The sequence below is a fragment of the Camarhynchus parvulus genome, chromosome 2, assembly GCF_901933205.1.
Source record: "Camarhynchus parvulus chromosome 2, STF_HiC, whole genome shotgun sequence".
Classification (NCBI taxonomy): Eukaryota; Metazoa; Chordata; class Aves; order Passeriformes; family Thraupidae; genus Camarhynchus; species Camarhynchus parvulus.
The window spans coordinates 67,736,559-67,808,647 of record NC_044572.1 but is presented as its reverse complement, the minus strand read 5'-3'; the positions used below and the strand labels follow the sequence as shown (position 1 = coordinate 67,808,647).

At 37.6% G+C, this 72,089-nt stretch overlaps 2 protein-coding genes and 1 long non-coding RNA gene across 7 annotated transcripts in view; 1 reads left to right on the top strand and 2 right to left on the bottom strand.

Annotated features, from left to right (window-relative positions):
• Positions 1-14,357: 14,357 nt before the first annotated feature.
• On the bottom strand, positions 14,358-22,084 carry LOC115900871. The gene is made up of 3 exons (XR_004060511.1): positions 20,780-22,084; positions 15,852-15,951; positions 14,358-14,526 (listed from the first exon to the last, which is right to left on the bottom strand). It is a non-coding gene; the product is annotated as an uncharacterized LOC115900871 (long non-coding RNA).
• A 732-nt stretch (positions 22,085-22,816) lies between these two features.
• PRPF4B (pre-mRNA processing factor 4B) lies at positions 22,817-45,411 on the top strand. Of its 3 annotated transcripts, none has more exons than XR_004061689.1 (16): positions 22,817-22,923; positions 26,662-27,855; positions 30,733-30,906; positions 31,177-31,332; positions 32,059-32,140; positions 33,666-33,876; positions 36,246-36,319; positions 37,695-37,785; positions 38,162-38,309; positions 39,536-39,673; positions 40,857-41,010; positions 41,922-42,036; positions 42,515-42,666; positions 43,124-43,210; positions 43,886-44,649; positions 45,158-45,411. XR_004061689.1 is itself a non-coding variant. In XM_030971026.1 (16 exons), the coding sequence occupies exons 1-15, from the start codon at positions 22,886-22,888 to the stop codon at positions 44,087-44,089; spliced, it is 3,018 nt and encodes a 1,005-aa protein (XP_030826886.1). In that variant the 5' UTR covers positions 22,817-22,885; the 3' UTR covers positions 44,090-44,111; positions 44,515-45,411. The 3 variants fall into 3 exon arrangements, 2 of the variants coding, with proteins under 2 accessions (XP_030826886.1, XP_030826885.1); XM_030971026.1 differs by having other exon boundaries at positions 43,886-44,111; positions 44,515-45,411; XM_030971025.1 differs by having other exon boundaries at positions 43,886-45,411.
• Positions 45,412-55,719: 10,308 nt separating this feature from the next.
• ECI2 (enoyl-CoA delta isomerase 2) overlaps positions 55,720-72,089 on the bottom strand; it is a 26,917-nt gene continuing 10,547 nt past the window's right edge. For 2 of the 3 annotated variants that reach the window (XM_030943530.1, XM_030943531.1), the window contains 10 exons: positions 71,563-71,752; positions 67,554-67,722; positions 66,140-66,238; positions 64,248-64,439; positions 63,364-63,433; positions 61,897-61,999; positions 60,174-60,294; positions 58,023-58,112; positions 57,040-57,183; positions 55,720-56,256 (listed from right to left, as the gene is read on the bottom strand). In XM_030943530.1, coding sequence (XP_030799390.1) covers positions 56,101-56,256; positions 57,040-57,183; positions 58,023-58,112; positions 60,174-60,294; positions 61,897-61,999; positions 63,364-63,433; positions 64,248-64,439; positions 66,140-66,238; positions 67,554-67,676 — 1,098 coding nt within the window. In that variant the 5' untranslated portion in view covers positions 67,677-67,722; positions 71,563-71,752 and the 3' untranslated portion in view covers positions 55,720-56,100. The remainder of the gene's footprint in view (positions 56,257-57,039; positions 57,184-58,022; positions 58,113-60,173; positions 60,295-61,896; positions 62,000-63,363; positions 63,434-64,247; positions 64,440-66,139; positions 66,239-67,553; positions 67,723-71,562; positions 71,753-72,089) is intronic. The other variant, XM_030943529.1, reaches the window with a different exon arrangement.

Sequence of the window (72,089 nt, the reverse complement as noted above, 5' to 3'; positions counted from 1 at the left end):
CTCTTTGTGCTTTTTACAAGATTGGGACTGTTGATCTGAGTTTTGGCTGAATTCCAATTTGTTTAATTAAATTCCACATAGCTACATCTCCTTCGCATCCCTTTGCTGCTGCTAAATGTTATTAAACAACCAACACATTACATCAGTGTCCTCTGGGCCCAACACCAGCAAGGATCAAAACATTTCCCCAAAGCAGGCAGTGGAAAGCCATTGGAATCCTTCAGAATAAAGTACTGCTGGTTGCCATAAATGAGTACTAACCACTCAAGCAATTTCAAGCTAAAAAACCATCAGACTGTTGTGCAAACAAGTTAATACCATTCACATGGCAGTATTTTAAGGAAAGAAAACATTTCCCTTTAGTAATATTTTATGTACTCAGTTGCAAATGTCCAACTACTATTATTTCAGAAGAAGAGGGACAAAGTATTTATGTTTGGTAGGCACCTCCAACCTTTTCTGTGCCAAATGTACAACAGGAAGATGAGACTGGGGATGCTTACCAGTTTCTTATACTGTGACAATTTTCTTCTCTTAAATTTTTTCTCTTTAATTCTTTCATAGAGATTCTACTTACAAATTGCCAGTAACTTCTCTCCACATAAGCCTCTAACTAGCATTTTCCTGTAAATCAAGAAATCTACAATTTACATGAAGGAAAACTTTTATCCTGTTGTAGTAGTATATTCTTCACAATTGTGTTTCAGAGAACAGTGCTTCTGTCTGGTAGAAAGTTGTGATATTAGGTTTTTTTATCCCCATAGGTTTTTAAAACCATAGTCAAATAATAAATGTGGAGTCTTGGAGTAAAACCATTTTAAATGGCAATTTCTATTTGGCTAAATAAGATTCAGGTATATTTAGCCACTAAATTTTTAAGTCAAGTTTATTTGATATCATATTTTAATAGTTTATATTTTTATTTCAACATTGGATAAGCTTATGATATCACTCATTTTGTTATAAAAAGCAACTATTAAGAAATTTAGTGAATTTTGTTTACTGCACTGAGTGCTACAGCATCAGTTTATTTTCTTGAATAATTTATTATTTTACATAGAGACTGTATTAAAAAAGAAAGATGAAAAGAAGAAATCACTTGTAAGGTTCATGGTCAGCTTTGGCACATTTTAACTGATCCTGCCTTGAAATGTCAAACTCTACATTTGTAAGTAAGCAGAATGCACCAGCAAGAGGTAACCAGAGCAGAAATCAACACATTCACCCTTTGGACAGGACAAATCCCAGAATCCTCTCAGCATTGGAGTTACCACCTGTACCATACCCCATGCAAAGCACTTTGGAAAGACCACTCTTTGTGCTTTTAATTGCCACATAAGAACCACTTCTCTTCTTACATATAACCCCTGTCTTTCAGCACAAAAGCCTGACAACATCAACAACTTCTTCCTTTGCTGGAATGCTTAGAGGGAAGTTTAAGAACCTAAATAGTGGAACTGCTGTTCCACCAGGAGTGGTTTGAAGGTATAGATGTCCTGGGAACAGGTTAATGAGATTCCTGAACTCAGATGATATTTCTTAATGTATTTTCAGAGAAGTTGTTTGTCAGGGGAAGAAGAGCAGCAAAAACTACGGCCAAATACCTCATCGCCAGTGTGATGTCAGCCTGTGTGAAGGTCCAAGCTCTTCTGAATGCTGTGATAAAACAGAATTATCTCAGTGATGACTACCACCAGCAGCAGTGAGAGAGCACTGCACAAATACAGCCTGTCAATCTCGAGCTGTAGTGCTCACAAATCCAAAATAGCCAAACAGTGGGTCAGGGCATGAGCCATCCCTAGCAAGATCTCCTGGCTCTGCCCAGCAGCAGAGCTAACCCCAAGCAACTCTCCTGAGCAATTTCACTGACAGCTTGGCTGTATTCCCAAGTCAGGGATTCTACACCTAAAGTGCCTCTCCTTTTACACAAGTAAGTTGATGCTTTTCACCTTTTTTTTTCCTGCTACTGGAGTAAGTTAGTGGCATATGCACCATGTTTTCAGGAGTATTTCTACTTCAGTTGTGCGGCTGTGGAGGTTTTTTAATTTTTATATTTTTATAATAAAAAATCTAAACTCCTACAAACAGAAGTGTCCCAATTTATTTTTCTGTCTTAATAGGACTTATACGCATTTAGATCCTTTGGATACAATTGCTCCAGCATGCAACCATCTACACCAGAGCTGCACACTTGTGTGTGTGAAGATAATTCCAGCTCAGTGTAGTGAAAGCTGCAAACTGCTCTGAACTTGCATTTGTCATTTATTCTACCTATTTTGCATTATGACAGAAGGACATACCTCAGAATAAAGAACTTAACTGTAATACAAATACTGTCAAGGATTCATTCTATATTAAAATGTGAGATTTGCCACACATTTACTATGGGTCAAAATCCCGCCAAGAGACAGTGTAATTATCATTTGATACTAATCAAAACCTCAGTTCTTTCAGATTCAGGAAATGCCAAATCTAGAACCTAAACCTTCGGGTTCTGGCACTTTCCTCATGCAAGACCAGCCAACAATACAGCTGTACACAGGCTACAAGAGAATTCAGTTTGTGACTTGTGGGTTAGTCTCAGCATTTGTGACCTAACATCAAACAGTGAGACTTGCAAACTTACCAATTTGTAACATCAACTTCTCTGAATTTAAGGTTTCCATTCAATAAATATTGAGGATACATTTATTTTGGCAGCACTCTGGAGACCTACAAGGTAAGATGCTGAAATAATCACCTACAGGAAGATTCATCCCACATACTGTTAGCAAACTGGTGAATTAGATACTGGTGTATCTTCTAGATTTTCCCTGCAAAGTTAACTGCAGGCAGGCAGTAAGAAATCCTAACAGGTGAATTAGCCCACACATTTAAGTAATGTTTCATGTGAAATTTTGATGTCTTGTAGGAATGCCTATCATTCTCCAAAAGTATAGAAGGGGACACACAAAGAGGTCAGATTAAACAATTAAGTTGGCTAAACTTAATTTTTAGACTGATTTTTAGACTAGTAAACCATACCAGCTTAAAAACCTCATGGCTGGTGATGCCAATATTAATGGGTTTTCTCTGTTTGGGGTAGTGGTACTTGGGTGATAGTGTTATTACATGAATACAAGCCACAAAAACCCCTAGACTTCCTCACAAGTATGCTTAATAGGAAAGCATATTTCCTTTTTCTTCACATATAACAAAAATTTATTTGGTTGATCTGGCAAACAAAAAAAATCCATTTTCATACTAAGATTTATACAAAAGATGAAACACTTTCCCATACATTATTATTAAAGCAGCACAGAACCCTTGCCATCTCTACTATCATCAGAAACACACAATTTTCAGGAAATCTTCTTGCAGTCTTTGACAGCAAAACTACAAAAAATGTACCTGTCTGATTCTGTGCCATCAGAAGCAGTAATCTGCCTCTTCCAAGTCACTAATATGGCAAATATCTCAAGCAAATTTACATCCCATCTTCTACACAGCTCTAAGCTCTTGATAAGACAAAAGCCTTAAAGTAAAAGATTATTGTGAACAGTCCAGTTACATACTCACACACATATGTCCAAGTATCAACACATGTAGAAATGTACTCTCTTCTAACAGAGTATCAATAAATTATTTCTATTTATTCATTGACTGGATGAGAATAGTGTATAGGTTTATAGATTACACTTTTCAGCATATTTCATCACTGCAGTTATGCCATCCTTAGTTTTGCTTACACTGTGTGTCATTTCTGCTCTTTACACCTCACTTTTGAACACAGCCCACTGAATCAGCCAATGGGTTCTGTGTGGGTGCAAAGTGTACGCTTGGGGACTGGGTGAGGTTTGTCTTGATTTTTCTTTTTTTTCTTTCTTTTTTTTTTCTTCTTTAGTATTCTTAAATTTTATTGTGTTTTTTATACCATTTTAGAAGTAGAGGGTGTTACATTCTATTGTGCTTACAAATCTTAACACCAACACAGACCTGAAATAATCTACGTAAGAAAAAAGGAAAAAGCAATACAACAAAACCCCAGCCTTAACTATTTACCCAATTCAGGCAGTGTCTTTCACAAGTGGCAATTCCAAACATCCCAACTATTTAGGTCAGGAACATTATGCAGATAAGAACTAAATATTTTTTAAGTACAGATTTCACATACAACAAAAGAGTACTTCTAGACAGTGTTATTGTTTACTTTAATGAACACTAGTTAAGTTATTCACTTCCTGGTCTCATAGACTGTCATTATAAGTTTTTGACTTATTAAAGAAAAATTCTATTCATTTCCAATGGAACCAGTTTCACAGCAGAAGTGGAGCATCCAAGTGTTTGTAGTATTATGATGGCTAACATGCACCTAACAGGGCAAAGCAGGATGGTGGAAGGAGGCACGCTGATAATTTTTAAGCAGCAAAATAATTGGTCCCTGTAAGAGGACTGATTTATTACAAGTTAATGAAAAAAAATGCTTCTAAAGTAATACTGCAAAAAGAGACAAAATATCATGACAGATATTACAGAATGACTTACATTTAAAATGGAATTTTAGTAGCACAGGACTTAAAGAGTACAGCTCCCTGTCATTAAGTTGTATCCAATTACTAAGGAAATCATTGTAACAAGGTCAGTAAGTCATCATTCCATTACATAAATTTCATTCATTTTTTGTTACAACATTTGGATAAGGTTTACAATTCTGCATTTTTGCCCACCTGCCACAAAAGCTAGGAAAAAATGTTTTAGCCTGCTATTCCATTACCAGACATTAAAAAGCTCAAGGTGAAGAAGGAACTTTAAGCTCAAGGTATTTTATCACTTTTGATAAATTGTTTCCAGACTTCAGTTCAGGCATCAAAAGGCTCTCCAAACAGAGCACTAGTTTTGTAATCAGAGCTACCAATATTACGACAGCTAAAGAACCAGAATAGATTAAGCTTTTTATGTTACATAAGTAACAAACCCAAGCTAATCAAACCTTCTCTACAACAACCACCAAACACCTCAAGAAGTGAATTCGTGGACATTAGCTTACCTTAGTTTAAATCTCTCAGCTTTAGGGAAAAAAAAAAACCCCACGAAGCAAAGAGTACTTTATTTAGTATAAAGAGTTTAAACAGACATGAATTTAACATTTAAACATCCGCTAAGGCTGCTAAGTATATACTTGAAACATGTATTTCGGCTTTACTAGGACCAGCTAGTGCTCCCGTTTATCACAAGACACGCCCTGCCAACGCTGCAAAAGGAGATGTGTTTAGCACTAGCAAGAATGCGATCACTTCCTCAATCCGCGGGGGCGGGGTGGGGCGGTGGAACCAAAACACAACAAGCGAAATTGAAGACAAATCAGTGAAAAAGCTGCGTGTGAACCTAAACCACCAAATTAAGACATAAAATTAGTGAATAAACACGGTTTTGGTTTTTTAATGTAAGTTACTACCACTTGCCCCAGTACCCCTTCACACACATGCACTGATACTGTCACCTACTGGATATTTTTGTATTTATCCCATTAGTGTTCCATTCATGTTCCAGCAGGGTCTATGTGGTAGTTAGATACAGAGAGAGCTGTAAAGAGCCAGAAAGCAATTCCCTTAAGCAAAAAAGCCTGCACAGAGCCAAGGTCCCAACAGGAATATATGTAAATGCTTGGCTTGGGTAGGAGCACATACCTTAAAGCAGTGGGATTTTGGCATTTTTTAAAAGCCAGCAGATTTACAGAATTTGTCTGGCAGAGGGATTATTTACACTTACCAACTCTTTGAGCACAGCCAACATTTGTAGGGCCTCTCACTCGCATGTGTTTGCAAGGGCCACCATAGTGGCACAAGAGCAGCACTCACATTTGAAAAGCCTCCCACCTACCAGGAAGTGAAAAGCAATAGGAAGGATGCTTTATCTTCCAGGCAAATGCCAAGGCTGTGTGGGAAATTCAGAAGAGTATCAGGGGATCACCATTTACAGCACATCCTCCAAGCCACAGCTCATCTTTCACATGATCCTGTTGCTAATGAAGCATGATCTTAGACACTACTCTAGGCACTTAAAGGTTGCAGTCTGTATTGCCAGTAGCAAACTTGCTGCATCTAAATTTGGCTTCAGCCCTAAGTCTAACCAAGACAGACTGGCCAGAACCATTTCCAAATTGAGTTTTGATATTTTCTTCTGAATCAAACTTCAGAGGGACAGCTTCAAGTGTATTCTATGCCACCAACTAAAACCAAACAAATTCCAGAAAGCAGAAATGTAGCAGAACAGAAAATTTTCAAAAAGCAATAGGAAATTACATTAAGGTAAAATCACTTTAACTTAATGAAGAAAACACACAAAGAATTTTCTGTAAAGCCATCAAGGAGAACATTTAGGTCACAAATATAAAGGAAAAGAATGACTTTCAAAAACAAAAACATCGAGAGGTATGTTCTTAAAGGACAGGCCACCCCTTTCATTTACATTCCCACTGACAAAATCTCATTTACAATGTTTAATTTCACATTTGTATGAAAATTCTTACAGTGGAGAACCTGAAATGAACCTAATCAGGAAGAAAGCACAGACTGAAAAAATTAAACAGAATCACAGAATGGTCAGGGTTGAATAGAAGACAAGCCCCACATAAGCAAACCAACTGTCATTTTTATGTCCAAAAATAAAACATACCAATGAAAACATTTGAGTTTAAAAAATAATAAAAAGCGAACATAATTTAAGAATCAATCAATTCTCCTCAAGACAGCATTTCACTCCAGCATTATTACAAGCATCTCTCCTGTACCAGTTCCACCGCTGTTATCTTCCAAGAATTAATGCATTGCATGACCACTGCATAGCCAACATTCTTTAGGTTTACCTCCAACTGTCAGTGGGGAAATGAACAGGAAGAGGCTGACATCATGTTCACGAGCAGCTGTCAAGGTAGCAAATTGTATTTTCCTAGGTAATAAGCAGCTTCCTAAAACTAGTTACATGTGTTTGCTGCGGGCCACATAGCAGCATAACAAAGAATATGAGACAGTTCAACATTTGCAGTTGTTCTTCTTGACAGTGACCGTTTTTTTTTTGTTTTTTTTTTTTTTTTTTTTTTTTTTTTTTTTTTTGCAAGAGTTTAATTTATTTTGCAGGGATTTGGACACTTGTTTACTTATGCACCTAAACACCATTATCAGTGCCTGGCCACACTGCCCAGACAGCCTCCTAGCAGAAGCTGTTTTGCCCATCACTCTCCTTCTCCTGTAACTTTTGAAGGCCTGTCAGCTGGCTTCTACACAAGCTAAGAATATTTAATAGAGCAAATGCCTGTCTCTGAAGACATGGCACACTTGCTACCACAGAGACTGAGAGCCATCTGTCCCAGTAGCAAGAAATGTCTATCAGCCCCGTTCACACCCAGGTTTCCTGCCAGGCATCTGCCTACTCTCCTGTGCCACCCTGAGTGATGCCACGGCTCCAATGCTGCAGGATACAGCACCACCCACAGCACTCAAGTGTTGGAGCGCCGCGCTCCTGCCAAGTGACTGCTAGAGTATTTCGTTTCTTCAACTCAGGGAAAGGTAATTTTGCCACTAAGGACAAAGGTGGATATTCCCTATCCACTATGCTGCCCGGTCCTATAGGACAAGTTCTCCACAAGCTGTTTTATTTAATTATTATCACAAGCATTGAATTGGCTCCCACTGTACTGTCCACCCACTCACTGCACATCCCAGGTAGGAGGTTTTGGGAGAGCTTTAACCCAACGCAGCCTGTTTACATCCTATGCATCCACTTAACCTGATTTACTAATCCTGTAAAATGCTCAATTCAGAAGAAAGAAGGGAGGGTTCACTTTTTAAATATCAACAAGATGGAGTGGATCCAACAGTTCTGTAGGGGGATAGAATATAAGTAAATAAAGATAGTGTAGAAAGTTATCTTACCCCTAAGGAGTTGCAGCTGGGCCAATTATCAAAGATTAGGAGCAGGCCTGACTTTAACAGGCCACAGCTGTAAGCAATGAGAAGAAGAGTGCTATAAAAGAGTGGGGTGGCTAGTTGAGAAGGGAACTGGAGTCAGCTGGCTGCTTTGTGAGGAGAGAGTTGTGCTTGGGGGAGCTGCCCACAAGAAAACACCAAGCGGGTATGAAACTTTGTAATAGGAGACAACAGTGTGGAACTCCTGCAATAAGATGACAACACAGTTCCAAGCAGACAGTGCTACAAGGTACTTTCTTCTGTGTAATTCAGAATTTCTAATGTAACTGTTTGTTAGTTTTTTTGCCCCAGAATGATGGGTTTACTATAACCATTGGAATTTAAAGTCTATTTGAACAAATTGCTTGGTTGAGTCAGAAAGAATGTGAGAGCATCACTCACAGACACTGGGCCTTTGAGAGAGGTTCAATGAAGTTCAAAACAAAAAGCTAAAGTAGGGAGCTTTCCAGAAAATGAAAGGGAATATAGTCAAGGTGGAAACCCAACTTTATGATATTGAAAATCTTCAAATATGCCTATATGTGCAAGTTGATTTTAAAAGTTTTGAGAAGACATTCCTATTTCTAATCTGGCTGTGGAGTAGCAGAAGAGAAAAAAAAAGGTGTGATTGGAGTCCACATCCCCCTGAACTAGCGAAGACACCCCTTTCAGCTAACAAGGCAGGAACATAAGCAGTCCTTGTCTTTGCAGTATTTATATCTTTACACAGATGTCTTCTGAACACAAATTCTAAACCAGGATCAGACATATCCTTAAAGATCAATATCCCTAATTGCCATAAAAAAGCCAACAATTAAAAATTCACCTGTTTTGTTAAATCAGGGTCACAGTGTTTGGTTTTTGCATATTCAATGTAATATGCAGTTGAATATTACCAGTTTGGAAAATATACCACTTTTCTCCAGAAATCCTTTTCATGTCACAAAATAATCACTCCCACACAGCACTCAATACTCAACAGTAGAGTACTTTTTTTTCCTCCCTGAGCAATTTACATAAGTGATAACATGAAGAGGATGTCCATGCAATCCACCTGTGTTTGCACCTGCTGGGTCAGAGAGACCTTGTTCCCTATTCCCAAAGAAGGGCTTTGATGCCCGCATGCATTTCCATGGGTTTCTGGAAAGCTAACAACAAGAATGCTTCCTGTCAGAAAGGAAGTGATCCCTGTCACAGCTAGAAAATCATCGCCTATTCTTCCTGTGTAAGTGGTCTGAAGGGATTATGTTTCTCAGTTACTGTGTTAATTTAGGTTTTTAATGTGTTTTATCATCAGTATTTAAAGCTATTACCTAGGAAAAATTCATACCACTATGGGAAAGATAAGAGCACAAAGATTCCTATCAGACCTGTATACAATGAAATACTTCAGTTTATTATGTTTCAATTATTTATTTATATTCCCAAAATGACATGGTTTGCTGCGTTGAATTAATTTCCTAGCAGCCAATGCTGCATAATGCAACACGATCGTATTGGATTATTCTATTTTGATGCTTGAACGGTGCACCAAAGTTTTCTAGAGTTTTTTTGTCTCTGCTATATAACCTGTTACTCTTGCAGGCCTGCAAATGGAATTTATTTAAAAAGGCGGGGGGGGGAACTCCATATGAAAATTAGGTATGTGCTAATATACAAAGAGAAAATTCCTTGGAAGGGAAATGGTAAAACATTTGAAAAGGCCAATGCAGATTACAGATCTGTAATCCCAAATTCCTTGATTTTCTGGATTATCCCCCTCACTATCCTCAGTATACCTCAGGAACAATAGAAGAAGCACTGGCTGTTCACAAATTCAAGCACAAGTCTCTAATGCTTTAAAATCACATCTTTAACACACAATAATTTCAAAGAGAGAAATGCAAGCATGGAAGTTTAAAATCCTTGTCCTGTGAAAACCAACTATAGCAGGTTTAAAAAGTGCTTATACACCTATCCAGATTATGGACCTTTCCAGCAAAAGGAAACAATGTCCTTTCAAAACACACTGTAAATAATTAATAACTGAATAAATACTATTCCCAAATACATGTAATACATTCATAGATGTAATAAACAGGATTGCTCATTCTTTAAACACTCTATAAGGAAATCAGAGCTATTTTAATCACATATTTGTGAAGGCATTTCAAATCCAGACACTGAGAAAATGAAGAGTTTTAGAATACTGTGGAATTAATTTAGACTATATCCAAGACTTCTCCTAGTAAAAGTCTTTCTGCTAATTACTACACAAAGTAAGAATGAATCATAGAGTTATTTCATGCAACAGTATTCAAAACAAGAAAGAGGAAAAAGGGAATTTAATCTTCAGTTATGTGTGTGGATCTTTCCTGCACTAGAAAAATAAAGCTTACATTGCTCAAAGAATAAAAGCCCTGAACTTGCATGAGGGAACTTAAATACTCAGGGGAGTTGAAGTGTTTGATGCATAGAAGGTGCTAAAACAGTGACTTCAGTAGAACCATGGCCCTATAGAGAAAAATCTGTGATTTAAACAGTGGGGTTTAAGATTAAAGGCAACTCTGAAAGGCAAGTTGTGCCATTCTGAATAAATCTTTGTCATTATCTCCTCCTCTTCTCTTAAACATTTGTAATCTTTGAAAAGGAAAAATCACCAGAAAAGAAAAAAAAAGTCAAGCCACTTGATAAAGTTTTAGGATTCATAAAGGTCTCACATGCATTACAACACAATTTTAATGAAAATCATCAAGGCAAGTCTATCAGGGAATCAGTCCTGCTAGGAATTAGTTTTATTCTTCCCAGTTAGCTTCTGAACACTGATTACAGCAGCTGATACTCACAGAAGCCACTATGTTTTTTCTTTCTTTATATAAACTACTGGATAATATTTAGCAGCTGAAAAGGCTTGACTGCTCTCTCTCTCTGTGGCTTTTTGTTAACTGCTTGATCTGTAACTTAAACAGAATTACTACCACTTAAAGCCATAGACTTTAAAGAAATTCACAATCGTCGGTAATAATCAGCATTTTTCCCTACAGTTTTGAAAAGACCCCACTATACTCCTAATCAGTAATTTGGTACACCTCCATAAAGTTTTAGATGATAAACCTGCACTTTGTGGCTGAAATAATGCAATAAAATTCAGTTATATTCTTTAGCATCATTAGCACTGCCTGTGAATTGAGGACTTTAATTCCCATGCTCTGTCAGCAGAATGTACAGGAGCACATTAATTACACACGAATGAAAAGCATCACTAGATTCAGTGCATTCTTGGTTTTATTTTCTGATGTGAGAAAAAAGGCTATGAGAGCGTTATTTTGAATTGTAATATGCAACTTGATAGAAAATAAGTATTTGAAAGATGTTAAGTAAGACTTAGGTGATGTTAACTAATAAGCTCACGGGGTTGGGTTGCTTGGTTATTTTATCCTTTGAAATATATATACACCTACTGCCATAGTCATAAAATCTTAAGCCTCAATATTGAACTGCCCTTTCTGTAAACTTGAGAGATTTTGCTGACTAAATTCTACTGCTTAACACTGAACAGAATTAAGACTTCCGATTCACACATTCCAGCTATCATTGTAGCAAACAGGTAGGAATTATAATTTTAAACCCTCCCGCAGGTATGGAGCCTCTGCTGGGATTCACAGGCAGAGGGGGACACTGGAAAGCGTTTGAAGAGTAAGAAACAGCCCCGATGTTGTTCATCTGCTGCCCCCTCCTGGAGGAAAACAAACAAAGCGCCACAGGGTGGCCAGGAACACAGCTGGATTTCCAAGTCCAACGCTTTGCTGGTAACCTCCTGACAGCAGATCTTTCTCAGTTTAAAGGAATTCCTTGAAGTTTTGCAGTATCCATAGACTCTAAAATATACTTCCCATGTGCATCTGTTAATCTGGGCAAAACGAGAGGCAACTGTGGGACAAAGAGAAAGTGAGGCAGCTTGCTCTGGCACTCTGGAGTTCTGTGCAGGGCACAGCCCGTGCTCTCAGTCACAGTGAGCACAGCAGGGTTATCCTCACACCCTTCTGCCATCAGCTATTCCATGTGTGCCACAGGAGACACCACTGAGCTGGCTGTGATTCCCAACAGATCCTCTTCTGCTGTGGGGACAGGGCCTTGAGCGGAAAGGATTACGGGACAGCTGCAGGCTGGGACAATGGCCAATGCCAGTTTTATGAGTTTGCACCTCAGGGGGGACTGTAGGAAATGAACAGTGTTGACATGAAGTTTGTTTTGCTGTACAAAAGTCAAGCAAAGCTAGAGTCAGGAGTAGGTGTGAAAAGTTCAAGTAAATTCTTAATCTCCCTCTTCCAGGGAGAGCTCCAGAGATCCAGTCCATAAAAGCTCATTTTTCCTTCAAAACAGAGCTGTAAAAATCAGACACCACATTTCAAATGTAACCTCAGATAAAATTTGGGTTGTCATACTCCGGTGTAACTCCACCAGCAACTGTTGCAATGATGTAATGATGTAAAGTGCTTAACATTATACTTCTGCCACTTAAAACAGAGATAAGTTTTGTTAACTGACTACTTGATTTAAAAAAAGCTCCTAAGGCAGATGCCTATGTACAAGGTACATCAGCAGCACATTGGTCTGTTCCCTACTTACTAACAAAAATGCTCTAGCCCACTTCAGGCAATTAAGACCTTCGACTAGCTGAACCCAAATTCCACTTTTGCTTTCTTTTTATTACACCAATTTCAGAGAGCTACTAAAACGTGCATTTCTTTCTTTCCACATGAGCAATAACATCTTCAAATGAGGAAAGCCAGATTCAGTATAAACAATTATTTAAGTCCTAGAAAACATAGGGATAAAGAAGCCTTTGATGATTTGAATTAATTTATGATACACAACTGTGAAACTAAGAAAGTGACTTCTTTAGTTAAACTATTGTAAAAATGTTTTCTGACAATGTAACAGACATGTATGGCCATAAACAACAACAAAAAGAGAAAATCCCCCAAGCCAAATGTACATACTTAGAAGAAACCTAGAGAAAGAGATGTACTCAAGCTTCTCTACCTAAATATTAGAAAAGCTATCAGAATATTTTGTAATGTCAACTTGTGGACAGGTGGCTGCTAGAGATTATTATCTTCCTTATCAAAGAAAGAGATATCTTTTCTGAATAACAGGAAAACATCAAATGCCTTCTCAAAATCCCTTTGGAAGAAAGGATGTGCTTGAGGTAAGGTGAAGTCTTGGTGTTAACTCTTACAAGTTAACAGATAAGTAGAATTCTACACTAACTGATAAAATTGGTGCTTTAGTCAGTAGTCCTCTTAAAAATGCAGCCATGACCCAAAGGAAGCTGTTTTTTCACCTAGTTAACTCGCAGAATTCCAAGAAGTCTCACAGCATTTGTTTTGGCTCCTGAAAGAGCCTATTTCAGTGACTGTACTTTGTTATTGCCTGTAACAAACTATAGCAGAAAACCTTAGCTGCACCTTTTGATCAGCAAATGCTTAATTTATTCCAAAAACTGGTAGTATCACAAACCAAGTAGGAGGCAGCTATTTTTATTTTTGTTCAGGCTATCAAAGAGCAACTTTCCTATAAAAATATGTAAGTAAATCAGCAAATAAAAAGATGTGCCAGATTACAAAATATTCTGCAATTAAGAAAAAAAATAGCAAGTTTTGCTATGTAGAGGAAGGGTTAAATGAAAGAGGTCGCTCTCTGGTGCAATTAGCGGGCCTGAGAAGCAAAGGTAAACAAAGCTAGCTCTCTCAGCCTTCTGCTGGGAAAGAATTAGGCTGTCCTTGGGTTCAGCTGTCAGCAGATAAGGTAGATGGAAAACAGGAGCAGGGAGGTAGAAGGATCCCAGCTAATTAAACCAAAGGAATGCAGACGTGGGCGTGATAGACCGTTGACTGTGTGACCAATTACGAGCTCGCTTTTGGACTATTCATGAAGTTCATTATCCCTGTTATAAAAAGGATGTATTGATGATCAATAAACGGGATTTGCTGATCAATTACACTCGAGTGTGGCTTTTCCCCCGCCGGCGCAACATTGCTATAATACAGATCATACCTACTGTACATGCTACATTTAAATTAGCTTGGATTCTTCTTTCAAGTTGCTTTTTTGTTGAAACACACAGGATTATCTTCAGGCTTTTTTCTTCTCTTCCTCTCTTTCATTTGTGGGTTTGTTGTTTCTTCGTGATGGATTTGTTTGTGATGTCCACTCAATTGATGTCTGGTTTTGAATACTTGATCCCAAAATGAAGACAAAATAGTGGTAGTAGTTCTGTAATTTTCCAAATTTTCCAGGTGCTCCTTCAACTCTTCTCTGGATTGCCATTTAAGAAAAAGGCTAAGTAAACTAATTCAAAAAGAAACCCAAAATACATGATACCAATATTTTATAATACCATCAGTGATGGTAAGACTTAAAAATCGGAGATATGAAACTTTCAGGTGATGAAAGACAAAGTTATAGTGAAAATAAACCTTGCTCCTCATTCTGTGCCATGTTTGTGACACACACATAAAATAGAGCTTCTCAAGAAAAGTAATTTGTTTGAGTTGGTTTTTGTTTGTTCATTTGTTGTGCTGTTTGGGGTTTTTTTAACCTGTAGGGCAAAATTAGATGCAAGTTAAAGGTAAGTAATTTTGAGGAAAGAACTGCTCTGTTTTATTTTTGTGTATACTGCAAATACAATGAATAGGCAAGTGATTTACAGAAATGTTTAACTGCCATTCACACACATCTTGGAAATACAGATTATCATTACTGGATGCACAGTTGCATTATAAAATTGCTAAAGTGCTGCTCAGTACAACAAAAGATAAAAACAAAATTAGATAAGCACAAATTATAATCATGAAAATAACAGCATTTGAAAAGTTACTACTGCATTTCACGCACTTGCCACAACAATAAATATCCCTTTCTTTTTAAAAGTGACAATGCAGGAAGGAGAAGCACGATTTTCAGATTTCTCATTTGACCTGAATCACTTTGTTCTACCAGATTACAATGTATTTATCATATAAAAGCTTTATCCTACAATGCACATTTCTAACATTCCTGTCTTTTCTAAGCTTCATCAGGTAAACTTCCAGTGATCATAATACATGCAGATAAAGAACAACCAACCTTTTTACATAATACAGTTACCATGCTACAAGGAATTTATTTTATTATGTTATGAACATCCAAAACTTGTTAAAATAACATAAAATGCTAATTATGTTGTTAAGACTAATACAAAGATCAGTGAAATGTCAAACCAAGATACAACCTTAAGAAATACAGTGCTGCATACACTTCTAAATATATACACCATACTTTGTAAAATTAGGGGGGAAAAAGCCCATTACATGATTGAGAAGATACCCAGTGCTTGTTTCAGAGTAAATTAAATACTTTCAGCCATGCAAGTATCATTTGACACAGAATAACTTTATTTGACTTCACTTTTTTGGTGCTGACATAGTTTGTATATTACTGCTTTTGTACTAGCAACAAAGTACCAAAATATCAAAAATTGTCCTTTGACCACCCTCCCAAAAGCTTACAAACAAGATATAAAAGCTGATGTTAGCTGTAATATAAATAAATCAATCTCAGAACAGAAGTACCAACTCTGAAGATAATCTGTAAAAAGCAGAACCTCATCATGTGAGACATTTCAGCAGACTGCTGTTTAGAGAAAGAAAAATTTAAAGACTTTCCTCATCCAGTGTCACCAAGCCTTATTTATTAATTTGCCCACTGCTTTTAATGTGATGACACAGCAAGCATCAGATTACAAATACTGCTGGATTCTGGAGTCTCTAGTGACTTAGAGAAAAGGGAGGAAAAATTGCCAGTTTTGTGACCACATGCAGATTAAAAATTATTTAAGAATCTTATTGCTTTTTTCATGTGCTGTATTCAAGCATAAGCACTTACCTGACTCTCCAATCCAGTGTGCACCAGCGTGGTTCAGTCAAGACACCACCAACACATGTAAGGATGTTGTGATGGACCTGAAGCCAGTAACTCTGAAGGTCTGTATGTCACAGGACATAAAGAAGAAATAGCTGAACTTTTATCTAGCCACTGTATGACACATACATGGTGTATAGCAATGTAGAACCTAGTAACTCAGAACATACATACTGCTAAAGAAGACAGCATTTCTGGTCATTTATTTTAGTATATTAAGGTAAATTCCCAACATATTTCTGACAACATAATATAAAAGCTGTATTAAAAAACTCAAAGCCTCACTCATTAAGGTTGCTAAGACAAGAAATAAAAATTAAATATTGTCAAAATTAAAGTTAAATTGCCAAAATCAAAGTTGCTTTGGTAACTTTAATCTCATTGTTCTTTGTATATCTACTCTGCTCTCTAAAGAATAAAGCAAGGCTAATGAAGCACTATCCATTCTACACACTGAATTTCAAAAGGATCACTGGGAGCAGAAATTTGCATACAGGCAAATCAGGCAATTGAAGATTTTGCAAGCGTACCCACCCACACAGATGAGTGCTTGGCTTTTTGACCTGTACTGAGAGGTTTGTTTTGTTTTTATTGGTTGTTTTTTTTATTTTTTTGTGATTGTGTTTTCTTTTCAACACTTGACAAGTTTTAGGTTGCATTTTTGGAATTAAAATACCTAAGAAGTTAAAACATTAATGCCAGATTTCATATTGGGGAATTTATGTATATATATATGTATAAACACACACCAAAACCCTCTGATGCTTGAACTAACTGTCATTTGAGTAATGGCAGCAATAGTAAACAGAAGTGATTGTGCACCCTGTTAATTTAACGCTGGTTCACATGTCTGAGGTTAAATCCTTCTGTTCACTTCAGACCAAACTGTGGTTCAAGTTATTCTCATTTTCTGAGACTCCCCATTATTTTACTATTTTCCCACTTTGCTATGACCCATTATCACTTTTCCTAACACACCAAATTCTGCTTAAGTTCATCTCCTTATCTTGCCTTTATCTCTGGCAACAGCTCACAGGTTTTCCAGCCCCACTGGTGTTCAGTAGCCAACATCTTTTATATGCCATCAACAAAAGAATTAAAAACCTTTGCAAGCCAGGTGCCAAAGGAAACTGGCAAGTTTTCCTAGTTCCTGTCCCTGCCTCCCTAAAACAGTCTGTCACAATTAGCTTCCCGCAGTAAGGTATTGTCATTGTTCACTGCATATTTCAAAGACACTGAAAAGGCCAAATCTCAACAGATCTTCCATCAGGAATGTAGCCTTTCAAATGTTCTAACAGAAGATACCTCCTGAAAAATGCTTATATATTTCCTTCAATCCATGGACTGTTAGGGCTTTTTAAATAAAAGGTATCCACTGTCTTGCAGGTTCTACTTGAAAACATTATGAACAGAAAGTTTTCCCCATGTGCCGTCTAGAAAATTGGCTGAATCATTTTGGTTGATTTGCACATTTGACATCATGAAATGTCCAAAAAAAATCAGGAAGAGACTAAATCCTTTGGTAAAAATAGATCTAAACTGAATATTGAACCTAGATGGTCATAATGAAGAGTATTACAATTCTGGTGTTACTCCAGTCACACTGACATAAAGTTAAAGCCAGAAAAGCTTCAGACATGAAGCATCCTTCAGCTTTGACATTCTCAGCAGTACAGCATCCCCAACTCCAGTTTAGCAACACAACAAACAATAAAATGATAAGGTAATAGTCTTCCTTGAATGAAGCAAGGATCTCTACCTCTTGCAGATGGAAATAAAGCTTCACTGAGATGAAGCAACACTTGGCAAGGGAAGTGACTTGCTGCTACTAACTCAACAAGGCAGAATTTCCTTTTAAACTAACAGCTACTTATCCAACCAAGCAATAATCAATTGCCAAAATGAGCCCATCAGAAACTCAAATCAACCTGAGAAGTACTCAAAACCCAAGCATCTCATCATGTCCTGCCATCCAGATTTCCTGCACTGAATGTTGCCTTTTCTCCTCTACCTGTGTAAGAGCTGTTCAGCTGCAAGCTCAATGCAGCTGCCACATCCCAGCCCACCTACTGCCTTGGAAAGATGGGCATCCTTGTTGAGTGCCCTCAAGCAAACTCTAAGAAGTCCCTAATCCTTCCTCCCTGCCCTTCAAACCACTGTTCTAATCTATCTTAATGAGTTTTAAAGCCTTCTTCCATCAATTAAAGCAAATTTACTTGCACGTACACTTGTATTAGGCAAATATTTAGCACAGAAAGAGAGAGAAAAAAAGAAAAATAACTGCAAAAAAAATCTCACATCTTGCATTCAGTACAGTTAGAAACTGTACTGCAAGCACAGTACCTATGCTTGCACAGGTACTTGGAGACCTTGATCCATTCCTTAGCTGTACTAAAAGCCACAGTTTGTTGCAGTAGCTTAAAACCAGAGCAAATATGTTAATCTAAACTAGAAGAAAGACATTTATCCACATTAAAGTTATTAACATAAATGTCCAAACTGAACTCCTAGGTAGTTTTAAAGTATTTTGTGGTTATTTTGGCAATATGAGGCCAAATCAGGCTGAAATGCACAGCATTAAAGAAGAGAGAGCAATTATTGATTATGACAACAGAATTTGACCATGGGGACTGTGGCAGCAAATCCAAGGTTACCTCAGCTCTAAGAATGCCTAGTGCACTCAAAGTGTCAAAACAGAACAAAAACCAAAACAAACCAAAACACGCTAACAAGGAGCTCTCAAAGATTTCAAACCACAATTAAAAATGAGTTAGCAAAATATGCACTTGCAGTGGAGTTATTTTGTTGTAAATTATGGAGCACATGAAAAATATTGAAAGAACAGATATCTCCGAATTCCCAAGCTTCAAGGACTATTTTTAGTGGCAGACACACAACACACTTTATGTGTCCGTTTTCTTCTAAGCATATCTGCTGACAGTCTAAATTTGGTCTGCAGTAAGCAGTGGTAGGAGGTTGCAGGTTTTGCCCAGAGGATTTCTGTTTAAAGGGAAACGCAATCAAGACCACTAACCCTTTCCTGTAAAGGTTTTAATATAAAATAACTCAGCTTCACAGCAACTTCTGAACTCTTTTTTTAAGATTTAAGATTCAATTTGTACATTGCTTTCCACTAACCAGTTAGGCTTTCAAGTAGGTTAAAAGCTACAACAAGCATATTGTACCAAATAACATTAGCAATTACAGTGAGAACTTGATACTAAGTTAAACACTAGCTTAGTGCTAAGAAGCCGTGCTTCAAACTATTTCAAAACCCATCCCCATACCAACAGGAAGGCTCTCACTCTATCAGCTCCACAAGCACAAGGAATCAGCAGAAAACAATTCCTTATAATTTTACACTAAAGCTTCCTTTAATGGAATGAAAATACCCATTCAAGAAACAATTTATAATTTGTTAATAAAAAGCAGTTCTCCTTTCACTTAAAAAACCAACTGTTTGTATAAGCACTCATAAATTTTTTCACTGCTTTAGTCATCTCTGTTTTGAAATATTGTCAATTTCAATTGTCTTTCCATGTGCTTTCCTTCCTATCCCCTTAGAGAAAAAGTTATATTGGACTGCAGCCTTGTTCTTGGCTTACAGTCACAATCAAGGGGACACTGTAATTCACTGTGAAGCAAATAAAAAACCTGTTTTGCTTTTAGTTCTAAAAATTGCCATTTTCTGAATTACTTTTCCTCCAGAAATTCTGCTATAACCTTTTAAAAAATTCTATCTCCTGCCCTGTCGAGCAGTAAAAACCTCAGAATAAGCCCATGTATCCCAAAGACAACAAAGGCATCAAAACTAGACAGTGTAACACATACTGCAATCTAAACCTTTCCATCAAAACCCTTCATAATCTAATCTAAATCCTCCACCATGACACAGATGCCTGGCTACAAACACAGGATGCCTGGTCATTCCACATTCCTTCACGTTCCTAACCTTGCCTGTTTCCTTACTTGACCACTGCCACAAACTCCAGCACACACCCCTGAGCCATCACCTTATTTCACAATCACCTGTTCTTTCACTTGGCCATTCTGAGCAATCAGAACCAAAGCAGTAGCTCAACCCACAAAGCAAGAATTTCATTTATATCACAGCAGCAGCCAAAGAATTTGGTTTATATCACAACCTTGCTAAAATCAATTAATCACTGCAACCACCTGCAACACCGAATGGTTAAACAGCAGAATGCCCAGACTACCTTTGTGCACTGTCATTCAAGATTTTTACTTACAAACATGAAGGTGTGCAGTAAATGCATAGTTTTATGGAGGGCAAAGCACTTGAAATTACTAACAGAAGCATTATTTAAGCAATAAGGAAAAAAGTGTAATTGGTACAAAAGTGACATTAGTAATTAATGCAAAGGGGAACAGAACTAGAGTACTGGAACAATGTTCTTTTGTGATTTAGGAGACAGATTATGCTAGTAAAGGTCTTTCATATATCAATGGAGATAAATTAGCTATAAGAACTGTCGCCAAATTCAGAGCTAAAAGGCATTCACCTACATAGAAGTACCTTCACAGTAATGTTAAGAGTCATTAAAAAGCTACTAATACTGAAATTGCTGGAATATGATGATCAACTACTCAGAGAAACAGTCATAATCCAAAATATTAAATGAGAAAGAACTTTGCAGAATGAACATCATCAAAATGTGAACATTTACAACATATTTTTAGAATTTTTCCAGTTACATTTTCTTTGCTCAAGCCAGCATGAAGATGTTTTACAGTAGCTTCTGATAATAGCATTTACAGTTCATACTGAAGGGCTCCAATACATTTTGCATTGACCAAACAAAATTATTTGCAGCAATAAGTTTAAGCTGAGGAGGCAACTGGACGAGAGCAAAAAATAAAACCTGACTTACTGGTAAAATCACTGTGTGGGCACATAACCATATCCTGATAATGCCAAGCAAGCTACATGAAAATTGCTTATCTGCTCAGTTTCAGATGATGTGCACTGAGATGAGGTTTCCTCTGATGGCTGTTTCTGTGCACTTTCCAGGCACTTTATAAAGTGATATAAAAGCACTCTCACAGATGAAGCACTGGAAGGTTTCTTTTATCCACATGTGTGATTTTCAATGATTTTCCATTAAGATCTACTCAGTCATGTGACAATAAACACATTTAAAGCTATGATCCACATCATGACCCTTTAAATGGATTTTCTCAGCATCTTGTGGCTCTAGTGCTACATTCCACACATTCAGAAATGCTGTTTTCTCTCAGAACCCAGCTTTAAGGCATGAGCATCTTCTATAGGGCGAGTTGAGCCTATACATCCAGCTTTCAACTGGATTTTCAACTGATTTTCCTATGATGTTTACACCTTGATTGAGTCTTAGGGGCTTTTAATTTCCTCAGCAAATGTCTGGGTTCTAACACAGGAAACATGACAGATGCTAAGAGGCATAGACTGGGTTTATCTGACCTTTCTCTTGGAAATGGAAGAGAAGTCAGCACTGCAGGGTTCCTCAAGTTGAAAATAAGCTGCTACTTCTCCAAATAAGGTGTTCATTTCACAGGAGTGAGATGCATGAGGATTATGCTTGGGCTCATGTCACAACAGCCAAGGACTCTTATTTAAGGGCACCTGAGACACATGTGACAAGAGAGCAATTTTTTGCAAGATTTTCTTTGTTTTCATTCTTTTCATCTCCAAAGTTAATTTTTACCTTGGTCCATTTTAGGGCAGCCTGAAATTCAACATGCCATATCAGTTTCACAGATTTGAGCCAGGGGTCTCCTGATCTTACTTCTGATCCTGCTTATGAAATGGCAGAGCTTGCACCTATTTAGTTCCACCACAAATATTTCCACCAGACCAGGCAATCTGTGCTTCAAAATCCTCAAGCAGAGCAGCATACAGCTGGGATGTTTTGATATCCTCATGGTGATGTGTGGGTTCATTGACAGAACACACGGATATTTGTAGTTAAATTTGTTAATTTTCCGGAGTTGCAGTTGGTTAGAACGTGGAATTGGTAACACCAAGGTGGTGGGTGTGATCCCTGTACTGGACATTTACTTGAGAGCTGGACTCGAGGATCCTTGTGGATCCCTTCCAACTCAGAATATGTGAATCTGCGAAAAGACAACAAACAAAAGAGTTAAAATCCATTTCATGATTTCGAGTGTCTTATCCAAAGTCTGGGGAGCAACACCATCCCGATTGAGATTCCAGCCCTAGGGATGTCTGCAGATTTTACAACTATCTCCAAATGCATGAGAAAAGTGATGCCATAAATGACTGCTCAAATCACCTGTTAAAATTAAAAACTAAATACAGGTTAGCAACATTACGGCATTTCTGTGCTAAGTTTATAACAGCTCCTGTTAGCAGACAGGCAGCAGTGATCTTAAATCTAATACCTATTTTAAAAGGCGAGAACGCTGGTGAGAAACCTGCCCCCTCCAGTCCAGGAGCCACCACAGGAGCGCACCCAGACACAGCCCCGAACCCCAGCGACCCTTTCCCTCAGCCCGGCACAGCCAGGCCGAGCCGGGAAAGGCAAATTAAGCGGAGCGACGTCTTTCAACGGGACCACAGCATTACAGAACAGCTTGGGCTGGAAGAGACCTTAAAAACCACCAAATTCCAACCCCCTGCCAAGCGCAGGGATACCCTTCCACGGGACCAGGCTGCTCAGAGCTCCGGCCGAACCAGACTAGAACGCTCCCAAGGATGGGACATCCATAGCTTCTCTGTTCCTCTGTCTCGGGACCCTCACGGCGAAGAGCTCCTTCCCAATACCTCACCCAACCCCGCCGATTCCCAGCCAATTCCCAGTCGGACCCCTTCCCAATCCCTTCCCGCCGCCACCGCCCTCAGGGGCCGGACGGGGAGGGGGGCGGAGCCTCCGCCGCGCTCCCGGCCCCGCGCGCGGGGTTCACTTCCGGCCCCGCGACTCCCCCCGCCCCCTCCCAGCGGCGGCGGCGGCGGCAGCGAAGGAGTTCGGAAGTTCAAAATGGCCGCCGCGGCCGAGCCCGAGCAGCGACCGCCCGAGTAAGGACCGGCTGGAGGGGGGGAGGCTGCTCGCCCTGGAGCTTTGGGGAGGAGGAGAAGGGAGGTGGAGGGAGAAGCGCGGGCGAGGGGACTGGGGAGGCGGGACGCACACACGGGACGGGGACGACCAGAAGCGGCCCGGGTGGAAGTGGTGAGGGAGGAGGAGGAAGGGGCTATGGAGAGGAGAACGGGGGAAGGCGGCCGCGCCGGGGGAGAGGGGTTGCTGTAGGCGCCGCTGGCCCGCGGCGAGGCGGCCCGGCGGGGCCTGGGGCGCTGGATCCGCCCGTGGATTCGGGAGGGCCGCGCGGGGGAGGGGGGAAGGGAAGCGGCGGCGGGCGCGTGTCCCCGGTAGTCCCGCGTGCGCCTTCCCGCCCTGGGGTGCTCCCGCCGCGGCGAACCGGGATTGCCGCCTGCCAACCGGGCTTGCCGCCGGTGCGGGGGACGTGGGACGGAGGGATGCGCATCTGCCGCGTGGCTGCGAGGCCGCTGCTGCCCGCCCGGGCGCGCAGGGCTCGGGCATCCCTGAGGCCGATCCGGGCCGGCGCTCCCCGGGATCCCCCATGCCACTCAAACGTACGCACACCCCCCACACCCTCTCCGAGCCGGGCCGGGGGGCTCCGGGCCAGCGGGGCTGCCCTGGGACCGCCGAGCCGCTGCCCGCCCTGCGGCGAACCCTCTTCCCTTCCTCCTTCCCCCGGGCCCCGGCCGCTCTCGCGGTCTGGAAAGTGCCCGTGCTGGTGGAAGCAGAAAGTGATTTGTTGCCGCCAGCCCCTCCTTCCAGCCCTCGAAATGACTGGCAAGTGCCGGCTCCCGTTGGGAAGCGAAGATCGAGCAGCCGCCTCCCTGCCGGAACGGGGCTCCCGGGCGTGCGTTTTCCAGGCGCCCCGGTTTGTGCCGCGGGGTTTGGGTTTGTCCACACTCTCCTGAGTGAGCACAGTCTTGTGGAAATTCTGCTGGGAGTTAACGATCTAATGCTTGCTCTATTGCTCGTCTTTACTACATTAATATTTTAGCCATGTAAACTCCTTTCTGTGTCTTTTTCTCCTTAAAAGTTTTGATTTGAGGCTTGATTTTATTATTTATCCTGGGAGTAGAAAATGGGTGAGGAAAAGCAGTGGGAGTACATGTGAGCCGTGTAAAACACATGCTTATGGAGAATAGCGTTTAGTATTGTAGAGGGAAAGTTAAGTGATAAGGTAGAAGCTGATGATAGGACCCCTGTATGAAGGAAGAGATGGGTGAAATCGCTGCACATCCTTATGAACTTCCTGTTATTCTTCTCCTTGAATTCAAAAATAGGAAAAAGTAGGGCTATAACAAGTTCATGTCACAGTTCCTCTCTATTTAAAGCCATTAGCACCTAAACATGTAGACATGCCTCGTCACCTTCTGAAATATTCTTAAAAGGCTTTTTCATCCATGTCATTATATTTCTGGAGCATTTAATGGAAGTAAAAGTTTATCCACAGTTTAATGAAATTACTTGAAATAAATGTATTCCCCTGTACATGAAGAAAACTAGAACTGTTTTTTGCACATTAATCAACCTGATGTTATTGTTGAGTACAAAGACAGCTGGCAGTTGTATCGGCAGCCTGTAGTGGCCTGACATGCTGCTGTGGTGATGTGTCTTGTCTGGCACCTTAGCTACCAGCTGGCTTTTCCAGAATGTAGGATGAGGTTATTACATAACTCCAAAATAATAGCAAAATCACTTCCTTAAAGATTTTGGTGTCACTTTCTGCTGTTAAGAGAAGGAAGACTTACCTGGAGCAGTTTGAATAGATGTGATTTGTATTGTATTTAATATTTTTATAATGTCTTGAAGTCCCTTTACTGTGCTAACGGGGGACTTACACAGGATCCTGGATCCAACTGAAAGAAATTTTGAAGGGCACATAGTTCCCTTAAAATGTTCCCTTGTCACATTTCCCCACTTATGTGACAGATAGTCTTGCTCAGGATGGCAAATCCAAGTTGAAGAAGTTTTGCATTTAACACTTCTTTTTTTGACTTTTTATAATGCTAAGTGCAAGATAAAATAAGCTCTTTTTTAAGCCAGTTTTTCCTCTTTTGTTCTGATATTCTTTTATCATAATGGTGTGGAGTGTCAGGAGGTAGCAGTTAAGAAAAACACCTTTCTGTGTGCCTTGAATAAGCAGAAGTAGTAATAAAAACATAAAAGACAAGCAGCATTCTGAGTTAAGTCTGAAAATTTTATATTCTTAACTCAAACAGTTCCTTTTGGACTTTCATCATTTCATAGCACTAAAGTTTTAACAAATAATTTTAGCCAATAATTTTAGTGTACTTTGCAGAAAAGTCAGCTAGTTGTTGACTAGTACAGGAATTTGCCTTACTCAGGCAGGAGAGAGTAAATGTGCACTGCTTAAGATCCTGTCCTTAATTAGGAAGACACTAATCAAATTCATAGTGAGGTGCTGTCCTTTAGGTCTGGCTTAGAAGATCTCTGATACATTTATTGGATCAGATGATTGATCATATTCTTCAGATCAGCCAGAGAATTTCAGTTCAGAAGATAGAGTTCAGAAGATAATTTCCACATTTCTGTGTACATTCACCCCCTGCTCCTGACTGTCATGTTTGGAGAATTTCTTTTCACCTAATGAGGCTTAGTATACAGCAAAGAGCTATGTTTAAGTTATTAAAGTGGCAACTAGTAAATTTCAAAGCTGTCGTTTAGATGGGGTGAGTTTGTAGAAAGGTGAGCTCTGGCACCTGTAATATTTCAAAAGGCAAATGTCTGTATTAACAGACAGTAACTTCATTGATGTTCTTGAGATCTGGAGGTATTTGCTAAACATTGTAAAAACCCCTATTGCTAAGCCAGTTTCAGTGGCTATGGAGGATAATACAGCGGCATGTGTAACATCAGGACTGAATTTTATATTTTTTAAAGTTACTATTTGGAGAAATTGTAGTTAATTGAAAATACTCTTCTTAGAAGAAACACTGTATATCATTATTTTAATTACCTGCTGTAGACTTACTTTCAGCTGTTTTGGTCAATGGTATTTTACAAGTGTCAAGATTACCACATTTTTTTGAGCTACTAATCTGCTGCATACTATCAAAAAGCTGCTCTGAAATTAGACTTCCTTAATTTGTCCCATTCCTCAGCAGTGTTTCCTGTATTGCATAAATAATATAAATCTGTAAGAACATTTCTTGAATTTCTAACAGGTGTTAGAAAAGAAAAAAGTTGCAGCTAAGAGAGTCAGCTCTGGATGAGATTTTGCAGGAAGGTTTTGTAAGGTGGTCAATTTATTTTGAAATAAATTTTGATCTTTAGAGCACAACTGTTTTCTGCCACTTGAAAATACTTGTAAAAGGCATAGCTTGGGTTAGGCATTGGAGTGGAGCAGAAAGTGACATAGATGATGATGTACTGACAAATATTCAGCACTGTTGTATGCTGTTAACAGATAGGTCAGAATTGAATGTAAAGGCATAAGCAGTGATTCCATCCACGCTTTTAGTTTTGTCTGTGCATTTGCTGTCTGTTCCTTCCATCCTATTTCCTTCTGTAGCCATAGCAGTCTGCTCCTGAGGAAGTGTATCTGCTGTTATAACTTACTTAAATTAGTGGTACATTTTTAATTCTCCCGAAGGTAGGTGAATAAATGCCAGTTAGTTTCTATCATAAAAGGCTGTCTATTTAACATGAGATAAAGGGCTACAGTGAGTTTATAGTACTGATCTCTTTGTTTTTTGCAGGGTTGAGGATGCTGAGGCATCCGAGAAAAGTGTGAATGAAGAAAATGGGGAAGTGTCAGAGGCAGACCAACCTCAGAACAAGCACAGCAGACACAAAAAAAAGAAACACAAACACCGAAGTAAACACAAGAAACACAAACATTCTTCAGAAGATGACAAGGACAAAAAACATAAACACAGACACAAACATAAGAAACATAAATGGAAAGAGGTGGCTGATGCCTCTGACAAAGAAGATGGACCAGCTAAAAGAACTAAAATTGATTTTTTGGCTCCTCTGGAAGACTTAGAGAAACAAAGAGCATTGCTGAAAGCTGAACTTGAAAATGAATTAATGGAAGGAAAAGTCCAGTCTGGGATGGGATTAATATTACAAGGTTATGAGTCAGGATCTGAAGAAGAGGGGGAGATTAATGAAAAAGCACGAAATGGAACAAGACCTACAGCGAAGGCAAATACTAAGGGGAAATTAGAACCTGTGGACAATAAAACTAGTTCCAAGAAATCAAGTAAGAGCGAATCAAAAGAAAGGACTAGGCACAGATCTGACAAAAAGAAATCCAAGGCAGGAGTTGATGGAGTCAAAGAGAAGACTACTAGAAGCAAGTCAAAAGAAAGGAGGAAATCCAAAAGTCCTCATAAGAGAAGTAAGTCTCAAGATCAGACAAGGAAATCTAGGTCCCCAGTACTTAAGAGGAGATCTCAGGAGAAAAACAGAAAGTCTAAGTCTCCTCCAGAGGATAGAAATAAGGCTGATGATAAAAGTAAATCAAGAGACCGCAGAAAGTCTCCAGTTGTGAATGAAAGCAAAAGCAGAGATCGTGGTAGAAAATCTAAATCTCCAGCAGAACTAAGAAGCAAATCCAAAGATAGAAGATCACGGTCCAAAGATAGAAAACCTAGGAGATCAGAGACTGACAAAGAAAAAAAGTCAATTAAATCTCCTTCTAAAGATGCTTCTTCAGGGAAAGAAAACAGGTCCCCTAGACGACCTGGCCGCAGCCCAAAGGGGAGAAGCTTATCTCCCAAGCAGCGTGAAAAGTCAAGAAGAAGCAGATCCCCTCTCTTTAACGACCGTAGATCTAAACAGAGCAGATCCCCCTCTCGAACCCGCTCTCCGGTTAGAAGAGTGAGGAGTAGATCTGCAGAAAGAAAAAGGAGAGAATCAGAAAGGAGGCGTCTTTCTTCTCCCAGGTAACTTAAAGGTGTCATGAGCCACCACAAAAATGTGTTAGGGGATGAGCTATCTTCTAGTTTGGAGTTTATCTCCTCATTTTGTTCAGAAAATAGGTATTAAAAAAGGTAATCAGATAGTACATTGTATCATGAGCTTCCTTTGTATGTATTCACATTTTTTTAACGACTGTTCTTCCCAGCTGTCAGAGGTGCAAATTCATCTTGTGGTTGTTAAAGTACTGAGTTATTTGCTGCTCACACCCATACTGGGAACAAGTTTTGTAACTGTATTCTCCTTTTTATCGCTGGTTGGATTCAGAATTTGGCTACTATTTTGATTCTTTGTCAGTAGTTCTGTTGCTTTCTGAAACTGCTGTGGAGTGAGAATCCTCTTCAGTGTTACATATTAGTGTTGGCTAAAAGTGGGTAATTAACCCCTCTTTCCCCTCAAAAAAAGCCTTTATGATAGAGTCAGTATGTATGAATGTAAGCCAAATTTTATATCAAGATGTCCTTCTCAGAGTTTTTTTTCCTTCAAAATACTGTGGATTTTCATTTGCTAGTGGAATGGTAATGTTGCTTTGTTATTGGACTGCCATATGTAATTATCATATTTTGCATACACTTGCAGGAGAAGGATGGATAACTCTTTATTGTATTGGTGTAGTCTTGGCATTTTTAAAAAAAGATTTAGCCTATGAAAGCAGTTACCTTGAAATTTGTATGCTAGTAATGCCTGGGTGGCAAGTTTCTGAGAAGAGAACAATATGAGTGTACACATTTTTGGAAGTTAATTCATTGGCTGTAAGAAGTTTAAGGGTTAGAAAAGTTCAGCAGTGGACAATAAATAATTTAAAACTTTGTATCAGGGGGTTTAGTTTCACCCAGGCTGAGAACTAAGAAATATGAATTTTAAAATGAATTGGAACCACAAAGCTTAGTGGATAGGCACCTAAAAATGGGAAAGTTTCAGCCTGAATCACTGGAGGTTACTCTGGTTTCAGGTATGGGGTATCGTTGGGTGCTTTGGAGAGTGGCCCCAGTGATGCTGACCCGATTAAGCAAGTATTGTAAATGCTGTCAGTTTATCAGGAATGTGTCGGCCCAACCACTGAGTTTTTCTGGCATAGTAGTTGACTTTTCCTCTGCAACGTTTTGCATCTTTCAGTTTTCATTTTTCTTGACAGCTTGCATTGCAGCCAGCTTGAATTGGTTGTCTAGACACTTATTTCAAGTGATGCATGTGTCTAGAATTTTGCTGTCAAAGTCATACTTCTGTAACTGCGTGGTGAGCAGCATGTGAGTGGGGGACTACTAAAATATTTTCTGCTGGAGGTGTTTGCAGATCAGCAGGAATAATCTTTCCTTGTAAGACATCTGAATTAATTCTACCTGTGTTCGGGTTTTCACCACTTGTAATTCCTCAAACTGCCAGAGAATTTCAGGAGCTGTAATGACCAGTTTAAAAAAAAAATCCCAGTAATTTCATTTTCAAGTTTGTTTCCAGTGTTCTAATCTTGTAAGACACTTCTCAGGTCTTTGACTGAAGTTACTCATTATGTGAAGTTACTATGAATTTTTAATGATCCTCCACTTTTTATCTCATCCTTGTGATCTCTGAACTAATTTATTTTTTGTAACAGATATTGTGATTAGGTTTTGGCAGTACAACGGCTCTGTTAGTCAGGAAGCCTGGAACTCTTCATCCTGTGCCTTTTTATGTAATATTGTTCACAAGAACATAATATAAATTAATTGGGCTAGAGGTATTGGCCTGCTCCAGCATTTGAGTACAGTAATTCCTTGTAGAAGCTGCCAGTACTCTGCATATGCATAAATTTTCCTTTTGCCTCACTGTTTACTATTTTGCAGCAGTTCTGTATGTCCGATCATTGTCTCTAGTTAAGGTAATTGAAACTGATGTAGCAGTCTCAAATCAAATGAAAAAAGTCGCAGAATTAGTGGGATTAGCCTTTCAGACCTAAGATATTTTGTTCATTGATGAGAAATAACACCTGTTATTCCAACTTGTTCCAACTTAATTAAAAAAATCAAAAATAAGGAGCAGGAAAAAAATAGGGTAGCAACATTTCCTTTGAAATAGAGTGAAACTATTTTCCTATTTCTAATGCAGTCTCATAAGAGTAGTTGTTAAATTTATAATTTATATTTTTTCCAGTTTTTGACTGACCTCTTGCTGTCATGCAGTTAAGCTTTTTAATCCCATCTAAGATTTTTTTTCTTGAATAATTGTGAGAATAATCTGTTTAGGCAAGAATAAAGAAATTTTGAAGAGTGTATATAGTATCAGACTTGAATTATTTTTTAATTTGAGAAGAGGTAGTTTAGATTTTAGTTAAGAATTCTAGTTTTCATCTACTGTTTTAGAATGTGTGAAATGTTGAAGCCATGCAGTTATAGTGCCCAAATTAAAACAGACATTGTTGTCAGTCCTGTGAAATAGCATGATCCTAAGCCTAAATTTCAATAGCATGGTGGGAAGTGGGTGGAACAATTCTCAAGAATAAGATTTTGGGGTTTATGTATTGTTTCAATACTGTGTCTGGTAAACATGAAAACAGGCCACTATTTATGTAACACCTAAACAGAAACTTTGTTTTAAAACCTCTCTTAGCTTCGTGGTAGTAATTAATCAGCTGTTTCTAGACTTGTCCTGAACTAGAGCTTTGCATGGGCACACACTTGCCAGGGTGGGGAGAGACACACAGGAAGGGCAGCCAGCTCTGCTGGCTACTTATCCATCCCTCCCTCAGAAGCCCATCCGGTGGTCCCTCACCTGCAGTAAAATTTTTGAAGTGAGTTTTAGAGGGAATAATTTATTTTGTTTTCAGCTTGCTCCTGATTTTTACTACCACTCTCTTCCTCTGTTTTAAGAACACGGACCAGGGATGACATTTTGTCTAGGCGTGAAAGATCCAAGGATGTCAGCCCACCCAGCAGATGGTCCCCATCCAGGAGAAGATCTCGGTCCCCCATTAGGAGGAGATCTCGAACACCCCTTCGACGTAGCCGATCTCCCAGGAGGCGGAGTAGATCTCCTCGGAGGAGGTAAGGACACTCTATGTTGTTAAGTGTATTTTGTAAGATATTACAGGAAGAATAAGGATTGTGCTATCATATGTGTAAAAAAAACATGCTTTTTTTTTTTTTGTCCATATTAATATGTGCTGGCACAGTTAAATTCATTTTGTCCTCCATTAATTAAATTGTTTCATTACTTGGAATCATTTCATATCTTACTTTTCTGAAAAGATTTTCTCTCTTTTCTTAAAAACAACCCCCAACCCAAAATCCAAATCTCTTGTTTTTATCAAACAGGGATAGAGGCCGGAGAAGTAGATCTCGCCTTCGAAGGAGGTCCAGGTCACGTGGTGGCCATAGACGTCGGAGTAGAAGCAAAGTTAAAGAAGACAAATTTAAAGGTAGTCTTTCTGAGGGCATGAAAGCTGAACAGGAGTCTTCATCAGATGAAAAGTAAGACTATGTTTCTAACTTACACTGATTATTTATAATCTGTAGTTCCATTGATACCAAGAGTGAACTAACATTTATCTTGATGGTGTAGTTTTGAGTTGTCACCTAAAACCATAATCATGTCTTTGTACTTGTGGTCGTGTTCAATGAGTGTTGAGAGAATCTGAAAAACTTCGGAATATGTGAAAGATACCTGTTGGCTAGTGGGCAGACCTGTAGGGGAGGATCTATCATTAGGTTTTTTAATTCAACCTCATCAGGATCTTGTGAAAACTTTTGGTCTGCTTACTAAAGCCTCCCACTTAAGGAAAAGCTTTAATAGCTGAAAGGATTAACTGCTGTCTGCATATTGTGTTTATTTTTCCTAAGCATCTGCCTATTCAATTGTGCAAGAGTATGCATTCTTAATGAAATTATTAAGGAAAAATGATGCTGCAGTGAAAAGGAACAAGGATTTTTTTGTTTGTTGTCTTTTAGAAGAGGGCTGTTAATTATTTGCAATTAAAAATAGAATGCAGAAAGTCTCAATGAGATACCAAGAGATAAATTTTCTTTGTAAGGAAATGTAAATATATGCAGTGGGATACACTGCATTGCTTTCTGAGTCGCTTGAACAGCTATTGTTTAATATATTCTGTGCTTTATATGCCAAGCAACTGCACTTGGTAAAATTCAGTAGATAATTATATGTTTATGAAGTTATATTAAAAAATCATGTTTTTGTAGTCTTGAAGACTTTGATTTGGAAGAAGAGGATGAAGAAGCAGAGATAAGACAAAGGAGATTACAGCGACAAGCAATTGTTCAGGTACATGGTTACAGGAACGAATTCTGTGTTTTTAGTGTAAAATGTCAGGGTAATGGAAGGCTCTTTGCCTATTGCTGCATTGCAATAGTAATTCCTATTGCTGTATTTTTCCAGTTAGTACATTGTAAATGTTAGTCTCTCTTAAACTCTGCACTTCTATTGTCACAGCATTGCTTTTAAAACTGAAGTGACTCTTCTGTGAGTCATTTTTTGCTACAGTTAAACATTCTCTGATGGTCTTAAGACATGTTAAAAATGTTCTTCAGTTACCTTTATCTGTAGGTTTTCTCCGTAGCTGTATCACTGATACAATAACTTCAGTGCAACAGTAAGTTCTATATCAATTAACCTAACTGGTCAGTTTGTTTCAAGTAGAAGTTATCCTTGTCAATTTCCAAAATAATGTAAAGCCACTGTCATGGGTTCCTCCTTAAAAGTGCATGTGAATTGCATGAACTTCTTACTCCAGTAACAAGGTGACAGTAATCACAAGTGTGTAATGTGTGATCAAAACCCCTGAAAGAAGCTGTGGCCAGAGGGAGTGTCACTGTACAATATGAGTCAGCTATCTCTTTTCAGAGGTGGGATATGGCACACAACTGGAACATAGCAAGCAAAATGCTGTAGTGTATTTATGTAGTATCAGGTACAAAATTACTGGCTTTGATGTAGTGCTTATTTTAAATAGCGCTAAAAATACTGTTCATGGTTTTATGCAAAGCCCATTGTAAAATCCTTCAGAACTATGACTGAGCCAAACCATATGAATTCTTTTTAAAGACTGGTTACACCTGATGTTGGTGCAGGCTGGAAGCAAACTGCAGAGCTGAATTCCCTGAATGGAAAAACCTCTGCTTGTATTATTGAATAGTTCAACCTAGACAGCTGAATGGTAGCAGCATTTCTTCATCTTGATTTTTACCTTTTGGGATAGGAAGTGAGATCTATATAATTTCTCAGTACCTAAGGGTGACAAAAATTGTAAAGATGATGTTTGAAGTTTCTTAATGCTTCTGGAATTTTTCAACACAAATTAATAAATAGGATTTATAGTTCCCATAAAAAAAACCTGAATCTAAAAGCTACTTTTCTCTACCATAACACTAATAAAACTGGGAAATATTCTAGAATGTAGGATATAAAATAAGTAATTTTTCCTCAAAGACTGTATTTCAGTGTTTGTGTGCCAGGATGGTTTAGTAATACATTTGTTGCTGCTGACTTTTTGTTATGCATAACCTAATAGTTAATATTTAGTTAATAATCTGGTTTTACAGAAATGTAAAGACCTAAAGAACACACATTTCAGTCTTATGGTCTGGACTGTGGTGTATTGTGACAAATTGAATTTTCAGAAGTTATATCCCATTCTGAAAATAATCTGTTGTCTTTATAGACGTAGGTGATTATGAAAGGAAAGATTAATGTTTCAGCTGAAAGCCCAAACCATTGAAAGGGTGGATATGAAAATGTTTAAATTGTGATTAATTGTAACAGTGAGATTAAAAACTAAATTTCTTTTTAGAAATACAAAGGCCAGACAGAAGACAGTAACATATCTGTACCATCTGAACCAAGCAGCCCTCAGAGTAGTACACGTAGTCGCTCAAATTCGCCTGATGACATCCTAGAAAGAGTTGCTGCTGATGTTAAGGAGTATGAACGGGAAAATGTGGACACATTTGAGGCATCAGTGAAAGCCAAGCACAACCTCATGACAGTTGAACAGAACAATGGTAAGATTCTGCAATCTCTCTAGTGCAATTTATGAAAGCTCAAACACTTGGCTTTGTTTACTTACATACTTCCAGACTAGGAAGTAGATTTTTTTGATGGAATTTGTGAACGTTTTCACAAATACTATGGTGCTTAAAACATAGCATTAAAATAAAGCTTCCTCATTAGGAAGGATAATAAGAGTGGAACATGTTCTCTATATTCCTGGTAACTCTTAACACAATTTGTGCTTTACATTTGGAAGAGCAAACAAGGATGTCTGTCTATATGGTTAAGAATTACCTTTCCAGATTTTTCTTTTCCCTCAGGCAAGTTGTTTTCTTAGAAGCTTAGTATAGTCCTAGACTTTATTTTTGAGGGTTGGGAATTATGGTCGTTTTATACCTTTTTTTGGTCAAAGCCACTGTGAGACAGAAGAATATAAGTGGGTCTGTAATAATTTAGAATGATTAAAGCTTTTGAGGGTCATTGCTAGTAAGTCCATTTTAGCAGCATAGCTAATTGCTGAAATGGGTGTTTTCTTTCTCTTTGCCCCATCATGTACTCTGTTGTACAGTCATGTTGAAATTAAATAATTTTTGATATAAAACCTGCCTTTTGCCAGCTGCAGCAGAAGGAGCACGGTAGCTCTCCCAGCACACCCTTGTAATAGTCTTTTGAAAGTGGATTACTGTACATCTTCCAAGTAGTGAGAGGTGTGTGCAGTTGCTGTGTGGTTGTATTTGAGCTACTTCAAGCTGCTCTTGTTTCTCTCTATAGTTTAATTGCAATAGCAATGTTTAACGAGGGCTGTGGAACCTGCCCAGCCCCTCTGAGGAGAATTGCAGTTAGCTTGTATTTCATGTCGTGTGCCACACCTATCTTTGGGGGCTAAATACGCTGTCTCTAGTGGATGCTTCTCTTCAGAGTAATAAAGCTGCATCTCTCTGAGACTGCTGTACTGCTCTGTAGTTTATCCTGGCATTCCCTTGAGCCATATGTTTTCAGATTGTTCTCCTGCAATATTGGTGAAAATAAATGTTTTAGCACTTTCTTTGCATATGACAAGTTAGGCTTATTATGTCTAACAGACAGTGTGTTTTTCCTATTTTGTCAAAGCATGTACTGCTCTCCAATTTTATCTATTAAAGCATATGAAAATTTAAGTCTTAACTACCTACATTTTCCACACGTAAAAAAGATTTTTAAAGTTACGTTCACATTGGGGTGGTAGGATTCTGGGTTGGAGGTGGCTGTTACAACAGCAGAAACCAGTGGGTTACCTTCCTCTGTAAGAGTAAATTTTTATTTCTATCCTGACCACTTATAGGGTCAGAGTAGTAAGTTGCTAAGAAACTAGTCAATAACTCATTGTAGCCCAGTACAGGTAACTGGAACTAAGGAAAACTTGGAGGAATTTTCTAGGAGAGTCTGTAGCTCAAAACAGTGGTATAAACTGCTTCCCCACAAGTGTCAGGTGACAGTTCTATACCTTGAAACAGTGGTATCAGCATGCTGGATGATTTTTTATGCTGTCAGATTTCAGTCTGGTTATTTGGTATGGAAGGGGCTTGTGCATCATGAGACCTGAAGGCTCTGAGCTGAAGTAATTGTTTATTTTTCTTCACTGCATAGTGAAGGGAGGGTCTCCAATTTACCATGTTCATGGAGGGCTGCCATAATGTGTGCATGAATGAAATAGTTTGAAGTTTGCTTGCTTTTACTAATGTGTACTTAATTTATATTTCTTTGCTTTTATCTTATCAACCAAGTAAAATGTCTTTGGGATTTAAAGATGATTAAAAGGTGAGGAAGGGATTATTTTGCCCATAACAAAACTGTTTCTCTTTAACACAATAGTAAACATTGTGTTTGAAAAAAGCTGCACACTGGGACCTTTTTAGCAGGGTTGGAGAAAACATTTTCCAAAGAAAGAATTTCTGGGCTTTACAACTTTGGCTTTTGGTAAAATATCTCATGATTAGCAGAAAAGCTTGAACTTGTGTATTGAAAATATGACTGTATTTTTTTATATAGACACATAGTAATTTTATATTTCTTTCTATACATATATATATAGAGAGAGTTATTATTTGTAGGGAACATGTAAGTATGTAGTATTTTCTTTCTGCTATGCTTATGTGAAAGCTATTGCACATAGTTTTTTAAAGAGATATAAATTTTTGAGTTGTTTGAAGAACTTAACTAGTCTTGAGTTTATATTCTAGAATGTGAAATGGTATTTGCTAGAAACATTAGTAGAACTACCTGTTTGCCAATGTACTGATCTTAGACTATGTTGTAAAGATACCAGGTGCCAAATTACACTGGCTACAAAGTTATCATTTGTCATCTTCTTCATGTTGAGTAATCTGAATTTCATTTTAAGGTTCATCTCAGAAGAAGCTGCTAGCTCCCGATATGTTCACAGAATCAGATGATATGTTTGCTGCATACTTTGATGTAGGTAATTCTTGGAGATGAAATGTATGGGCTTTTTTCTGCTTGATTTTTGCTAGAGGCACTGTCACTTGAGGGTTGTGAGAACTTTGATTTGTAAAAGCATGTGCTGCTAAGTGACTTCTGTGTTCTTAATCTTTTGGTCAGCCAAGGCAGGCAAAGTGATTCTTAATTAGTATTTCAGTGAAATAAAACCTGCTGAAATTAGTGGCAATTTTACAGAGTTAGCAACTGGGGGATTTACCTGCTGTTTGAATACAATGGCACATGGTAAAAACATGAATCTATTTATAAGTTCAGCTTTTTATTATTGTTACCATGTTGCATGTTCTAAATATGAGCTTTTTCCAGAGATTCATGTATGGTTAATTAAAAAATGTGTAAAATACTGTAATTGGCTAATGATGCTATGCTGGAGTAATCTGGTGGTTTGGAGATTTTTTGGCATGAAGAGATACATTTCCTGGTTTTACTTTAACACTTTTTCATTAGCTTTTCTCTAAATATCCTGCAGTGGCCCTCAGATATTGCAGTCCAGTGACTACTTTCAAGACTTTATGTGCCATTCTCTCTTAATCCTCTGCATTGTTGCTGATGCACAGCACTGAGAAATAACTAAAGAAGTTTCTTCTTAATTTAAACCAAAATTAACTGGAGAGTTTTTATGGCAGATATAACACAGGCTGTGGTTTTACTCTAATAACACTGGTATCCCTCTGACCTGGAAAAGGATGAATACTTGAAGGGTAGTGTGTGTGTGAGGGTGCATTTTTAAAAGTTCAGAAGTTACAAGTGGGGGTTTATATAGCTTATAAGTGAGCAGCTCCCCATTCCAGAAACTGTTGTTCAATTAAGATAAACTTTACTACTCATAGTTTTGAATTTCTGATTAAAATATTGCCCAATCTGTTAAGAGCTGTCAACAGCAGTTGTAGAAGTGTTATGGTAGTATGTATTACAGTATGAAACAAGTGGCATGTAATGAACAGAAATTCAAGGCTTAAACAGTTGTGTTTTCCTTGAAAACTGTTGAACTTTTCTACTATAAACTTAGTGTAAGTAACTAGTCTTACTTAGATGGTCCAAAATGTGCATTCTAACGTGACTTACATAAATTCCTTGTGAGTATTAATTGAAAATTTGCCCATTTATGGTTAATAATAATAATTCTGTTGGTTGATCTCATCCTCTTTCCTTGCATCAGTCTTTAGATACTGGTATGTAAATAACATTAAGTTGTTTCTCTCTCCTGCAAGATAAGTGTGTTTATATTATGGAGAGAACAGTTTTTCAGTAGGGAAAAAGGGCTTTGGGAGGTAAACATCAAAGAAAAATACAGAGCACACAAGCAAAGCTGTTACTTTTCTTTTTGTTTCAGAGTGCTCGTTTAAGGGCTGCTGGGTTTGGAAAAGACTTCAAAGAAAACCCCAATCTCAGGGATAACTGGACAGATGCAGAAGGCTATTACCGTAAGTTGTGTTTGTCTGTGTCTGCAAGGACAGGTAGAGTGAGGGTGCTCAGTGAATGTCCTCATGTATAAAAGTATTGAAATGTTGTTCTCATGTAGATGTATCCCAGATCCCTCTCTGAGCGTGTAATGTAAAGGATGAAACAAGCATGCAGGTCTTAGCCTCAGTTTTGAAAGGACTCCAGACTTAGAGAATCACTTTTTGTTCCCCATAATTTCCACAAAGCTAGGTGATACAACACATTGTGCGCCATGAAATTAAAGGATCTTGCTATTTGCCCTCATATTTTGTAATGATAGAGAATGGTTTATTTTTCTTAAAAAGTTCCATTATATTAATCCTTCATAACTTGGACTTGCTTGGTTTTATCCCTCAGGTGTTAATATAGGTGAAGTTCTAGATAAACGTTACAATGTCTATGGTTACACTGGTCAGGGAGTCTTCAGCAATGTGGTGCGAGCCAGGGACATGGCCAGAGCAAACCAAGAAGTCGCAGTGAAAATCATCAGGAACAATGAACTTATGTAAGTAATGGGGTTTTTTGATAGTAATAAAGCATGTGGAACAGTTGGAAGTTTTTCCACGGTGTGATTTGAATCTCCCTGTTTCAAGTGAAGTAACATCGCAGCTGTGATTCCTGCCTTTTCTGCTAATATGAGCCAGACAATGTAGTGCTCCAGGACTATGTATCCACACTTCTTTACAGCTATCACAGGAAGAAGGATATTTGCATTTTTGTCAGGCACTTTCTCATTTGCAAAACTGAAGGAACAGTAATAGCAAGAAACAAGGTTACAGCTAATTATGAGCCCTATGTTTATTGAGATGGGAGTTGTGAAGTGTAAAAATTTTATTTTGATGGACCAAATCTATTTGGTAGGCTGTGGGTTGGATCCCAGTCAATCATCTGCAACTTAAAAAAGATCTCCATACATGTAATTATTTTTGTATATTTTCTAAACATTTGCATGTATATAAGATACATAAAAAGAGATGGTATTCGCACTGTTGAAATACAAAAAAAAAGAGGTCTTTCAGAATGAGTGAATATTAACAAGTAAGATCTCTTAAACTGTCATTTGAGGACTTGACTTGTCTACGGTACTTGTTTTCACCATCTGCTGCAGTATTTATACAGTAATTTCTTGTGTCCTCTTCTGTTAATGACAACTGAAATGAAAATCTTTTCCATGTATTTTACCTTGGAAGTTTTAGAAGTTGTCTTACTGTGTGTATAACTGGATGTGGTTTAGTTACATGAATAAGTATCCAGAAAAGTTTTAAAGGCAAAAGGCAGGGTGATAAGCTGTTTTAGTTTGGTGAGTTGTATAGGTAATAAGCTTGGATGTGTAATTGAATCCATAGTCAGTTCAGTTTAAGTCTTTTAATACTGTTGTATGTGTTGAAGCAGTTTTTTAAACAAGTAAACTTCTCAAGTGAGTTATGTTTGAAATTTGTCACGTTACAGGACAAAATCCAGTTTTAGCCTTAGCTGCAACTGAGAATGGGGAAAGAATAATTAGGTTGCAAAGGTGCAGTGAACATCCAGGAATTAAATAAACTTACCTAGTGTGTAGTCACTGACAGCAAACCATTGTTGTGATTTTGGTTTTTCAGCTGTGGTACATTAAGTATTGACAAGACACTTCTCATTCCTGGATAATTATAGCCACACAAGTGAATGTTTAGATTTAAAAAGATACTAGAATCTAACTGATTTTGTTTTAGAGTCACATTTCTCTGTTTTCAGGCAAAAAACTGGCCTAAAAGAACTGGAATTTTTAAAGAAGCTCAATGATGCTGATCCTGATGACAAGTTTCATTGTCTACGGTTGTTCAGGCATTTCTACCACAAACAACATCTCTGTCTGGTATTTGAGCCACTCAGGTAAGATGACACATGTTTGGGGTTCTCTGTAAAAGGTAAAGTACTACTGTATGTTCTTTACCTGTCTGGTTTTGGCTGTTGTTTTGATACCTTGTTCTAGTGCCAGGATTTAAGAATGCAAGGAACTTTGAAACAAAAAAAAAAATTGTCTGTGGGCACAAATTCACAGACTACTGGACTATTTCTGATTTATTTTTAGCACTGTTGTGAATTTTCTGCCTGGAAAATATTTGAAACAAGATAATGTATTAAAGATGGTTCATCTCTCTAGTACTGCTCTTAACGATTTTTTGTGTATGTCAGTATTTTTATTAGTTTTCATAATTCTTTATTTTAAGGGTTTGTGTTAAGATGCATTCCCAGAGAGATTGAAGAAATGTTGTATATTCTGTAGAGATTACACATACAGTAACAGCCTTAGGGAGAAAATTGTTACAGTGATTCTTGCATGCTCACTTTCTGTTCAAGTAATTAAGCTCTTGTTGATTGTAGATACTGTTTTATGGTAGATCAGATATATTAATTGCCTTAGTCCCCATTCCTACTTAGAGACATCAGTTGTTCAAATCCTAAGTTTTCTGTGTATGTCATATTTTAAGTTTTGCCATATTTGGGGTGAAAATAAGTTATATACTGCAACAATGCAAATTTTGTGAGATTACTGTCATATTTCATTAATGAGCTGTAAAACAAATTATTCTCTTGTGCTACACTATCTTGATAGCACACTTCTACCTTATTTATGTCCAGTTATGTTTTTGTCCTGGAATGATGGTCTTTTTATCTGCTGCTTAGGTCACCAAAAAAATCTCCTCAGCTTTTATCTTTTGTGTGCTTCCTTTTTCATTTATTTCTGGAGAAAATTAGTACAAAGGGTTTATGGTTGTTAAGAAAATTCTGGTTTTGTGCAAATAAGTCCTCTCATATCAATATTGATTAAAGATATACTCTGAACTAAGTAAGTCCAGTGTAGTAAGTCATTACACAGCATGAGACAGATCTGATTGACCAGCCTTTTTATTTCAGTTCTGTAGCTCATAGAGTGGAATGTTGAATGCTACATTTCTCAAAAAATATGTAAAGCTAACTGGTTTGTTCAAGTTTGTTGTAGAATTTAGGCGGCCACTATCAGTTTTTCTGTTAAGCTCTTTGAATTCTTTCTTTCCCCCTTTTCCCTTAACAGTATGAATTTACGAGAGGTGTTGAAGAAGTATGGGAAAGATGTTGGACTGCACATTAAAGCTGTGCGTTCCTACAGCCAGCAATTGTTCCTAGCTTTAAAACTTCTTAAAAGATGCAATATCCTACATGCAGATATTAAACCAGATAATATTTTGGTAAGTAACAAATAATTAAAACTCTTTTTTTGCATGGTCTGTAGTGTAGTGTAAAATGAAGTATTTGAAATTAATATCATTCTGTTAATTTAGGTGAAGTCAAATTTACCGAAAATGTTAAGGGTTCACACTTTGATATAAAATGATATTGTGGTATAAATAGTAAGAAAGGAATACAACACAGCATCTAAATAAAATCTTTTTCAAACAAGCATTCATCTCCTTCTATCTTTGTAGAAAGCAGACTTTCCAAAGCAGGACATTGTCTTACAGGAGAATTATTTCAAATTTTCCCATCAATAGTTGAGAGATGTTCTTGTTTTCTGCAAAATGGAAGCAGTTGGCTTGAGTCTGAATGGAGATTTTGTTTTTGTGAGTGAGGTGATGGGGAAAGGTCTTTAATGCCTCTTTTCTGGTAGGGCATGAGAGCTACATCAGAGGAATCCAGTGGTTTCCTTTGGTTTTTTTTTGGACATCATCCCTGTGACAAACTCAGATTTTTAATTTATCTAAAATGTTTTCTTATTACTATCTCAGCAGTAAAATCTACTATGTAAGCATGAGATGTGAATAATACGCTGTTTTATAAGTGGTACAATGGATACTGGAGTTGCAAGTCTAAATCTGTAATATCCGGAATGAAATCTGGGTCCACGAAGGATGTTTTGTACATTCTTGAAAAGTACATGAAACTGACTTTTTTTTGTATTTTGTAGGGTCTGAAGACATTAACTCTCACTTTCATTTTGAGCAAGTTTTATGATTTTCTTAGAATATAGAGAGGAAGGACCTTCCAATTTAAAGGCTGAATGTTTTTCCTGTCTCTGACTTCAATGTGTTGTCACTTTTACAGTTCTGTTATCAATTCTGTCCACAAATAGCGCTGATGGATATTTATGTTTAACTTGCAGGTGAATGAGTCTAAAACGATACTAAAGCTTTGTGATTTTGGCTCAGCTTCACATGTCGCAGATAACGACATCACACCCTATCTAGTTAGTAGATTTTATCGAGCTCCAGAAATCAGTAAGTACATTTTGGATTAGCTACATCTATCACTTGCCAGCAAGTGCCAGTATTAGCAGATGAAAATTTGACTTGAATTTAGTCTTGGCAAAACATGACTCTGAGAATACAATGGCTGTCAAAAATTCAGACTTCGAAGGCACGTTCATTTGACTCTTCATGTATGTTGGTGATCAGCTCAGTGAGAAGTCATTCTGATGGGTTATAGTTATGTTTCAATGTAGAGGTATTGTTCTGACTTCTTGGATTTTGGTAATTTAAAGCTGATCAGTTTAGGTGTTAGGTAAAAGCCTCGCTTTCTAAAATAGGGGTACTTCAAAAGCTGAAAGGTTTATGTCCTTCTTTTATGGTAGCTTTTTATTCCCAAGAAGAGCAGCACCAATATAGTTTACAAATCAGAATTTTTTAATCTATCTGCTTTTGTGATATTACATCAAAGTCTGCCTTTATGTAATTAACTAGAATTGCTCTGTTTCAGTTATAGGGAAAATCTATGACTATGGTATAGATATGTGGTCTGTAGGCTGCACATTATATGAGCTTTATACAGGAAAAATACTGTTTCCTGGCAAAACCAATAATCATATGTTGAAACTTGCCATGGATCTCAAAGGAAAGATGCCAAACAAGGTAAGAAAAATAAGTACTTAATATATGAAACTGCTGTAATGTACAGTACAACATACAGTCTTTGTTCTCCTGGAATTCTGTTTCTTATCATACATATATTTTCTTAACAGTAAATACTAGACTTTGCTCTGAGTGTGTAATTTATACTGATTTAAAATCTTATGAAGTGAAAGTATACAGCTTCTTTTTCATAGACTAAGTATAAAGTGAAAGCAGAAACCTTCTCTGCACTGACCTGAAAAAATGCGTAAGTCAATGAAAGATACTGTGTCCTTTTTCAAAGGGTTTGAACTGTATCTTTGTATTCAATCTCATCACCTCTTCCTGTCCTTTGGTATTTTTTTTAATTAGTATTAAATTACTTATGTTGGCAAATTAATAGACATTGATGTTAATTGTGAAATGTGTAAGACACAGAGAACTTGCCTGAAACTCTTGCCTCTTCCTCATTTTCCAGATGATTCGAAAAGGTGTGTTCAAAGATCAGCATTTTGATCAAAATCTCAACTTTATGTATATAGAAGTAGATAAAGTGACGGAAAGGGTAAGTCTAAGTCCTCCATGTGTTGACTAACCCATCACTTTTTCTAAGCTTTCCTACTACATGGTCTTTCAAATGTACCTTGGCTTCCTAATTAAAACCAAGATTTTATAAGCTATTAGAAAGTCCTTTTGCTGCAGTATGGACAGATTACATAGTTATAAAATGGCCAAAGAGATTTATTTTTTTCCCTAGTATGTAGGAACAAAATTAAGAAAACTAAATTTAATCTGGTAGATACACAGGGTATCTCCATATAACCTGTCCTTAAATTACTAATAAAAGAAATTCTGCCTTTATTTTGTAGAAGGACGTTTAGTATGATATGGTTATATTTTATGAGGTCACTATTAATTTTGGTATCATTTTTACATATTATATTTAAGAATCAGAAAATAGTGGTCAGATATGGGAACTTTCCATGTGGACTTCCATGTTCTGAGTTATGGGATGTTAGGTACATGTGTGAACCTGTTTTGTGGCATCCCCCTCCACAGTGTTTTTTCCACTCTTTTCTCTGCACATGACGATTTTGTGAGGCCATATGGGGGCAGGGTGTTGCTGCTCAGGTACAAGACAAGCCTGCTGAAAAGCTGCTGCTGAAGCTCTGTAGAAGGGATGGATAAGGGGTTTGTGCATTACTTCTGTTCTACAAGGCTACCATTTCTATGTTTATAGGAGAAGGTTACTGTTATGAGCACCATTAATCCAACCAAGGACCTATTAGCAGACTTGATTGGGTGCCAACGACTCCCTGAAGACCAGCGTAAAAAAGTGCACCAGCTTAAGGACTTGTTGGACCAGATTCTAATGCTAGACCCAGCTAAACGGATTAGCATCAACCAGGCTCTGCAGCACGCCTTCATCCAGGAGAAAATTTAAACCAGATGAAGAAGTTCAAAGGGTTTGATTAATTAAGATACAAAGACTGAAGAAATTTCACAGCAGTTATTAATGTATATAAACATAAATATTTCCCCTGCAAAGTTGAGGAAGAAATGATACATATGAATTAACATCAAGGCCGATATTTCTTTTAGAAATGTTAGAGTAATTCTGTTTTGTGTCTTATGTGAAAATTTTCACTGTAGAACTGTTTTAATTGCCAAGACTGCACAAAAGTACAATGCTAATGTATATGGTTGCAGTTCGTATATATTATAAAAAGAAAAAAGCATCTGTTATAAAAAAAAAAGAAAAAGAGAGCAGTAATACTGGGTGGTTGATTTGTTTTTAGCAGACTTGGCTTCATTTTTGTCTTTACAAAATGGCCAGCATAAATGCTGTTTATATTCACATTTTCCTAGGTGTGTGTGTGCAGGCCACAGCAGCATGCCCTTGGTGTAGTCAGTGCCGAAGGGGGTCTGTTCCTTCTTGAGCCTGCCCGCAGGGATGGTCTCCTCTTTTAAAGCAGGTTGTGTACAGCTTTCAGTACACTGAAGGTAAGCTAACCCATCAACATCACCGGTGTTTAAGCTGTTATTTTACTGGAACAACTGACAAATGAGAGACAATAGCATTGTGGCAGAATTCCCTGCATGTTTGAGAAATGATCTTGTTTTATTTTCTGGCATTGCAACCGTGGCATAGTTACAACTTCTGTTCTGTTCATCACATTTAAAACTGGGAGAGAGCGCACTTGATGGATAGAGCGCCTTCAGTGTACTGTTTCTTATTACTTTAGTTTTTTTAATCAACTTGCTATAGACTTTGTATACATTTTGTTAAATACAGTTCACTATGACATAGAACCAATACTTACAGAAGAGTTTTCATTTAGTAATTACATATGTTGGGATCTCATTTGAAAGACCTTATATCTAAAGGATAGATAGACAACATAATTTTTAACTATTTGTATGTCATTTTGAAAGTGTACTGCTTTATGCTAAAAGTGTTTCATTTGTTCATTGTTTTCATTATTTGTGATCATGTTGTCTTTCAATACAGGCATAAACCTTCCACTCTTGAACAAAGCAGCTGCTTTTTAAAAGCGGTAATTGCTTCTTTACCTTTTATTTCTTTTGTAAATGAAGCTTTTCTTTAAGAAATGTGACTTTAAAGTGTTGTCTCTTGCATAAAACAGTTGACACTTACTTATTGTAAAGTGAAGATTGTTCTGCTGCATGTAAAGTGGACCATGCAGATTTCTGTATGTTTTCAGTATGCATCATTAGATAATAAAGTCTTTTGTGAACAAGGCATTTGTAGCCATTTTTAAAAGAATCTGTCTTCAGTGATGGTAAATCAGGTAATTTGTAAGACCCGCCCCTGCATTTCCTATTAATCATTTAATTAAAGGGATTATTAAATGTTATGATCTTTGGGAGAGCTATAGGCTATATTAATTGGATATATAATTATCACTGCTTAAAAACAAAGCAAAAAACCCTACAGATACTGTCTGTCTGCTTTCATTGTAATGAAATTATTCCTGTAGGACATGGGATTAAATTCAGGCTTTAACTAATGTTTGTGCTGTTTTTCTCACTTTTCCTTTTTGATGGTGCTGAAAGAGAAAAAAGGAAAGCGAGTCACAGGCCACTCAACGCCTACTCCATGGGTCTGATTTGCTGAGACACCAACTTCACCTTCCTAACAAGGTTATTTCTGACAGCATGTGTAGATAAACATTTAGCAACAAGTTAAAAGAGCTTGAGACAATTGAGTTGGTTATACAGGGTGAGGAAAACAGAAACAACCTTTTCAGGTCCATCCTGCTGTTTTAATGTTCTCTTTGACGATGTTTAAAAGTTCATCTTTTCATTTTTTTATTAATATGTTCTGACAGGCTGTGAAAACCCCACTGGTTTCACATAATTTATAATACTTTATAATACTTTGAACTAAGAAGGATTTTTGTATCCATCTAGGTACATAATGGCAACAGTCATGCACTCTTAGTGCACTCAAGAATGAGGAAAAATGCCACAAAGCAGGTCATTCTGCTGGTGGGGAATACCCCACCAAGGAGGTGTAATGAACTAACTACGAAAACAAGCAGGAGATGGGTGATTTTGTATACCTATTTGGAACCTTCAACCTGTCTCTTCTCAATTTATATTGTAAAATCCCTAATAGAAACCAATCTCTCCCTATTTCTACATATTGAGGTATCTTTTTCATACAGGAAATGAAAGAAGTTATCTTTCATGTTTAGTGAAACACTAGTTGCTTGCTGGTTAAATACAGCAAGTGTAACTTGCACTTTTACAACATAGGCAGCACTTCTGAGGGCGCTTTTACACAGATGTAGTAATAGCTTATTCTTTCTGTTGCTTTGTACTTTATTAAAATAGGAATATGAAACAATGAAATGAGTTGGTGATACAGAAACAAAGCAGTAGAAAAGATGCCCCTTAATGCCTACAGAATTGTTTTAAGCTGCTCTGGAGAAGCATAAAGTTGCTCGTTTACTTGTTCTTTGTGTTGTAGGTGCAGCTCAAAAGAAGATGAAGGCTACCAGAAGACATGAACAAAGGTTTCTGTCCTATAAAAGAGCTGAAAAATACTCTTCATCTAGTTCTGTCTTAATCTTTTAGTTTCCAGTATTTCAATTTAGAATTGATTAACACTGCTGCATTACTGATAATTCCTGAAACATACTTGCTGTATTAAAATTTGTTACATAGATTGTTTTGTTTCTGGTTGGAGAGATTTTTTATTGCAATTAAATGCAGGTAAACTAGCATTAATCTTTAAATGTAGTTTTCTTAAAATGATAGAATGAGCAGTACAAAATCTATTGCATTTAGGAAAAAAACCTATTATATTTGGTTAATTTGTGTTAACCAGAAAACATTTAAGCAGGTGATGCGCTTTTTTCTTTAACATCAGCATTTTCATTATTTATTTCAATTCTGTCAAACTTAATTATCCATACAGAGAATAGCTGGCAGGGGTTATTTAGAAAAAAAAGTGGATTTCAGTCCCCCATCCAGCTGATACTTCTTGTTGACAACTTCAAAAACCTCTGGGCTTGAGGATTTTTTGACACCATTAAGGCTCCTCTCCAGTTTTAGGCAGTGCCTGTCCCTGTAGCCTGAGGTCTCTGAGGAGAGTAGCTGTGGCTGCCACTACAGTCAGCTGAATTCTCATGGTTGTGGCTAGCTGCAAACAGAACAGCTGTGCAACAGAGTGAACAATTTCTCAGCTCATCTAATAGGGAGGATAATTTACCTTTTCCTCCTGAGCACAAACATTTACTTTATGTCTTTGCCAGAAGGTTTGGCTAAATCTGCTGTGCTGATTTCTGTTTCCTTCTCCCTCATGGTGACAAGGAGCTTCACATTTAACAGACTCAGTTTTCCAAGCCTTCTGAAAAAATGAGATTCCAGCCCTGTGGAGTTAGAATGTTTTTATTGCCTTGGTGTATACTACTTAGTTTAAAAATTAGTTACTGTTCAAGAGTTTTTATTAAAAGATAATGATTCCTTTAAAACCTTTTTAATAATACTTTATCTCCATACATAGGGTAAGTGGCATTAAACCTCTGAAGAACCTTTATGTGTATATTGACCCCCATACAGAAGGCAGACCAGACTGTGATACTGCTGGAGATAGAGGGATCTTCTACAGCACGTGTAAAATTGTAATGTGGGTGGAGGATGTTGAGAAGTGGCAATTGCTTGAAATTAATAAACTGTGCTTAAAACTTGCCTTCATCCTGTCTTCTGTTCTGCCTCCATATCCTACTGCAAAGCTGTGAAATATATTAACAGCTTTTAAATACACTAGAAATTAAGTGTAGTTCTTTGAATGGGGTTGTCTCCTTAAGTATCAGAGGCATTAAAGAATCTCTGGGAAAAGTCTCCCTGAACATGTAAAATGGAGCTTTTGTAAAGTTACCTCTCCCGTAGCTTTGGAAGCCCCTCAGCACCAAAGAGTTAATGTGAATTCACTTTTATTTTACTGTATCTTTTTTAATCTTTTATAGCAAGGTGTTAACCTGTATTGAGTCAGGAGATGAAAGAATTGGATTGTATTGCAGTGAAGGGAAGCCATATATACTTACAGATTAATCTTTTTAAGGGAAAAAATAGGTGGGGAGTAGCAGCATGGTGAAGTGGGAGGGAATGTGTTTTCATTTATTAACTTGTAAATTATGTATCACATTATTAATTTAAGTATATTTGTGTGTGGGTGCAGAAGTGAGAGTTAGCATGTGTGTTCTACACTTCTGTGTCTTAGTTTTGTTAATTTAAGTATGTAGATAATTAAAACTTAATTTTAACTTGTGACAATACTTGCTGTAAATGTAAAACCTTGGCATTCCTTCCATCATACATCTATTGAATTCTTCACTGTCTTAATTATTTCCTCATAAACATCAATTTTGATGATTGTGGCAGATATTTCTAAAAAGTAGGTATGAGGTAATTATTTATAAAATAATGAAAACCCATGAACATTTACAAAGATTCAGTGTTTGGCTTAAGTTACTGAGAAATAATTTTAAGCTTCTTATGGGAAGGTATAAATGAATAGGCTATATCTGATAGAGAGTAACTGTTGATGGTTCAGTCTCAGAAGTGACTTTTTAAGTGAGAGTGCAACAAAAGAAACTAGGAGGGGTCCTGAGTATACCTGAAGTACACCCAGTCTGAAAAATGGGACTGATAGTAGCTACCAAGTAGCTACTGACTGATGGTAGCTACCAAGACTAATAAGCAAAGGAAGTCTGTACAGCTTTAAAAAGGAGTTGATAACAAAGGTTACTGGGCACAAGAAGGCAGAGAAGAAACTACTTTTTGATTGCCAGTAAGTGTTAAAACCCTAATTCTGTATTGTTAGAGGAAATGGACCTTTTCACAGACTCTTAGTGAAACTCTGACATGTTCAAGGCTTTGAGAACCAATTTAAACCTGCAGCTACACTAGACCTTTCCATTTGGAGAGGCAGATCTGTCACAGAATCTGACATAGTATCAGGCACAAGCATAGTTTTGTAGAGGGTGAAGTTGAATTCATTGGTAAAAAGACAGGTAACCACCTTAAGTAATCTTCTGTCTTAGCAAGAAAAGGGTATTTAATAGTCTGGGTTTGACATCCTGCATATTTACTTTTCAAACAGCTCTTAACTACTGATAGCAAAACTCCTTGTGTAAAGGGGACTGCTCAGATATTCTACAAATCTTTCTCCTATGTTAAAACAAGGCTCATACTAAAAATGTTACCCAGATGAGATACTCCATGTAAAACAACCTGACATTTGGGCTGCAGCTTTTCATGGGAAAGAACAAGGTTTTGCTCAACTAAAGCCAAGCTGACCTCCATACCATGGCTACTTGAGTATCTACTAGTCAACTAGGAAGGCAACACACAATTCTGTAAATAATTTCAAAAAGTTTAGTCTGGATTTAATATCCAGACAGATAAGGCCAGCTGGGTTAAACTGGTAAAGGTGTGTTCCTTTCAGCCTCTGGCATGAAGATGCAGCATCATGGCTGAACATGAGGACTGCCTGTAACCAGTGTTCCTTTGGGTGATCTCCTTCACACAGAATAATGACAATTTGGTTACTGTGAGTTTTTAAATTAAATCTGAAATGCACAGAATACCTATCCTTTTTTCCCTGTAGGAGGCTTAAATAAATCTGGCAGAGCAAATTTAGGCATAGAGGTTCCTCCTTTTACAGAGAACATCCAGCACTCTCTGACAGGATAGGAAATGGGTGGTTTCACAAGTTGACCCAAATTGCTTTGTAGCTCATTAAAGCTAATATACCACATCCATTCTTATTTGCAAGTAATTTGCAATCTATTTATGTTTATAAGACCTTAAATAAAAATAAAATCCTGAGCTGTGCTTACATACTGCCTAGATCAAAACCTTTTTTTTCTTGGGGGTTTTCTTTAAAAATAATAGAGAAATCCTCATTTCCTGTAATAAATTACATAGCAGTTAAATACATGAAATTGAGAGCAATTTAGGATATCTCACAGGCTATCTGCTCCAAAGACTGCAACTAATCCTGTGTAACCGACTTTTAGATTTGTTCCAGACTTGCACAAAAGGTGCACACCCACTTTACCTTCTCATGCTCACAGGGGAGGCTGAGGAACTTTTCTGTACTATTCCTACTGGATTCATAACATGGTTTTGATTTTCTAGTACACTGATCACAGAACAGAACAAACACATAAACCAAGATATCAAAATACAAGTAACATCTAGGCATCATCTAGGCTTCCTTCTTTTTCACAGCTGCCCCTCAGTGGCAGAAATTTGACTGTGGCAAAGCAGAGTCTTGTTCAGAGTATGTGCTGCAATGTTATGAATTAAAAACTATCCAAATGTCCATAACACAGCTAGAGGCCAGGCAAAATAAACAAATAAATAAACTAAAAATCACAAACCACAGTCTGGTTTTGGTCTAGAAAGTGTTCTAGCTCCAATCTCATTCTTCCCACAATCATGAGCAGTCCAGTGGCCTGTGATGAATCCCCAGTGATAATACACTGGCCAGAAGAAAATAAAGTTTTATCAGGGTCTTTGTCTGTGATAGGAATGATAAAAGGAAATGAAGCTTGAAGGGCACAAGGGAAACCATGGTTTGGTTTAAGCTGATTTTGAATGCAAGGGGCAGGAGTTGAAAAATTTTTAGTGGTTTCTTGGTTTAATATCCATCACAGAGGTAAAATATTACCTGCCTTTGCTGAGTACTCCTTAAGCCACTGGACTTCCACAGGGCTTTATGGAGTAGGGAAGGAGAGAGTGGCGGAAGCCCCCATCATGGTTCTCCCAGTTGTAAATTGAGCAGAGACAATCACATAGATCCATTGCTTTCCTGATTTACTATAGAAGGAGAAGGCACAACTGTTACAAGTTTGTCCTGTAACAGGAAATGTAATATCACAGACATTCTTCCTAAATCTTTTGAAATACAGAGTTTGCAAAACAATTGCAAAAGCATACTGAAAAGAAAAAAACCTGCCAAAACCTGGCCATGTGCTCTCTGCAAGCTACATCACATAATAGCAAAACCTGGGACAATTCCCCTCTCCACCCCATTAGTATCACCTTTCTCTATGTTTTCCAGCAAGACCAAAGGGAGAGCACATTCTCAGAGATTAAGAACTATGAAGAAAGGGCAGGGTTTGGGAAAGGGAAATGTTTAATAGAGGAGGTTTTTGAGTTCTTACTTCATATTGCAGAATTTGTTTGTCCTAGATGGGTAGATAGCAAGAACTAAATTCAAAACAAACCTATTAAAGGTTTGCTAAAAACTTAATAATTATTGAAATTGTTCTGAGGTAACAATTTTAGAGCAATTATGTCCATGCTTGGGGCATCTAATTGCAGCATTGCTAGACAATAATTTAATTGTTAGTAGAACCATCAAAAGAAAACACAACCATAGTAGTCTGAATGGAAATGAACTTTTCTTCACTGAAATTCATCCTTTTGATTAAGAACAATCCAGCTTATGATTGTTAAAACTTGGTGTTAGCCACATATTTTATAAAATAATGTTTTCTTCTGACATCCAACTAAATTACAAACACAATCAGCAAAAGCAGCAGCAGCAAATTCTGTGTGCTTTTCCAGGAAAAAGTACATGTGAAGATACACGCCATTACCAGACTTGGATTTTTTAACAGAACCTGTTGCAATATGCAGGGGGTAATGGTTTTAAACTGAAGGGGAGAGCAGGTTTAGACTGGATATTAAGGCCAAGGTCTTTTACAATCAGGGTGGTGAAACACTTGCACAGGTTGCCCAGAGATATGGGGGATGCCCTATGCCTTGAAAATTCAAGGGTATGTTAGATGGGGCTCTGAGTAACCTGTTCTAGTCAAAGGTGTCCCTGTTCCTTGCAGAGAGGTTGGAACTAGATGATCTTTGAAGGTCCTTTCCAGCCCAAACTGTTCTGTATTTCCTGCAGATCCCAGTCTATGCCCTCTCACTTTGATAACCTTAGTGTTGAATGTTTCAGCCAATTCTACAACCCTACAACTGTGATTTAGTTTAGATCCCATTTCCTGGTTTTGTCTATTGCAGAGCAGAACAGCACAAAATCCTTACTAAACTTCAATGACATTCACTGCTGTCCACTTACACACCATGCGGGTCACACTAATGAAGGAAGTTAGATCAATTTGATACTGTTTGTCCTTGACAAAATGTTTTCTTCTATGTCTGTGGATTCTATTACTACTTAGAGATTTCCAAGAAATTTCTCCACTTATTTTGTGTACTTACCTGGTACCTTCTTTTACTTCTTTTACAATGGCAGACCTTGATAAAAAATGGCATTCTGTACTTGTATCACAAAAGAACTGTAAAGTCACACATTTTCAAAAGATGAGGACTAATGGAACAATATCAGAATGTCAGAAGTTGGCTTTTATTGCTTAGATGCTTTTAAAAAAGTTTTTAAATGTTCCACAGTCATCACTTTAAATGTCAAAATGAAACAGAACAACACTCAGCAGTGCTGTGAGACAGCAAAAACATTCCTTTGTTGCAAATTGCAGCAACTTAGAAATTGTTTTGTTAGCTTCTTTTAGGTATGTTGCTACAAACTCCATGGAATTTCTGTAAGTATTTTAATTCCTGTTTTTTTAAGCTATGCAAATATTTTACAGGTTTTTAAATTAAGATTCATATCAATAAGTAAAGAATTCCTTACTTCATATCTGTAAATTAGTTACACTACTTTTATCTAAAAGACAAGGTAAAAAATACATTTGCAATAGATATTTTACCGGTTGAAAATCATGAAACTCTACACATCACTAGATATAAATTAAGGTGAACCCATTTCATATCCCTAATTATTGTGAGGGATACAAATTGGATATATCATTATTTGTGTATACATTCAGGGAAAACAAGGTAAGTGATTATTCAAAGTTCAGGTTGGAGTTCTCAATCTGCATAAATGTTTCCTATGAATTAGAATACATGGTGCACAAGAAATGTTGTTTGAAATTGAAAGTACTGACATGGTTCTTGCAGTTCCAGGATCTTAACTAAATTGGAAGAGAAAGCCCAGTAACAATGAGACAAACAGCCAAGCAAAACCTCCCTTCCTGCTGTATCCTACTTCATCAATAACTAAAACCAACAATCAGACAGAGAATAAAGATTATCTACTGAAGAAATTATACTAATAATGGGGTTAATAAATTGTATATTTAGATGTCTACAAGCATCTTCAGGTTGCAACAGACTAACATGCTTGAGGGAAGACTCAAGGCTTTTACTGGAACATACTGGCCTTTACCTCCCAAGTGGCCTTTCTTAACTTTAATGAAAAAAAAATTGACATCAATTAATAAAAACATGCTGAGTGCTCCAATTAGAAAGTACATAAATGTGATTACCTGCTGATATTTAATTCAAGTGCTAACACGTCTTTACATGCATTGCTCTCCCCTGTTTAGCCTGGGTGGGTGCCTATGACATGAACTACTCAATTTAACTTGATATAATTATCGAAACACTGTTTTACCTGCTCAGAAAAAATTGTCTTCTTCCAGGCATAAAACATTAATTCCTTTTGATATTTTGAGTTAGTGAAGTAAGGAAATTTTTGTTCAAATATCAGAAATTTGTTCCACAATATGCACAAGTAACATGAAATAAAACAGGATACCTAATTTATTTGGCCAACAAAGTTCACCTGTTATGCTACACTGATGTTCAGATAAACTCAAATTTAGCAAAAGGTCCACAAGAGTCCTGCAAAAAAAGAAAACAAATTTGAGATATAGCGGATGTGAAAACACTTCTCAGAAATTATTGACTTGCCTTTTTCCTTTGATCTTTTACTAGAAAATTTTAACATGCTACAAGCATGTAACTTAGTTTCAGTGAGCTGAACTTGGCTTCTAACATACCTCAGGTGTTGGGTCTGCACAAACAAGATTTTAGGAGATTTTAGGAAGGGACAAAGGTTTTGGGCTTGCTTTTTTCTCCCCAAGTTTTACATGTTGCATTCTAACCTACTCCACCTACTTATGGCTAAAATATATTGATACCAATTGATATTGACATTATATACATGTTATAGGCAATACAGAGTGCATTTTAATGTTTGCTTGCTTGTAAATCAAAAAATAAGAAAATCTTGCAAATGTAGCATTTTTCTTGATTTCTACAAGATTATATAACCTGCATAACTGTCTGTAAGTACCCAGGAAATTTTCTAGGTGCAGAAAACCTTTTAATGATGACCATGGTTTAGTTTTTCACCATAAATTCTAAGTTTTCAAAAAGTTTGAAAACTTTTTATGACCTTGTTCAGATCAGAGATCTATGACATTACCTTCATGGAAGTGTTCCCATCCAGCTGGAACAATGGAGAGGCACTTCAACACAGCACAGTTGTTATGGATATTCACTGTAAATTCCATTCAGTAAATTCAGAATTTACTGAATTTACAGTAAATTCACTGTAAATTCCATGTTAGAAACACAAAAGCTGGCTTCATAATGCAGCCTGAAAATACTGAGTGTATCACTTATAGGCAGTTTTGTGGGTTCTGACAGACTTTAGATTTCTAATTGTTGGTCTCAAATGCGCTTTTAGTCAAACAGGTGTCAAATTAGCAGTAACTACAATGAATGTAATCAATGAATTTGCAGGTCTAATCAGTGTAAGCTTAGAACACCCTGTTTTCTGAAGCTTGGTGCTGGTATCTTGCCTCTGGTATTCATGTGGTCCATCTGGTTATTTACCTGTGATTCCATACAAACACAGAGGCAGATAGTAGGTGTGTGTATCACTGTGCCAAGCAGGACCCAAATCCTATTGTACATTGCACCCCCAATTAGGAAAATGGGCATCATCCAACAGTAATGCCTTGGAAAGGAACATTCAGGAACACTCATGTAATTCTCACAATCTAATTATAATAGATATAATTTAATAACTGACTCTATTTCAGAAGAAATTATCCCAAGTTGCTGCTTTGTTGTATGGAGTAAATAGAAATTCAGAGGTTCATCAGACTTCATTGTTCTTAATACCAGACACCCATAAAATGTGTATAAATTACTAAAGATGCTAATTTGAAACAAACATTTTGTAAACATAAAAGTTATGAACTTTCTAAGTGATCTGAGACACTGATTTAACTTTTCCCAAAAGTTAACCAAAACCACACAGAAGTTCCATTCCCTAGAGGTAATGTTGATTTATTCTTATTACTCACAGAGAGCAGTGGTTTATCTTCCACTGCTGTAAGAGGTATGCTGGCATCTACTGATCAAGGCATCCCTGTTTCTGCTGTTTCATCCATCAACAGGTTATCACAGGCTGCATCTTCTCACAAGGAAAGCAAACACATCACACTTTTCCACAGAAAAGGAGTCATATGAAGCAATTAATGGAAAAACACATTGGGGATTAGACCCACAAAGCTCAAAACAAACAGCTTTTGAGTTGAATGTGAAGTCAAGTGAATGCTTTTTTGTAAGATTATTACATTAACAGGGCTCGCAGGAACTACTTGCCCTCTCACTCAGGATGTTTCACAGAAAGAATAAGAATCACCACAATGGTAATTAAATATTTCTATTTATTTTTTCATTAATACAGTATTTCCTTTCCCCCAGACAAATAAAAAGAATCATTCATAAGGTATTTATTGAAGAGCTATCAAAACAGAGTGCTATAGAATCTCTTGCTTCCTTTAGAAGACAACTTGCTTTAGTATTATTCAGAAACATCACTGATGCCTACAGAATAATGAACTTTTTTTCCCAACCTAAACATCCATAATGGATCCAAGGCACATAACAGTGTATTAATTTTGGGAACCAGGTTTGACCTAGTACTCAGAACATATATACCACATGTAAAAGTACAAGAATTACTATTTGAAGAGGAAGTTTATTAATGATGAGGTGATACTAGATGGTGAATTACTCTGCTGGTGAAGGTCAGAGTTTTGATTTCTTCTGGAAGAAGCTGACAATAGCATTTACACATTCATCAGACAGCCACCTCTCTATCAGCACTTCACACTCTCTGCTGTTGACTGCATGGAGCTTCTCCTTTTCCAAACTTCGTACCAGCTGCTTGGACACTGCCAAGGACTGGAGGAGAAAGAGAGGAACATTAGGAAGATAAGTTTTCTATACTTTAACGCTTCAGAAAATACAAAACCCACACTGGAATCCTAACCCAAATGCATTAACATCAGATCTCTTTGTTGGAAGTATTTATTGCATTTAATTCCACAGACTGCTAATAAGGTGGAGAAGGCTCATAGGAAGCAAACCAGCAGTTTGCTCATAAGTGCTCATAATCAGAGTAGATGGGCAAAAGAAACAAAACCCACTGAACTGTCTGCAGTGCCAAATGCCACTCACATTACCAGTCTCCTCCTGTCCAAGGAAACACAAGACCACCAAGACTTCAGTAGTCTTGGAAATCCTAAACTAGGGAGCAGGAACACTGAATTCAGCAAAAATTAAAGCCACTCAGTGTCATCCTGAGTACCCAGAGTGCACACACCAGAACAATATTGCAGAACCAATGGTAAGATTCTTAAATATAAAATATTGCCAAAATAAAAACCTAAAAGAAGCCACCTAAGGCACTCACAGAGGCACTGCACAGGCGGATTAATCAGTAACTTTTTAAAGCTTTTCAGCCACTGCATCTCTGTGGACAGTGAACTGTCTTAGATGCAGAGAGAGTAGAAGAGAAGGATCTGATTCCCAGCAGCAGAGGGACAGATCTGTGCTTGAAGGAAAATATATTGAACCTCATTATTTCGATTAAGGAAGAAGTGAAGTCAAGTGACAGGATAGGTTTGGCAGAAGAACTGGGAATGCTACAGGCTTACAAGGTGGAGAAAAATTAAAAATACTGACATTTTTGGGGAGGCTTGCAAAAGCTTCTAATCTTGCCCAAACTTCCTTCTGAAAACTGCTGTCGGGGAAGACTTCAGTCACAAGTCCCTGGGCACAGGCTTCTGCTGCAGTCAGCTTTTTATTGAAAAGCAACATCTCATTTGCCTGTATAAAAAAATTAAAGTGTGATTCAACAAGACACAAGACTTGAGTTATATGACAGAGAAGCTGCATGCTTCCACATCACATTCATTTTACTCTCTTGCTTGTTAATATCTGCCCTCTGAAAAAAACATAGAATAGATGATGATGATTATTATTGTAATTATTAAGGAACCTCCAGATACTGTCTACTTCAAAGGCCCTGCTTGAGCAGGGTACTCAGTCCCATCATCCAGGCCATAACGAAGAGATTAAGCAAGTTTCACACCCAGAATCAACCCTTGGGCTTCATCACTAGGGACTGGCCTACAGCTTCTACTGTTCACTAGGACTGTACATGTCTTTTTGAGCAGAGCTCCAAGGTTGCAATCTGAAATTACCTCATTATAAATGTGTTTGTTCACTTTTGCAGTGATTCCAAAATTTCTAGAACATGTACTGGCAGGCTGTGTCTCACTGAACAGACTACTCTTGGTACTTGGAATTCTATGAAGCAATTGCTCTGCTCTTTATAGATTTAAACCCTGCTCAAAAAAATACATTATATTAATGCATGAAATATAAGATAAGTATTTAAAACTACCTAGATTTTTTTCTGTGGGATATCAAAAGAAGCAAAAAGGATTTATGCTGTTCTGAGGAAAAAAAACCATTCTGCTGTCTCTTCATTTTTCAGGTTTTTTTTCTTTTTCTTTTTTCTTTTTACTATAAATTCATTTTCTTATTTCTAGAATAGACAGAGAAATTAAGAGTATGGACAGAAGACCACACTTGCTGTCACGGTCAGAGGATACCAACACACAAAGGTCAGATGATCCCACAGGCTGTGCAGACATTCTTACCTTGGCTAAGCCCATAATTTTTGGAAACAGGTAAGAGGAACATCCTTCTGGGCTCTGCCCAAGTTGACTAAATGGGCTGTGAAATGTTGCCTGGAAAAAAAAAGAGAAGAAAATAAAGGAAACCTTAGATCAGAGCATGAAATTGAAGTACTAGGACTTCGTTTTCATTTTAAATCTTCTACTGAGACAGAGTTCACCAAACACAGCTGAACTATTACCATAATAAGCCTTCAAATACCAACTGGTAACATTGCTTCATCCTCTCAGTGCACCCCAGAGCCAACTTTGTGCAACTCCATTTCCACATCTAACAACCCTATTGATGAAGTTACATTAATTGAATACAGCACTTAGAGAAACTAATGTGTAGGTGCAAAATCTTTACAGAAAGGATGTTCATGCACATTTGCCTTAAATATTATTAAATACATATTCCAAATAACTTAGGAGGCAAAAAGCACTTTTGTCCTTCTGAAGGCATACCAAGTTTATCCTTCTTTTGAAAAATTCAAGTCACTGAATCTTTTTTCACTAAATGTTAAGCAAATCTAAAAAGAGCCTGTGCCAGAAATGCAGCCAGGAGTCATACAAAATAATACCATAATTGCAAGTCAGAACTGAACAGTGAACGATCTGTTAGAAAATTGTCACAAAGGATAATCTAAGTGGAAGGCTAGGTTAGATCCTACAGAAATCCTCCAAGAACTGTTACCAAGGGTTCAAGCAAAAGCTGTCCCCATGCTGGTAGGAAGGTACTAGCAGACTCTAAATAATGAGCTTGCCATAGACTTTAAACACAAATATATAGAAAATGAAAACTATGTCAGATAAGTATGCAACTAATATAATTAGTTTTAAAACTAATTAGAGATTTTAAAAAAATACAAGGCAAAACTAAGATGCATTTATCAATGATTATACATACAAAGTAAAAGGAAGTTCAAGTAGGAATCTCAAGCCATTCAAGAAAGACAGATAATGTTAACAGGACAAGATACACATTTCATGTGTATTTGGCTCAAACTTCAACTAAATCTATACTAACTCATGGCTATAAGGAGATGATATATTGAGGGCAAGTGACTAGACTTCCATATAGTCTTTATAAAATTGAGAGGTATGAGTAAGAAGATACTACTGATGGACAAGTTAAAGTTTGTTGGGAACAACTGGGTATGTAGCATGTGACACACAATAAGGAAAACTGTTTTACTGGCAACTTTGCAGTAAAGGATCCAGGTGTTAGATCAGATCACAAGTATGTAAATCAAATAACACAGTGGAATGTCAAATCAGAAATACAGGCTGCAGAATGTGGAGAAGTTCTTCTGCTCCCCTTCACGTCAGTAAGACACAAGTTGGAGTGATGTGTCCAGCTTGTACCACTATGCTTAAAGAGACTCAGAGCAATTGGAAGGAGTCCTGAGGAATGTGACTGCAGGACATGTGAGGAAAAGCTGAACAAATGGCAGCTGTTCAGCTCAAAAAAAGGAAAGGACTGAGAAGAGAAGGTAAACCTGAGATATATCTAATAGGCTAAGTACACTGATGGCTAAGGTTATTCCAAGGGAGGATGAATATAGACTGTTCTTTAAACTGAGAAACAAGGAAAAATAGGTTCACCCTGTAGCAAAAAAAGATCAGATGAGAGGGGTGAAAGAGGGAGAAGCCAACATTTTTCTAGTAAAAAACGAGATCTATAGGCCATAATTGACTGAATAAATCATACACATTATACAAGCATATGTGAGGAGTGACACAGTCAACAGTGATCTGTAATTAATTACTTCAGCCAGTTGCTGAACTTCCATTCCATAATAAACTTTTGCTCCCTCTTTCAAACCTAAAAGGGGCCTTACAAACATCATTTCACACCATCTTGGAAGAGGGGCTCTTAGAAAAGAGCCTCTAAGCTGGAGTCAGTAACTTGATAAGCATAACTACAGCATGGGAAATTCCATGCATGTTAACCACCAGCTGATGCACCCCTGTGCTGGTTATTAATACAGGTAAGTGTTCCTTGATGTGATATACAAGGCCTTTAGACTTTTCTGAAGTGTTCTTTCCTTTCAGATTACCCAAAATCAAATAGTATTTAATACAGAAAGAGGCTTTAAGACTGTCTTGGGATAGGCCATGCAATGTACTTACCCTGTCAGAAGCATAGACAAGGTCACACAAACCAAGGACTGTTACACAGATTCCAATGGCTGGGCCATTTACCACTGCAACCAGTGGTTTAGGAAAATCAATAAAATGACCCACAAAGTCTCTAGAGAGAAGGGAAAACAGAAGATGCAAGATGTAAGAGACACACCTCAAGTGTTTTTCATCCAATATAAACAAATTGCAAAACATGTAATTAGACACTGCATAACAAACCCCATGAGCTAGACTATGTAATGAAACTATGAGCTAGAAACTATGTAATGTATGGGTTTTGAGCCTTTCAGAAATTAATTCTGACAAAATAAGAACTATTTGAAACAGCTGCATTTCCTTAGCAACTAAGAATCAAACATGTACATGTCAGCAGAGCTTTTCTAGTTCCTGAGATCAAGTTATGGAAGTGTTTTCCTCTTCAGCTACAGTTGCTGAATACAGCACACTGACAAGGGCCTTCTGCCTATGCATCCATCCCAACTCCACCCATGGGACAGCAATTCCCTTCACAGACTCTGTTCTGCAGTGAAGCCCCAACAGGCACCAACACTGTGATGCTACTTCAACACACAATTCCCTAGAGCTCTTCTGCACACGTTTGAGAAACAGCATTTTGTTTCATCTGACAGCTGCTTCTCCATCCAAGAAGTGCAAAATGCATTCTCAAAATAAAACATTTTCCAAAAGAGAACAGTGTTGTTAGAACTCCATTTCTCTGGCATCTCTGTGCATTGGTTGTAGTGAAGCACTGTGCCTGTGTAATAGTAACTTCTCACAAGAGCAAGGTTCAAGACCACAAAGCACACAAGACCCTGCATTGTGCTGAACACCCTACAAAACACCATAGGCTGGAACACTCGCCAAGTACCACTGAGTAACATCTTCACAACAGGCTCACACTCCATCATAAGCACTTTGAGGGGCAGCTGTGATCCACAGACAGCTCACCCAAGTAAAAGCTGCAAAACTGAGTACTTTACTTGCAGTTCATCTTTAAAACATGAACCAAAACCCGCTGATTTTCTGTGTATTTTAGCTTTTCCACCAATATACAGACTTGTTTATATATTTATGTAGGCACTTGCTTCCAAGTGCCTAAGGAAACAATCCAATTTGCAAGCATCTCTCAGATGCAATTATCACATACAGAAGTAAGAGAATACAAAATCTGCTTAAGTAAGGGAAAAAATAAGCAGACCCTTATGTGAGATGATATCTCAGATCTACTTGGCATTAGAAAATAAATTCATTTAACAGGTAAATTAAAACTTAGAGGCAAAACCAAGATCCCAGAATTACTGGGCAATTGAACAAGCTCATCACACCTGTCTCTGTTCAAAGAAGTCTGTCAGAGAAAATATTTTGGCATTTCCTGCAAGTGTAGACACTGCTGGATATCAAAAACCCCACAATTTTTTCACATACAGTTAAAACAATCTTTTTGTCATTATACCTGTATGTACTTTGGGGACTAAACAAGGAAATCAAATATCACTGTACTTAAAAAGACTTCCAATATTAATCTATTTATTTCATACAATTATACCACTTCCTCCCAAACAATCTTTGTGTTTATGCACACGGTGAGCCCTTAGACACAGTCACCTAAATAGATGAATCTGGGTCTCTGCTGTTGTTTTCTAACAAAGCCTGCAAATTATATTTTTCCCATTACAGTAACTTATGTACATATGAAACTGAGATGTTCTACTTGAGTAATACTGCTCCCTCTTTTGCCATCTTCTCCATTTCACCAGGCTGGACATTAGTGAAATTATTCAGATCATTTCCACTACTGTAGTAGTCTCCATTTCCTGCAGAGAACACATAGGAGTAAATGCACCAATGGTTTCTGAGTAGGAAAGAGAAGATAAGCTTTCATTTATCTCATTTACAAAAGAATTTCATTCTAAGTGTCTAATAACATTAAGTAATTATAGGGATTTTCTCAAAATATACACAATACCTTAAAGGACATCTAGGGTTTAAACATATATTTTGACTGTCAATGTGTTGAAAAAAACAACCAGTAAAAGCCAAAGAATGCTAGCTGTGAAACATGTGATAGGGAAAATTAATTTTCTTTTTTTTTTTCTGTAACTGTCAGATGGAAAAAAAATATTTCTTTCCCTGCACACTTCCTTAGGGTTTTTTTTTTCTGTCATTTGCAACCATTCAAACAATTAGATGAGAGAAACATTTTTTTTAAACAGGACAATGGAAATGTAAGTTGATGCATCTCCCTTCACCCACCTTCAAACTGATGAAGAAATCAAAAGGAGACAGAATAACCTATTTAATATATGGTAGAGTTTCACATTTTTATGATGTATTTAGAAAAAAGGCACAGCAATCTAAGCATAAGACTGACAGCACTGCATTGAAACCACTGTATTGGAAGATGGATTCTTCAGTAAGAAACAGATAAGCTGGTATTCAATGTATAAGTCAATTTAAGGCACCACCAAAAAAGCAAGAAGCATTTAAAAGCTGACTACTGCATGACTCAATTGCCTAAATCACCCTATGTTCCATGAGGACATTCACAGGATGGGACCTACTTTACATTGCAGTGCTCTCATTCGCTGTGTGAAAAGGAACTGAAAGGTTTTGCAGAGGTGTTTGCTGTTGACTCACAGCTATATAATGTGTTAGACTTTCCAGCTTCAGTTGTGTGAATCGCCTTTCTTATCTTGTAAAAGCTGAGGTGCACAGTCTGTGCTACAGAAAGGAAATCTAGCATCCTGGGAATGGGAACCAGGTGTTGGTAAAGAAGACAGTGGAGAAGAATTTGCAAGCAATTACCTCAGAGTAAACAGGATCAAGCCCAAATTCACCTTGAATTCACACTACTTAGCTGCCAAAACTCAAGTTTTGGCTAATTTCCTAAAAAGACACTTTGCTGCAATGAGGATTGGCCGGACAGGCAGCACCTCAAAAGTAATAAAGCCTTTAGGAGTATTCCATATCCATCTTCTCAGGTGAGAAATAGGTTTTGATGTAACAGCAAACTTTAAACAGAATTTAAAACACCAGCTTGAAGAAAATTTGCCAAAAGACTTTGGAAAACCTTTGGTCATTAACAGAGGAAAGGATTCCCTCATTTAATTTTACCTTAGTCTGAACACAGGTAGGTATTTCATGTCAGTACTATATCTTGGTATAATACAAAACATACCAGTAATAACTGCTATGGTGGAATCATTTTTTCCAGCTTCTTCAAGTGCTTTGATAATTTCTCTGTACATCTGCATAAAAGAAAAATCAACAAAGTACAAATGTGATGCTGCAAAAGAATATAAAAATGAGATTGACACTGATAACAAGGAACTCAAGAGATAGATTAGCTATCATCCTTTTAACTGCTGAAAAATTTGTCATGCACAGAAAGTTTGGTATTACATTTGAAGTACTTCAGACCATAAAGACACACGCTTGCAATACTGAAAACTTGCAGTGCAAATCTAAAGGACAAGATAAGGTCCTTTAGAAAAATAAGCACTGATGTGAAAGAGCTAATTTCAATACAGCAGTTTAAGTGGACAAAATAACATACTAAAGAATCAGCAGCAGCGGGGTGAAGACCCTGCTCTTGTATTTCTGCAGTTGTGAACCAGGATGACTGTGATGCTTCCAACAGGATGGACTTACTCATGAAGATAACTGTGGGAAACAGAAGATCACCTACACATACGTGCAGCAGTACTGAGCCAAAGGCTCCACAAATGCTTTGTTATACTCAACATGGCAGTCAAATCTTGCATCCAAAACACAGGCCAGTCTTCCTGGAGTTTGCTATTTTAATTTAGTCTAGACCATAATCCTACACTAAGTTTGAAAGAAAACAAGAGACACAGAAAAGCCTAATCTGTAAAATTTTAGCTGAATGATTTCATTTTTTACTGGATATTTATTCCTTAGGTTGTTGTTGGATCCCTCACAAAGGTCAGACCACCCTGCTTCAGTCAGTTCTGTTGAACCCGTAGTAAGGACCCTTTAAAGATTAAAGTAGCTTCTTCAGAAAGAACAAAATCATTAATCCCCACAAGTTCATTTTTTTACCTGATGGTTGATGGCATTTTTCCTATCAGGTCGGTTAAACATTATCTTTGTGATATTGTTTTTGGTAGTAACTATTAATGTTTCATAGCCATCGTGTCTGCCCTCTTCTGGAGAAGCCTCTTTCTTCTGGCGAGCAGATTCTGCAGAGACCAGACTTGAGACAAGTTCAGCATATTTCTGTCTGGCATCATCCTGCAACAAAAGAAAAGAAATTTAAAAATAAGGTAGAAAAAAAAGGAGAAAAAAAAGAAAAAAACATGTTTTAAAAAGTAAGAAGAAAATAACACACACAAGATTATGAAAAGGAACAATTGAAATCAGTTACAGTTCTAATAAAATGGGTACCTGGGTGGACGGGGGGGAGGGGAAGGTGACTGTTTCAGGCAAAAGAAAATAAAAATCTCCATTATAACATGTTCCAGTTAGGTGGGAGAGGAGGGGAACATGTTGTATTTGAGCACTGCAGAACATGCTTTAAGTCACCTTAAAGGCAGCAGCAACAGATTTACAAAATGAAAGTGCATAGATGCTGGGATGATGACATTTATTTTGCTGGAAGAGTGCTCCCATCCATGATTAAGATTACCAGAGAGACCTTTGTCATCTTCCCAGCATTTACACATTTCTATGGATCCTTTGTTTCTGCTTTCCAGTCAGACATTTCTCCAACAAAAGTTTTTATTTCAGAATATGTGTGGCTGAAAATAAGATCACTGAAATGGATCTTATGGCATTTTAAAATTGCTTGAAGACAATAATTTTCATTTAGCACTGACAAGACACACAGAAGCCTAAAGAATCCTGTCTCCCTATCTCTAAAGTAAGGAGTAATTTAGGAGAATTTTACGTACTTGGTTGTTAAAACTTACTGGCTTGAAAGGATAACATATTTTGAACAGTTCTATAATCCATAATGAGTAGCACATGAAATTGTCCATCCACTCTTCACTCTAACTTGAGGAGCCAATTCTCTTCCTTAAGTATTTCTTGACTACTCCTAAAAGCTGCAGGGCCATCTCAAAAATAACCCTAAAAACCCCAAACTAAACAAAAGATCAAAATGCACCCCAAAAAACCCAAAGCAGAACAATATCTTATATTCATGAGATTATGCAACCAGATTTTCTTTAAAAAAAAAAAAAAATACAAAGCCCCTCCTCTATATTAAAGAATCTTTTTGACTGAGCTCAGCAACTACTACTGAGCAGCAGGCCTAATGAAACACTGACACAGATGATTTGAAAAGCTTGTTTCCTTCATTTAATAGCAGCTGAGGAAACCATGGCAGCTCTATGCAGTCAGACTTACTAAAGCCTGCAAGAAAAAGGAATGCTTATGTATCTCTTGCATCTTTATTCTCCCTGCTTCCTTCACTTGATTTCTCTAAAGGTTATGAAAGATACTAAAAATATCAAGATATATTGAGAAAGACAGAATGAAGAGAGGTTCTCAATTATACCAATTTTTTCTAGTCTTTTAGTTAACAGCATAAGAGACTGAACTTTTAAAATGGCAAAGTTATGAATATGCTGAATTCAGAGATTTGTGTTTTGTTGTAAGAAGTGAGAAGCTCAATCCATCTTCTTAAAGAGGAGAGCAGAATGAACCATAATGCAAAAACCACTATTCTCATTGGAAGTCACCACCTAAGATCTCTTACACAGTTACAAGCTGGCAGTAATAATGTAGAACTAGGTTTACACACTAAAAAAAAAAACTCCAAACAGTGAAGCAGTGAAGTGATAGACGAATACAGTAGGAAACATTTTGATGGCTGAAGCAGAGATGCTCAACTAGCATGTAATATTTTTAGTCATCATTCACTTAAAGACCAAACACTTCAAGGCAGAGTAATCTACAAGGTATCTAAGTGAAATTATAGGTTTTGTCACCTGAGACAAATTGCCAAGAGAGTTCCATGCATCCCATTTGGCTTTCTTGACAAAGTCCAGCATACCTGGTTTTGGAGCATTGCAGGGACCTTCAGTAGCCTGAAAAGAGAGAGGAACAGACTTATTTAAACCTTTGATTAAAGTTCAGACGATTTGGTAGAAAATCTGATGTCTGTTCTGAATACCTATCTGATCAGGATACAGAATTGAACTCTGAGAGAGAAGGAATACCGGTTGGACAATTTTCTGACAGTTCACACACTGTGAGGTTTTCAGTGTCTGCTATTTCTAATATTGTACTGGGCTTCCAGAAGCACCTAGCCAACATGAGAGACTGGTTTCCAAAGCCCCCATGCATGTTAAGTTCTCCTGCTGCAAAAACTGTGGAAAATTTTATACTTATAAAAATGTTAAAGACTTGTTACCTGTGTGAAGAGACCTTTGAGTAGGAACAATTAATTTGGATCTTACTTCAAAGTTTGCCCTGCTATGAGCAAGGGCATTGGACCAGCTGAACTGCAAAAGTCTGAGCTATCCTGAAGTATTCTATGATCAGTTTTCCTGAAGAAAAATAAACTACTGGAAAGAAATATTTAAAGTGTGAGGCAAAAAAAAAGAGAGAGAGAAAGGAGGAGAAAGGAGGGGAAAGGGAAAGGAAGAGATATTTATGAGCTCACTATTATTAATCAGTAAAGCTACCTGGAACCATCAGCTGTCTTTAAGGTTTTTTAAATGACTTACTGATTGTCTTCCTCAACATAACAAGCCACAGCCTGTACTGACCCTGCAGCCAATCCTGATCCACAAATACTTCATGAAATACCAGTACAGGCCCTGCTATGGGCATAAAGTTATTTCTGCAAAGGTCTCCTTTCATGCTGTGGTAAAGAATAACCTTCACTTGAACTGTGGAGGAACAGTTCCTTGAATTAAAAATAAACAAACAAAAAGCCCCAAACAAAACCTACAATGACCATACTAAAAAAAAGAGGAAAAAACCCCAGAAATCAACTTTCAAATGTCAACACCATTATATTATAGGCCCAGATGACTGTAGATACAAAAAATTTAAGAGGAAGCATTCAGCCTACTCTTTTTTTTTTCCCTAGGCTTAAGCCATTTTCCAAAGCTGAATCAATATTGCTATATGGAAGGCATCACACAATGGATGTAATTTTGTTCTATTTCTTTGAATAAAGGTTCTACTGAAAGCATGAAAAAACAGGTTTAGTTTCCCTCAGAATTTAGGTTTTAATGGGTTGACATTTCAGGAACACAGTTTGAACACATAAAATGAAGAGCCTGTTAACACACTATACATTTGAACAGACAGTATTTGAAATAAATTTTACAGACCCATCCCCTCAGGTTATAAATGCTCCTTACCAAACAAAATAAATCAAGTCATGCCTACCTGTTTAAACAGGGCATAGAGTTTCAACTTCATTTCATTCCCAGGATCCTTTTTCAAATGCTTCAGCCGTTCTTGAGCCTTCTGGAAGTCCTTCTGGCTGACCTGCATGGTGGCTGCAGTCATGTGCAGGTGAATCGCTGGAACACGAACAGCTTGTGTTGGCCTGGGACTACGTGGGGGAAAAAATACCATTACTTCATTTTTGTAAAAGACTAAAGGAGAAACAAATACACTGCTTTTTAAGACATTTAAAGTAAAAGTGAAACATTACATACAGCACTAATCAAAACAACAAGAAGACACATATTAAAAGTCACAAGAAAGTTGCTTTAGAAGTTTGCTTTTGCTGTGTTATAATTGACCTTTGGAAATTATTAATTTTTATTAATTATTTAAATCTCATTCCCTTGTACTCAGCACCTTGAATAATGCATTCAGTTCTGGGCTCTTCACTACAAGGCAGACATTTTGGTGCTGGAATGTGTCCAAAGAAGGGAACAAAGGTGGCGAGGGGTCTGGGGCACAAATCCTATGAGGAACAACTGAGGGAGCTGGGGTTTTTTAGCTTGGAGGAAAGGATGCTCAGAGGGCCCTTGGCACTCTACAACTGCCTGAAAAGAAGCTGTAGCTGGGTGGGGGTTGGTCTCTTCTCACAAGTAACAACTGACAGGATGAGAGGGAACAGCTTCAAGTTGCACCAGTGGAAGTTTAGATCAGCAAAGAAAATCCTCCTAATATCCAGACGGGTGGTCAAAAATTGGAAGAGGCTGCCCAGGGAAGTGGTGGAGCCATCATGCCAGGAGATATTTAAAAGATGTGTCTATGCGGCATCTGGGGACATGGTTTAGGGGTGGACTTAGCAGTACTGGGTTAATGGACTGATGATCTTACCACCACCTTAACCTGAACCTCTGCACAGCCTAAATGGTTCTATGATTAGCAGCTTTATATGTCCATTAATTAAGATGAGTATGCAGCCTGGCTGCTCTTCGTGATCTTTTCAAGCGGGTGTGCTTCTTGCTAGAAATGTTTGAATTTGAAAGTCTGGTTCTCCTTTCAGGGCAACACAAGTGAAGACTAATTTCAATAAGTACTTTGGAAAAGGACTGTCAGTAAACCAGCTTGTAGACACTTGAGAAAAAGAAAGGCAGTCAAAATATTCTGGGAGAACAACTTCCCACCAGAAAAAGGCAGTTCCATCAAAACCTCCCCCAAAAGTAGCAAACCTAATCCAATTCTATAATACTTCATAAAAGCAGGTTTACTCCAGTAAAGTTTGACTCAAAAGCCAACTTTCAAATGTCAACACCATTACATTATAGGCCCAGATGACTGTAGATACAAGAAATTTAAGAGGAAGCATTCAGCCTATTCTTTTTTTCCTAGGCATTTTGATTTATTTCAAGACGGCAAAAGCATGTCGTCACAGCTTTTTTTTTTTTTAATTGCAATATACATTATGCATTTTTACTATTTTTAAAATGTTTGCAGTTTATGTATGAACCTTCTTTCTCTGTTCTAGTAAAAAGGAAAAAGGCCCAACTTTCCCTATTCTAACTTACAGACACACCTGTCATGTTAGAACATCATATATGATAGATTTTGTAATCAGTCTCATTTAAAAATTAATGAGTATCTCAAACAGAGACTGACAGAATGCTTAATCAATTTAATGTTAATATTTCAGTTACAGGACAATCATTTAAAAATCATGGAAATACTGCCTTTTTTATACACACCTAATGAGAATTTAAAAGATGTTCTACTGCCTACCTCAAAAATGTCCTCATTGCTCTTATTTGTTAAAGAAAATTTATTTTCTGCTGAAAGCCTAAAAGTTGCAGGCAGGAAGTGTGAAGAATGTGAACTGTTCCCCATTAATTTTATTTCTCTTTAATTTTATGTAGCTAGATGATGTCTTATAAAAAGATTTGAAAGACCTACTGTTTTTATGTCCTATTACCCAAAGCCCTTCTTTGTTAATAAAATCAAAGTTCTGATATTTTGGAGATACCAAGTTTGAATGACAGACATGGAAAGAATATTTTTTGTTATACACAGATTTTCTTTCAAAGTGAAAGGACTTCAAAATTTGCTACAAAACCTTATGCCAGTAACAAGAAACCTATCTGAACAACACAAAATGGAACAGGCTATCAGAAAAGGCTGCAGGAACAGAAAGTCCTGCTACTTAAGCTGATCAGTTGTAAGCCTTTATTAAGATAGCAGTGCACCCAGACAAAACACAGGGTAAACAACTCTCACTGTAACCAACATTCAAGCTGGGTGTTCAGAAAACTGTCAGAGTTTAACAAGTTCATCCCTTAAATAGCCAGGAGGTTACTTAGCCAACTTGTGGACTCTGTTTCCAGCATCAAAAAAAATACCTTCAAAGGAAGAAGTGCACCTAAATGGATACAGATACAAGATTTTTAACACTGTATCTCTTTCATTAGTCTGTCCTGGAGTCCCAGAACATGACACTTTCAGTTCTTATTCCCAAATGTGTTTTTAAAGCCACATTAACAGGAAGAAGAAATGAGAGTGCTGGAAGAGTAATTGTTTGTTTTGGTTTCGCTTTTTTTCCTCCAATTTTGCTATCCATCTTTGGAATTACTGGAATGCTACTGTCCCCAAGATGATCTGTATATCTGCTACAAATTTTCTTGTCAGTCTAGGAAATGACTGAGGTAGATCCCATGTTTAAAAATGGAGATTTGGGTCTACACAATGTTTGACAATCTGGATTTCACTCCAGCCTGGCTATGGTCAGTATCATAAAAAGGCTTTAAGAATCTCTTTTATATACAATTTGATAATGACCATAAATTAACAAAAGTTGAGGATGAGAAGCTGGGGAGAAGAGGATGCCATAGCAGCTGAAGGCATGAACACACATATTTATGGCTGAAGTTGGTTTGGTTTGAGTTTCTTTGCATTTAGCAGGTCACAGTTACTTACTCCTTATTAAGGATGCAAAGTAGAGAAGTTAGAAGATAAGAAAACAATTAGGTGAATCAAAAAAGTTTGGCTGGGGAAAGTGGAATGATTTTTCAGTAAGTCCAGGCTCAGAGGAACTTTGCTGTTTCGTTATACTCACTTTCTGCTTCTTAGTCAAATGTTTGGGTAAAATTGTTATCTATCCACTTCAAATACTTCATCTTTCATTCTTCTTTTCCTCCTTACCTACTGATTTGTAATAGGAAATTGTGCAACCTAGGTGTTTATTAAAGTCTGTTTATAAGAAAAGGCCTTTTATCTTTCACTCTTCCTTGCTGCTTGCAGCTCATATCTCTGCAGGACATTGATGATTCACCCCATTCCTTCTGCCTTCTGATCTCTACAGACATTTCCTACACATCACAGATGCTCATCAATTCTCAACACACTAAGGCAAAGATGATTACTATGATTTCTCTATTAAAATAACAACAAAGGATGAAAACACAAAAGAAAAATTAATTTATTTCACAAATTATTCATCTTGGGCAGGACTTAATTCTTCAGAGGCACACACAAACAGCAGTAAGAAAGCCCCTCAATCCCAAGTAGATCACACAGTGAGGAGATAACACCTCTCAGCCGGCACAGCAGCACCACCACCTCTGGCACTGCACAGTGGTGCCATGCCATAGTCCCAAGGACAGAGGAACAGGAGAGGCTGCTGCAGTACAGTGTGCAACAGCTTGCTCTCTCCATCTGCTGCTTCCTTGCTGTGACACTGATTCCTTCCTAGTCACTCACTGAGCAGATCCATGCCCCACTTCAGCAGCCACACAAGACTTTGTGGAAACCATGCAAGGCAGGCACAGAGCCTGGAACCTGACATACAGGCTTTTAATCCAAGCAGAAAAAGAAGCCTACGAAAGGCAACCAAAAACCCCTCTGTATTTCTCTTTCTCATCTACTCACTGCAACAAAATGAAATAATTTCCTTCACAAAGTTTCCTGTTTATTGCCCTGCACCCAGTGCATAGTTAGCTGCCACTGCCCCACTGCTGCAAATTACCTTCACTGTAGTGGCACCCACAGAAGAGTGGTGAGGGCTGGGCAACCTCCCCCAGCTGGGTAAAAAGCCAGCTCCCACCAGAGAGACAGAAGCAAGATGAGTCACAACTTGGCAGCGCAGTCAGAGTCCATGACAAACGCCTGTGCTCTCCTGCAAGACCAGTCACTGGGGACTTCGCAAGTTGTACACTCTGAAAAAAGAAATAAATCCTGGGCATCACTGTCTGAACCTGAAACATGCAGGTTGACAACCATTGCGTATTTATTCCCTTGGTTCAGACATCTCTTTGCTGCCATTCAGTCATTCAGGATACCTTGGAGGCTCATCATTCATCCTGTTCACTCTATCTGCTCACTTAAATGTCCCTTATCGCAATAAACATTCAAATGTTTCTTAAATTTAGGACTGCAATTACACTGAAAGTAATTTCTCACTGTTTATGTGATTCACAAAAAGACTGCAGGCCTCTTCTGTGTAGTTCTGTCCCTTGCATAAGGACTTCAGAAGAGTTAAAAATGCCAACATTT

Bases quoted from the DNA above. Each gene is read 5' to 3' on its own strand.
- PRPF4B (XM_030971026.1), top strand. From the start codon at position 22,886: ATGGCCGCCGCGGCCGAGCCCGAGCAGCGACCGCCCGA. The intron at 39,674-40,856 runs GTAAGATGACAC...TTCCCTTAACAG, and splicing joins CTGGTATTTGAGCCACTCAG to TATGAATTTACGAGAGGTGT. The intron at 42,667-43,123 runs GTAAGAAAAATA...CTCATTTTCCAG, and splicing joins AAGGAAAGATGCCAAACAAG to ATGATTCGAAAAGGTGTGTT.